This window comes from Symphalangus syndactylus, chromosome 4 (assembly GCF_028878055.3).
Source record: "Symphalangus syndactylus isolate Jambi chromosome 4, NHGRI_mSymSyn1-v2.1_pri, whole genome shotgun sequence".
Classification (NCBI taxonomy): domain Eukaryota; kingdom Metazoa; phylum Chordata; class Mammalia; order Primates; family Hylobatidae; genus Symphalangus; species Symphalangus syndactylus.
The window spans coordinates 45,860,863-45,931,717 of record NC_072426.2 but is presented as its reverse complement, the minus strand read 5'-3'; the positions used below and the strand labels follow the sequence as shown (position 1 = coordinate 45,931,717).

Sequence of the window (70,855 nt, the reverse complement as noted above, 5' to 3'; positions counted from 1 at the left end):
AACGAGGCCACGTATAACAGAATGGCTGAATGCACAGCAGGACACAGTGAGAGGCTGTCAATCAGAAGAGACTGGGTCTCCTGGCTGCCTGTCTCTGACTTTCTCTTTCTTTGCATATGGGAGACATGAACACATTATCACCATGAACATTTCAGACCACGTAGACAAACCACTGTTCTCAATTTGGTGTATTTCCTTCCAAGGAATGTTCTATGTGCATATGGAAATGTATAGTTTTTGGCTGGGGGCAGGGGTAGGAAAGAAAGATATCTATCATGACACACTTCTGTACTTTTGAATTTTGAACCATATGAATGGCTCAAATATAAAAATAAATACGAAAGGGTATGCTTCAGGCAGAAGGAAAGTGGTCCCAGATGGAAGCTTGGATATTCAGAAAGGAAACAAGAGCAATAGAAAGGGAAATACGGGTAAATACAAATGAATCTTGGCTGTATAAAACAATAAAACTAATGCTTAAAATATATAGGGAGAATTAAAATACACGATCCAATGGCACATAAGCAGGAAGGGGGTAAATGGAGTTAGAATGCTCTAAGGTCCTCGCATTGTCCAATAAGTGAGTAGAAATGGGAGTGTCTGGTAAACATGAATAAATCAAGGATGTCTGCGCCATCTCCAGGCTAACCCTAGAAGAGTGGTAATTGGACGTATCACTAACCAGCCAGTTGAGGGAAAATGGAATAATGAAGTGCGTGTGTGTTTGTTTTTAAAATTTTAAGAATTTTTTGTTTTTACAAACACAGCCATACTGCACATACTGTCCTATAACTTTTTTTTTCTCTTAAGATATGTCCTGTAGCTCTTTCCACAGTGGTCCCCAGAGGGTCTGCCTCCTTTTTGTCTGCCAGTCTGTATCCCATGGAATGATGACAACAACAGAGCATTAAACCGAGTGTTGAGTCTTCCAAACACAGGGCTCTATGTGACAGCACAGGTCACACATCCATGGAGCCCGCCCTGACTGCAGATGATGATGCAGGGAGAAGGTAATGCCCGTTCTCCTTATAATGCCCCCAAAAACGTGTCTTTTTTTTTTAACGTCCAGAGATCACTTTCTTCTTTTATTGGGAAGCAGACCCAGAGTGAGGGTCTCCACAACCTATAGTCAGGGACAGTAAGCAAGATCTGTTTTCTTTTGTTCTGAACCCCCACACCCCACCCCGACCCATCAGTCCCACACAAGAAAACCTAATGTCCACCAAAAAGAAGGGCCGATTTTGATCATCTGGCCCAGTCTTCCACCCCTGGGCCCTACTGCTGTCAAACTACCCCACAAAAGAACTTGTTCTCATTCTGGTGACAGTCTTCAGAGGACAGGATGCCCATTCGGTGTGGTCTACAAGTCACTTTCTGCCAGATGCAAGCTTTCTTCAGGTGACCTCTTTGAATCACATGGCGAGAAAGTTATTCCCTTGTCATTTCTGTCCTAGCCTATACAAACAAGCAAAGGAGAAAATCTCAATTTGTGCTATTATGTCTTTTAACACTTGATAATCCCTCTTCCTTGAACCAGAAGGAATCAGGCCTTCTGCTCTGCCTCTGGCAGGCAATTATAGCTGTATTTAATAATACTGTTTTGCTATCATTGTATTTATTTTAATAGTTATCTTGTACTTATTGCAAGTAGCATTGTTTTTATTTTTTAAAAAAATCTGGGAGGCCGAGACGGGCTGATCACAAGGTCATGAGATCGAGACCATCCTGGCTAACACGGTGAAACCCCATCTCTACTAAAAATACAAAAAAAAAAAAAAAAAAATTAGCCGGGCGTGGTGCAGGTGCCTGTAGTCCCAGCTACTCGGGAGGCAGACGGGGGAGAATGGTGTGAACCCAGGAGGCAGAGCTTGCAGTGAGCCGAGATCTCACCAATGCACCCCAGCCTGGGCGACAGAGAGAGACTTTGTCTAAAAAAAAAAAACAAAAAAAATTATATGATGGTGATAAAAAGTCTTTTAAAATAAATCTATGAGTTTAAAAGTGAGGGATTAAAATTTAAATTGGGTCAATAACAGTATAGTTGTCACATGAATAGGGCAAAATTGGTAAATGTGGTAAGTGAATGATTGAAACTGGGAGGTCTTGGCCTGAAAAATTAAGTCAAATCATCTCTGTATCACTCACATTCAAAAGCCTTCCAAACCCTACAACACCATTCCTGCAAATCAGGCCACCATACCTTTCCAGGTTCAACCCAACCTCTCTTCTCTAGAAAACCTCTATCTCAGCTGACAAAATACACAGATACATAGAGGGGTGTTTAGTGCAGTGCTCTTTATAATAGGGGTCAAAAAGGGGAAGAAATCTACTTGTCCCTCAAACTGGTTAAACATACCATGCTTTGATCTATCTGTCCTATGGACCACTCTGCTCTTTGACCTCCCTTTCTCCTGGCCTGGGATTATACTGTTGTCTCCCCCACCATTGCCTTCTGCCCACTCCTCCTCTCTGCTGAAACCCGTTCTTCAAATCCCATCAGCTCCCAGACGGCTTTTCTGCCCACTTCCCAGACCCCCCAGGTCCTTGTCCTCCTCTGGCCCTCAGAACCCTCACTGTCTGGATGACCCTCACATCTGGGTATAGCATGGAATCTTGAATGATCTTTCCATAGTATGTCTGTCTTGTTTCCAATTAGATCATGAGCTCCCAGAAGGCAGGGACCAAAATGTGTCTGAAGATACATTGGACAGGGCTCAGAAAGTCAGAATTCAGCCCTGACTCTCCCACCATTTGCCTGCATGACCTTGAACAAGGCATCCCCTCCTCTGCCCCAAGTCTTGGTGTCCTCATCTAAACATGAAATGTGAGTTCAAGTTCCCAGGGCCCCTCTTGCTCTAAGCATGTAGTATCATTTCATACTGTTCTGTATCTTCCCATAGAATGATAAAAACTAAGATTTTTACATCTTAAGAGGGTTGCATCCACGATCTCATTTAACCCGCACAACAACTCTATGACAGTAGTGCTGTTATTATCCCCATCTTCACTGATGAGGAAATTGAGGCACAGGGAGGCTGCATCCGTAAAATTAACCTAGGTTACACTGTGGTATAAACAAACCGTGAAGCCTCAGTGGCAATAAAAGTTTACTTCTTGCTCATATATAACACAATGCTGGTGGGGTGGCTTTCCTCTGAGAGTGGCTTGGGGGATCTAGGGTGCTTCCATCTTAGAGCTTTACCATGGAAACACAAGGCCCTTTGGCCACACACAGGTCACTGTGGCAGGGCAAGAAAGGGTAGAGGAATCCACAGTCTCTTACCTGCCTTGGCCTAGAGTGACACATGCCCACATCACTCCTGTTCCCCCATTTCCCTGGCCAGAGCTAGTGAGTCACATGGCTCTAACCTAGCTTCCAGGAGCCTGTGCCATGTAGTGTTGAGCACTAAGAATCTGCAACATGGGAACCGCTTGACCGAGGCCACACAGGAAGGCGTAGAGGCAAGTTTTGCACACAGACGGTGAGAACTGGGGCATTCCACTTAACTGCTTTTCTATATTGTCTTCTAGGCAGTACTAGGTCCATAGGGCATGGATAACAGAGCTTGGCGGTGACTGGTAAGGCGTGGTGTGATGGATTGCCATTGTGAGGTGGGAAAGACTAAGAAGAGATAGCTGCCAGGCAGATGTGACATCAGGACAGGCAGCCACTGTCCATGGGAATAATCCTGACAGTTCCCGTCTGCTGAGTGCCTGCAATGGGCCAGGCATTTTTTTTTTTCTTTTTGAGATGGAGTTTCGCTCTTGTTGCCCAGGCTGGAGTGCAATGGCGTGATCTTGGCTCATTGCAACCTCCGCCTCTCGGGTTCAAGCGATTCTCCTGCCTTGGCCTCCCTAGTAGCTAGGATTACAGGCATGTGCCACCATGCCCAGCTAATTTTTGTATTTTTAGTGGAGACGGGTTTCTACATGTTGGCCATGCTGATCTCGAACTCCCGACCTCAGGTGATCCGCCCACCTTGGCCTCCCAAAGTGCTGGGATTACAGGCGTGAGCCACCGCACCCCGCCCTAATTTTTGTATTTTTAGTAGAGACAGAGTTTCACCGTGTTGGCCAGGCTGGTCTCGAACTCCTGACCTCGTGATCCGCCCGCCTCAGCCTCCCAAAGTGCTGGGATTACAGGTGTGAGCCACCATGCCCGGCCTGGGCCAGGCATTTTATAAATGTTCCATCTGATCCTCTCAGTACCCTGGAAATAAAACCCACTTCTGCTCTACAGATGAGGAAATTAGGCATCCAAGAGGCTTAGTAAACTGGCCAAGGTCAAGCAGCTGGATAACCTCAAGTCCTTCTGAGGTTTCTCACCCAGGGCCCTGCAGAGGGCATGACCAGGGAGGAAGGAGTTGAGGTGTGAGTTCCCATCTGGGCCCTGTCAGCCCAGTGCTGCCACAGCCACAGCCAGGCATAGGCGGCCAGGGTGAGAGGGGAGCTGTTGTCTAGGGGCATCCTGAAAACGCTGATGAGAGACCCACTGCCCTGGCCCCACCCCGCCCAGCCACAGGAAAATCCCCTGCAGGCTCCCATTCCCTAGGGGAGTCCAGAACTGCAGTGCGGGGCGCCACCTGCAGGCCGAGTGCTGCACGACACCTCTCACCCCTCCCAGCTCTGGGTCACCTCCCCAAGCCCTACTTTGGAGGGAAGGCTAAAGGGCAACTCCTAGAAAAAAAGCAGCAGGTTGGTGGTCTCCAGCAAGGCCTGTTCTTTACCATCTGCTCCTCCCTGCTGCTCCCCTATCCTCAGCCATCCAGGGATTCTCCCTAGCCTTGTTTCTATCACAAATATTAATGGATGGCCGGGTGCAGTGGCTCATGCCTGTAGTCCCAGCATTTTGGGAGGCCAAGGCAGGAAGATCACTTGACCCAGGAGGTCAAGGCTGCAGTAAGCCATGTTTGTATGGCTGCACTTCAGTCTGGGCAACAGAGTGAGATCCTGTCTCTAAAACAAAAATGAAAAACAAATGAAAAAACAAATATGACTTGAAGATCTCCTATGGGCCAGGTACTTTTATGGGCTCATTTTGGAACTGGAAGTCTGGACTCTTGGTTTCAGTCTGTGCCCAGCCACTAGCTGGCTATGTGACTCTGGGAAAATCACTGCCCATCCCTGGGCTTCGGCTGCCTTCCTTATAAAATGCAGGTAACAACTAGAGGCAACATTGTGGGGCCTGGAGTCAGGTAGGCTTGAATTTGAATCCCACCTGTGCCACTTCCTTGCTGTGTGACCCTTTGGGAAACTTAATTAACTTTTGTGTGCCCCAGTTAATTCATCTGTAAAATGGGTTGATGGTGCCTATCCGAAGAGTCTTTTTTTTTTTTTTTTTTGAGACAGCATCTCACTCTGTCGCCTAGACTGGAGTCCAGTGGCATGATCTCAGCTCACTGCAACCTCCACCTCACAGGCTCGTGATTCTCCTGCCTCAGCCTCCTGAGTAGCTGGGATTACAGGCATGCACCAGTACTGCCTGGCTAATTTTTGTATTTTTAGTAGACACGGGGTTTTACCACTTTGGCCAGGCTGGTCTTGAACTCCTGACCTCAAATGATTCACTCACCTCAGCCTCCCAAAATGCTGGGATTACAGGCGTGAGCCACCGCACCAGCCCCAAAGAGTCTTATTATCAGATTAAGTTATTGCTTACATATGATACAGTATATGTAATAATGCATGCAAAGTACCCAGCTCAGAGTCTGGCTCCCTTTCCTCAACTTGCTCACATTTTGAAACTTAGGGTTCAGTTCCCAGGTCCTTCCTACGCTTCTCCCTAGGAAGGGTGGAGATCAGCCTCCTGATGCTGCCATTCTGATGCTGGACCCTGCCTATTCAGGGAATGCCAGGAGCCCTGGTTCCTGGAACAGGGCTCCAAACCCAGGCCCAGTCAGTGTATAGAGAGGGCCCTCTATCACCTCCTAGAGTCGCCCCCAACTTTATGGTGAGAACTTAACTTCTTTGCTGATTCATTGCTGTTATGATGAATGAGATCCCTCTGCTAGAGTTGCACAGTTACAACCACAGCAGCTGTTCATGGCTGCCCTGATGTTGAAATTTTCAGTAACTAAAAACAGGCGCACTGGGATACAGCCCCATACCAGGTAGGGTGAGAGGAAGGGCTAGCAGGCAGAATCCTTGTAGCTTTAGAAGGTCTTAAGAAGACCTGTAACTCCAGCTGAGACAGAGGCCCAGCTCCTCTGGAGGGCAAAGCTTAGACACGTCTCCTGATGCATCCAAATTGGGATGGGGTGGCTCTAGCTTTTGACGTTTGCAGGCTTTGTGTTTATTCTCTCTGAGCCTCAGTTTCCTCGTCTGTAATATGTGAGGATAATCCCTGGCCTGTTTACTTTCTCTGGTTGTGAGATAAAGAAAAATCTGAAAGTCTTCTATAAACTGTCCAGTCCTGTTGAGATGTAGTTCCACCCATAGCACACCGAATTCCTTTACTTATTTTTTTGAGCACACAGCTGGGCAAGGGGGTAGTTGGCCGGGGTTGTAATGGTGAGTACAATAGGCATCTTTCTTCCCCTCAAACATCTTGAGGGACAAGGGAGAAAAGGAGTATTTGGCACCTTCCCAAGGAGCACTACATCCTCCTTCTCCTTTCCTGCCTCCATTTCCTTCCAGGAAGGACTTCCTAGGTGCCTCACATTGTGCCCAGCACATCACACATATATGTCACATCATTTGATCTTTCAGCCAACTGAGGCAGGTGCCATCACTTCCATTTTGGAGATGAGAAAACTGAGGCTCAGGAAATGTAACTTTAAGTGGAGGAAGCTGGATTCAAATCCAGATTTTTCTGGGCTCTCCAATGAGAGTTAACCTCTGCACTATACAGGGAACAGATAATAAACAATTACTGAGGGCTTGTTAGGTGTCAAAGGACAGTGTCAGACACTTTCTGGACTTCATTTTACTGAATCCCTACACCGATCATGCCAGTTAGGTATATTAACCCAGTTTTACAGATGAGGAAACTGAGTCTCCAAGAGAATAAGGGAAGCCTCTCGTTGCCATGCTGGTTGACGTCTTGGGAGTTGGACAGATTACAGTAATCAGCTAATGGCTGAGCAGTGCTCTGAAGTTGAAAAGCCCTTATTGAAAGTGCTAAGCATGATAATTAAGTTGGAAGGTGGAATTAGCTGCACAGTGGGAGCAGGCTGCAGCCAACAGGAGAGGATTAGTGACTTGTTGCCTGATTCTGTGGAAGGCAGGTTAGGAGCGAAAAAAACTGAGAAAGGTTTTCAGCTCCGTGGTGGTGCTCACATCCGAGAGGATGAGACAGTCTGTGGACCTGCAAGGCAGTGATCACACCCCAGTGTTGAAGGAATCAGACAGCATCCATGGAAAGCAAAGTGGGCTCCCAGCTCCCTTCGCCTTTTCTCCATCCATCCATCCATCCATCCATCTATCCATCCATCCATCCATCCATTCATCCACCCATCCATCCATCCATCCAACAATTACTCATCAAGGACCTAGTAGGCCTCACGCAAGCTCTCATGAGGCTCCCAACCCAGTGGAGGGAGATACACATTTAACAATAATCACATACCAAAGAATTATTGTTTATTTTTTAGATTTAATAACAGGAGCTTTGTTCTTTTGATTTTATTTTTTAAGACTTAACTTTTTTTAGAGTAGTTTTAAGTTCACAGGAAAATTGAGAAGAAGGTACAGAGACTGCCCCCATGTTGTGCACAGCCTGCCACGGCATCAACATCCCCCAGCAGAGCAGAGCATTTGATACAGTAGTGAGCCTGCACTGACACATCATTATCACCCCAAGTCCATAGCTCACATTAGGGTTCACTCTTGGTGTTGTACATTCTGTGGGTTTGGATAAATGTATAATGACATGTATTTGTGGTTATGTTTTATACAAGAGCCCTTATTTTTAGCAATATCTACCAAAACATTTACAAATGTGTTGCCTCAAATTAATACTAGGAGGCAGGAGTGAGTAGGGGTAGAGATAAAACAAGATCGACCTCGAGTTGATTATTGTTGAAGCTGGGTGGTACGTATAATGGAGTCTATGATACTGTTCTGTTTTGGGTTTTTCTGGTAAATGTTGGAAACTTTTCATAATAAAGTTTTGTTTAAAAAAACAAATATTGATAAATAATTAGCACTTATAATAAGTGCCACAAAGGAAGAATGAATGGCATGATGAGAGATTATTGTAGAGGGACCCACTTTAGACTTGGGGGTGAGAGTGGGGGGTTGGTTTGGGACAGGGTGAAGCATTGGGGCATCCTTAAGCCTAGTGATTGCCGAAGTAACCCTTTCTGTCTCCTTCCTCCCTTCCTCCCAGGAGGGCAGGCTGGCAGTGTCCTGGGGAGAGACCCCTACCTTTTGAGCATCACTAGCAACCTACTGGGAGACCAGAGTCCTGGAGAAGTCAAGATCAGCCCCAAAGTCCCTCATCAATTGTGATGGAGGGAACAGAGGGAAGTCCTAATTGCAACCTGCACCCATCGCTGTGCATGCCCATGTTGTGTGTGTACATTATTTGCCTACTATGAGCACGGCCTCATTAGAACAACCTCAGGGGAGGGGAGCAGGACTCCCCACTTGACAGATGAGAAAAATGAGGCTCTGAGAGGTAAAAAAGGACTCGCTCAAAGTCAGCAGCAGAGCCAAAGACCAAGGTTTGTCATCTTGTTAGTGTCTCCCCAGCTGTCCCCCAACCTGTTAACATAGCCATCATTCCTACATCACAGGGAGAAAAATTGTTAATAAGATGGCTGGAACCTCAAGCCACAGGAGCTGTGGGCCCAGAGAAGGTAGGGCCATTCCTCTTAAGTGTAAAAGCCTTGGGGTGAGGGCATGCGGGAAGGGAGTGAGAGCTATAGTTTGCTGGAAATCTGAAGAACCAAATGACCTTGGGCCTCCAAACATGAGACAGAACAGAGTTCAGGGGTAAGTGCTCCTCCCCATCCCTTCTAGTGTCCCTCAGATGCAGATCTGGCTCAATTTCCAGGTATCTGTGAAAGGAAGCGTTCCACCTACAGGTTAAGAGGCACATGCTTGGTCACATGCTGTGGGCTGGAGGGTATAGGGATGGACCTTGAGGGAGCATGGGGTGAAGGACCTTAGGCACTGGGAGCCAGGGAGCTCTCAGGCCAGTGTGCCCTACTATTTCAGGCCAGCAGTGTCCACAAAGTGCACTCTGGATTTTTCCAAAGTGTCTAGCCTATAGCACTCCTCACAACAAAACTGGATCCCTGTATCAAAAGACAAAATGACAAGAAATTTAGCTTAAAGATCTCAGATGGCTTTATTGCAATTATAGAATCTGGCAACACTTCATTCCATAAAATAGAATAAGTGTTCTGATAAGCTGAGCAGAGGGAGTTGGTTTTATAGACAGAGAGGGCTGAAGGAAACAGAAGCAAAGAACAAAGAGCCTATTCGTTGCTTCAGAGCCACTTCCCTCATGAGGTGGGGACAGGGAGACAGAATGATAGAAAAACAACTGATTCATTAGCATCAGGTTACTCAATGCTACTTCTTTTGTATAAGGAATAAAGCAGAGGGGATTCACTCTCGTGCCCACTGAGATTTGAACTGGCCTGTTTGGGAAATTGGCTATTACCTCTTTTCAGGTAACTACTTAGTTTGGGTTTAGTGACATGGAACTTTAGCATGGGTGACTCCCTTTGGATTTTTAGCCTGGTCTGCTGGGACCTAATTCAGAAACAGTCCAAAACAATGGCCTCCTGCAATTTTCATTTAACACTTGCCTGCTCAGAGAAGAGCAGGAATGACAAGAGAGCAAAACATGGGCTGGCCCTCTGCCCTCACTGGTAAGGAGCTCACCTTTTGGACTCAGACCTGGATTCAAATCCTTGGGCAAGCCACTTAAATCCTCCAAACCCTAGTTTCCCCGTTGGGGGGCAACATCTCCCTCTCAACTGAGGCATTGTGAGGGTGAAGCAGACAATGAGAGCAAAGCATTTAGCAGAGCATTTGGTCCTCCTCCCTGAAGCCTGCCATCATCCTCCTCCTCATTGGGCAATGACACCTCCCCTAGTTGTTCCCATCTAAGGTGGTGTTTCTCTAGAAGCTGATCCCAGACAAGGATTTAAGTGCAAGTCGTTTATTAGAAGTGACTTCAGGAAGCTCCAGCTGAAGAATGAGGAAGTGAGACAAGAAAGGGAGGGAGACCAAAAAAAGACGTGTTATCAAGCAGGTTACCATTGTAGACCACGGGAGCTCAAGCCCATAAGGGAGCTCTGGGGAACAGCCTAGCAGAACAGTCGTACTCAAACTTCAGCACAGACTCACTAGGAGGGCTTGTTAAAACACCGATGACTGGGCCCCAGCCCTTAGAGTTTTAGATTCAGTAGGTACAGGGTAGTAGTAGGCTAAGAATTTGCATTTCTAACAAGTTCTCAAGTGGTACAGATTGCTGCTGGTTTGGGACTACACCCTAAGAACCACTAAGTGTCTCAGCGTGATCTCACTTGAGGGATGAGGAAGCTAGGGAATTTATCCACCAACTCCCTGTTCAGCAGTATTTGGGGGCTGCTTCTGAGGGCATTCACCCTCTGGCACTCAAGTTGACTCAGGCCAAACTTGCTCCTATGGCCAGAAAAGCCCTATTAAGCCTGTTGCTAGGGTCTTAAGGTCCTTTGGCTGGGAGACACGGTGGGAGGAGAACTGCAGAGAAGCTTGCAAGGTAGTTTGACATCTGATTGAAGGATTTCAAGGGAAGCTAAGGGTCAAAGATGGCTTCGTTGAGTCCCTAGCTATGCATTCATACGCTCGTATATTTTTGTAAAATTAGCAAAAATATTTTGTTATGACTTCTTTTTACATTCTAAGTTCATTTTGTACCTAATTTTATATTTGCAATTTTTTCTTCTTTTTTCCAAAAGAGGGCCCCCCAAATTGTTCAAGCTTCAGACCTCATAAAACCTGGATTGGCCCTGCATGGCCTAGTAGGAATACAGATTTAGGTTTGCTGAATTGAAATGAGTGTCCACGGTTTGACTCATTAAGAACACAAGCCACCTGAGTTCATGCCCACCCAAGTTCAAATTCCAGCTCTGCCACTCCCTAGTTTGAGGTAGTTTGGCCAAGATGCTTAATCTGTCTAAACTCCTGTTTTCTCATTTACAAACTGGGACAGTAACCATACTTTCCCTACAAAATCAGATGATCAAATAAAATAATCCTTGCAAAGAGCCAGGCCGACAGTAAGTGCTCAACAAATGTGAGTATCTTTTTTATCATTATTTGTTCCCCTGGTTTATCTCTGTTTTTTATCATTTGCCTTGACGATCTTCCTCCAAGACCAGGTAGGAATGAGTGATCTGGGGACACAACAAAAAGCCGCTTCCAGAATTGGCAGGTCGCCTCTCCCTAGAGCTTTCTTGCCCGCTCTTCCAGCCCTACTGGCTCCGCCCCCTCGACTGGGCGTCCACCTCGTTGCCGGGTAACTACCGACGGCCCCCGCGCGGGCATTGGCTGTGCGGCCCGGCTCCCGGCCTGCCTCGCGGCTCCCGGAAGCGTCTCGCAACCATCTGTTTCGTGGCCGGTGGCTGTTTGCCTGCCAGAGGCCAGCAGGGGCGGTCCAGTCCCTGGCTCTAGGAGCTGTTTCTGGCCGAGCTGAACGCGGCGGGCTCGGCATAGCCATGAGTTGCTGAACGGGGTGGCTTTGCGGACCTGACGATTCGCCACACCCCGCGGTGTGTCACCGCCGTGGGAGTCTCCAGGTAGCCTGAGCCCAGGGGAGACCCGGAGCGGCAGCTTAGAGCATCTTCCCGGAGCATCTGCCGGCGGCCTGGGCACCTCCCCATCAGCCCCTGCCGTGCCACCCCAGCCTAGGCCTTGAGGCCCGGAGATCTGAGCACTCCGGGACCTATCCCTCAACCTAACCATCTTGGTTCAGCTCTGTGACATTGGGCCAAGTGACCTTGAGCCAAGTGACCTTGAGAAAAGACAGGGCCAGGCGCGGTGGCTCACGCCTGTTATCCCAGCACTTTGGGAGGGTGAGGTCTTGAGGTCAGGAGTTCGAGACCAGCCTGGGCAACGTGGTGAAACCCCAACTCTACTAAAAATATAAAAATCAGCCGGGCGTGGTAGCAGGTACCTGTAATCCCAGCTACTCGGGAGGCTGAGGCAGAGGCAGGAGAATCGCCTGAATCCAGGAGGTGGAGTTTGCAATGAGCTGAGATCACACCACTGCATTCCAGCCTGGGCAACGAAGGGAGACTCCTCAAAACAAAAAAACACACAAACAAAAACCCACTTCTAATTGCTGCTGCTCAGCATGTACATTCAGGGAAACTTGAATCTATGCTCCTGGGTGGCCATCCTCAAGCTTTGGGCTTGAATAAACTCTATAGTTAGTGATATTTTCTATATCTTATTATTTAAGGTTGACACACTTCAGAAGCTTCTTTGCCCTTCTGGTACCGATAATACCAACAGTGAATAATAAGTGACATTGTTATTGGTTGCTTACTTCCTACCCCTGATAAATGGTCTAATGTTGAAGTCTAAGAGGTATAATAGTTATTACACCCATTTAGTATAATGGGTATAATGAATGAGGAAATAGGCTCAGGGAAGAATTTGATTTGCTCTGACACACAGTTCTACAGGGTCACATTTCCAACCTAGGCTAGTCAAGTCCAGAGCCTGCAATTTTCACTTCAAGACTTCCTGTGAGGATTCACAAGAAGATGTTCAGTCTTAGCCAGGTGTCTGGCAGCTACTGAGGGCCCAGTGGAGGTTAGTGGGCAGATCATCATAGTAGTTTTAATAAGCAATATTTCTATCAGTATCAAAGAGTGGCTATGGTCAGAGTTTTGTAAGAGACACATTGCTGTGTTTACTTAGGACAGGAACAATCTGGAGTTTGTTTCCACCACTCCCTGGAGTTTCAAGTCCTTAAAAATGCTCAAGCTGGTTTGGCTTTGTGTCTTCTATTTCCTGTTTACACTTCACTCCACCTCTATTTTTGCCCCTTCTTCCCCCTCTTCTAGTCATATCTAACACCACCACTGATGCCCTTCGCTTCTGAAAAATGGCCAGCTTTCTGCCCTCAATTTAAAGGGATCAATCAGTAGCCCCAGAAGTTCTTATTTTTCTTGGCTAAAATGAAAATGGTGAAAACACCAACCACAAAAGACAGACTCTTGTTATTGGGGGTCATAAATGTGAAAGGGAGAACTTACCTGGCCCATGAGTATCTGTTTGGCTTTCAGGGGAGACAGCTGTCTGTGTTCTTCTGAAATGTCAGCTTATACCACTCTGGGGTTTGGGGACTCCTGCCTGATTGTCCATTTCCTTGCCTATAAAGCAAATAATATTAGTCATGTCCAACTACCACCTGTATTTTTTTAAGTGCTTCTTAAATTGGTTTTTTAGTTGATTTACTTATATTTACTTTTAAAATCTGTATGTCATTACTTTAATGGAAAACCACTATCACCTGCCATAAATAGAAAGCAATCACATAAAGAGATGAAAATTAAAATATCGTTTTCAATTCTAGTGGGCAAAACCTTGATCTCTTTGTTAAAAAAGGGAGACTGTTGAGTTTTTAGTGAGGTGTTGAAGAATTCAAGCACTAAACTGCAAATTTCTCCTGTGGGTAATGAGGATTGAAAGTATTGAAAAGGGGAGAACTTGGACGTGCTGCGGTTCTGTGTTTAATGCTCTGCTTGGTAGCACCTAAAGTCACCCAGCACAGTACCAGCACTTCACTGTCTTTCCACATGTGGAGAAACGGTGTGGCCACAGCAGTCCTTGGAGCCTTCAGTGCTCATGTCTAATAACAAGCATTTGCTCTGATTCTCTTAGGGTCGGTGGGGCAGGTGGAATGGGATGCAAATGGATCTAAGAGCAGGATAATAACAAGAGCTAATATCTGATAGGGGTTTTGCAGTTCACAAAGCTCTCTCACAAGCCTGCTACCTCTGTACTCCCACCTGCACTTTTCCTCCTCTGCATTATCGCCATCTCAGGCATAGGTAAGATGAGCTGTTCAGCAGGATTTGATATGTACCAAAAGCTGTTCTACTCCTGCTGCATCCTCCAAGGACCCCAAGAAGCAAGTGGGAAGCAGCTATTCTCATCTTACTTTCTGGAGCAGGAAAGGCTTGACTCACAGAGGCAAGCGACCCCATTTCTGGACCAGTCTCTGCACTGTCAAACAGTGTCTGAGTAGGAAGGGGATGTTGGAAGAGGGTTTTACATGGAGCAAAACGGGGATAATGACACCTTAGCAGCAAGCCAAGGAGGTTAGGAGATCCAGGTTCTACACCAGAAGGGGCCCAACTCAAAGTGGCTAGGTCGCTGGCTGCTGCCTTTCACCAGCTGCCTTTCTCCCGCTGCCAGCTGAGGACCTGTGCCCTTCCAGGATTGAGATGGGGACAGGGGCAGGCAACATTACTCTTCTTGTAGTTCTCTGCCGAAAAATCTAGGCTTCTCAGGCCTGCTCCCCACAACACACACACACACACCCCAAGATGGAGCCTCTTGGCTTACCTTAGGGTTACCATGGTGGGAGCAGAATGGAGCTCTATCTTCTTACCACGAAGTTACACAGATACCACTATCTTGAAACCTCTTAAGAAGTAAAAAGGTGGCCGGCCATTGACCAGATAGGAATCTTGGCCCCTGCCTATCATCTGTCTCGCATGTCCTGAGGGGGTGGGAAGTGGTTTAAGGGAGAGAGGAAAGGGAGCCCCCTAAATCTCTACCAATCCTGGCTGTATATCCTAATAAGGCTCAGCTATGCATATTTAGGAAGACAGAGGAGAGGGAAATAGGAAGAGAGGTACAAATAGTGAGGAAAGCAAGAGGTCTGCCTGGCTCAAAGCAAGTGAATTCAAACTTCTAGTAGTGAAAATGGGCCCAGGAAAATAATACAAATGGAGGCCCTATACCAGGTGTTTTCACATGTAAGTTATACATCAATTACTAAATTTAAAATATGTTCTCCCTTCTACCTTGACACATATATACCTTTATAACAACCTGGAAGGTCAGGTTGGAATCTAGAATTCTCTGACTTCTCAGAATTCTGCTCAGTCCCACATCTAGAAGGGTCTCCTGTGAACAAATGTAGATATCCCAACCTATAAGTCCCAACTCTGCACCCCTTGCAAACAGCCATTCCTTGCACCCAGGAGTGCCCTTAGTAGTCTGCCCTTGGGGCGATGGGTCTAGGAAAAGGCCTTCCCAGCCCTTCCTTATATGTTCAAGCCCATTTAGGCAAGGGATTCAAGTGTCCCACATACCCAGAGCATGGCAGAAGGGGAGCGGGCTGTGAGCTCCCGGTTATCATGTCCCCTTGGTCCTACGGACTCCTTGTCCCATAGGATGGGGTGCAAATGGATCTAAGGGCAGGATAATAATGAGAGCTAATACCTTGTTAGGTAACAGGGGTACCTTAATGACGCCGGTTCCGGGTTCTTCTCCCCTCCTTGACCGGGCACTGTCTGAACCTGCCAAAGGGGGGCCAATCAGAAAGAAGCATCTCCCGCCTTCCCTTGGGCCCGCCCCACATAGGCCCAAGGGATACAAAACCCAGCACACCAGCAGCTCTCTCTCTTCTCCTCTCTTCTCTTCCCGGTACCTCCAATAAAGATCTCTTGACTGCGACCGGTGTAGTCTGATCCTTGCCCGGCCTCTTTCATATCTGATACGCTTTTTGCAGTTCACCAGGCACTCTGACACGATCAGAATGTCGAGGCATGCAGGATTAATATCTCCATTTTACGGATGAGGATACTGAGGTGCGGAGTTCTCTGATTCCAAGCGCTGTGTCCTGACTCCCCTATTTCAAGAATCAAGGTGGCTGTTCCTTACCCAAGAGGGCAGAGCGTGAGGTTCTTGAGCAGCAGAAAGCAAGGAAAGGGAAATTTCCCGACATCCTCACAACAGGCCAGGGCCAGCACACTTTAACATTTGACCCATCCTATTCCTTTCTCCCAGAGCTTTATAAGCAGAAAGCAAGCCACAGACATCTGTCTGAAAGACAAGGCCAGAGTTCTGCATTCGTAGTTCACACAACATTATTCGAAAATGCAGTCAATTCGGTTTCTGTTTCAAAAAGTGTTGCTGGTTGGTAATGGCTCATTTCCCCTTTTTGAGTCTCAGCAAAGACTCAGAAAATGAAAAACAGTTAACATCACCTCAGCAGCTAATGAGTTCCAGAGAACAGGTAGGAGGTGTGACTACGCCCTGGCAGGAGGCAGTCCCATACCCCCCACCCACTGCTCCCTAGTTACAGGAATGCCTGCAAGGGGGTGAGATCACAGCGCCTTCCAGCCTGTCATTGCGCACGCATGCCTTGAGACTTGCCCCTCAGCCTCACTGTCTCACCCCCGCCCCTCTCTCTCCTCCCTCCTGAATATTGATGATGTTGGGCCTCAGCTGAAGGGAGCAGGTGGGAAAGACACAAGTGAGGAGTAAAGCCACCAGGCGCCAACCTTGGGACGTGGTGAAGAAGATGAGCTTGGCACTTAAAATGCAAAGGCTCTGCCCTGAATCTGTGATCATTTTGAAGGAAGGTTGAGTGAGTGTCCACAATGCATTAGCTTCATTAAAGACTTTCCAGTTCCTGAGCCTTCAACTGGAAAGCAGCAGATGAAGCCCTCACTTTCTTTCCCCGGGCCAGGTGTGAGCTGATGACAACCCCTCATCACTCTGGTTTAGCACAGTGGTTCTCCTCGTGGGGTTCTCAGACCAGCAGCATCAGCACCACCTGGGAACTTGTTGGAAATACAAATTCTCAGGTCCCACACCAGACCTATGGAATCAGGGACTCTGGGAGCCGATACAGCAATCTGCATTTACCAAGTGCTCCAGGTGATTCTAATGAGGACTGTTGCTATTGTGACCATCAGGCACTTGAGTCTTAGAGTCAGGCAGACCTGGGTTTGAATCTCAGTTCTGCCACTTAGCAGCTATGTGAGTCTTAGTTTTGGCACATATAAAATGGGGATAATAATCCTTCCACCTAGTGACTGAATGGATTAAGTAAGATTATGCATTCCCTTGCCTGGTTCATACTGCTCAATAGGCAGTAGTTCCTCTATTTCTCTGGAAATCTGATTAGACAGAGGGACTTCAAGAAGGTCACCGTGAAGATGCTAACAGGCCAGTTCAGGTGTGTGGCTCCTGACTCACGCCTAAAGCCACCTCCTGCATCCTGTGACCTATGACTGGTTCTCACTACTTGACCAGGACTGAAATTGTTGATAGATCTGGTTTATTCCCCAGCTCTCTAAAAGGAATCCTCCTGCCTCTGAGAGCAGTGTGCAGACTTCCTCTTTGCAATGATTTCATGAAACAGCAGGACCTGCTGCACTTGCAGGCAGAGCTCTGGAACTGGGCTATTATTTCTGTCGTTCTTCCTCATTGAAAAAGTGTTCAGGATAACCTTTGCCCTGCCAACCTCCAAGGGCGATGGGAGGAGAAGTAATCATTTAGCCTGGATGGGGAGCTTTATACAGATTAACTCATTTAATCTTCACAACAATCCCATGAGGATAGACACACTGTCAATCCCTTTTACAGATAAGGAAACAGAGACACAGAGAGGTTAAGAAACCTGTCCAAGATCACTGACTAATAAGACAGAGTCGGGGTTCAAAATCAGGCAGTCTGGCCTCTAAGTTCCTGCTCTTAAGTGCTGTGCTCTGTCCATTGCTCTGTCCAGGAACACCGTTAAACAGGATGGGTCACTGTAGCTTGGCACCCAGGGGCTCAGAAACCTTCTTGGAATGCAGACCTGTTTGACTATCTGATGTAAGCTGTAGCCCCTCCCCCAAAGCACACAAACCTGCATATGATCTCAGGGGTTCCATGAATCCCTCTTTCCACCCAGAGGCCCCAGATTAAGACCCACATAAGACTCTTAGAAGGAAGCAGCAAGGTCATAAGAAGTCTAGAGTCATTAGAACATTCTGCCCTGGTTAAACTCCAAGGAGTGGGGCGGGCCAGTGCAGCAGTGATGGAGGCTGTCGGGTGAAAGAGCTGGGAAGAGAACCTCACATACTTCACCCTGGAGTGAGTGCATGGGAAATGCGCTAGGAAAGTGGGGGCTTTTTCCAGAATCAGAACAGCATCAGTAAGACCTAGTGCTTGATGGATCAGTATTCACTACACTTTACAATAATCTATCATATATTTCAAAATAGCTAGAAGAGAATCATTCAGGCCAAGCGCAATGACTCACGCCTGTAATCCCATCACTTTGGGAGGCCGAGGTGAGTAGATCATTTGAGCTCAGGAGTTCGAGACCAGCCTGGGCAACATAGAGAGACCCTGTCTCTATTAAAAATTAAAAAATAAATAATAAAATAATTTAGATGTTTCTAGTATAAAGAAAAGACAAATATTTAAGGTGATGGCTATCCCAATTGCCCTGATTTGATCTTTACAAATGATATCAGTGTATTAAATTATCATATGTACCCCGAAAATATATACCTCTATTATGTATCAATAAAAAATTACGTTAAAAACTGTAAAACAATGGCACTTTTCTCACCAATATTTTGTTTTGGAAAATATAGTTGTATTTCATTTTTTTAAAAAGCTGGGCACAGTGTCACATGCCTGTAGTCCCAGCTACTTGGGAGGCTGAGGTGGGAGGATCACTTGAGCCTAGGAGTTGGAGGTTGCAGTGAGCTATGATTGCACCTCTGAACAGCCACTGCACTCCAACCTCAGCAACATAGCAAGACTCCATCTCTTAAAATATATATAATAAATAAATAAACAAATAAGAAGAACAGCACTGAGGACGTTCAATCTCCTTGGGCCTCCAGAACTTAATCTGTTAGAAACTGCTGGTCAGCACAGGCCTGGTGCCAGCTGGTTTACAGTAGCCCAAGTATGGTCTTGCTGAGAGGCAGAGGTTGGACTTGGTGGCCTCAGGGCCCCACCAGCTCTAGGCATATGTTTTAAGTTGGGAACAGAAGGCATGGTTATCCTAGGACTTCATACTTTACTCTTCTCCGTGTCTGGGAAGGTGGACCCACCCACGGTTCCTTGGCACGTTGGAGAGGACAGGCATGAGGCATGTGGCACATGAGATCCAGATGGTGAAGCTCTCTGCCTATATCACATGCTCTGTAAATCTTGCTCTTGCCTTCATGAACGTTATGTTTCAAGTGCCTATAACATCTGCAGCCTTGGGTATTGATGACCAGTGACCCATCAGTGCCACCACAGAAGCACTGAGGGCAGGCTAGGTGGCCCCTGTCCCTCACACTGGACAAGTTCATCCTGACTCTGCTTCTCCCCCTCCTTACCCTGTCTACCCAGCATGTGCTCTGGGCATCCTCAGACCCACAAACCATTTAAACTGGAAGTGCCCTTCTCAATCTTTTAAGGCAGCAGGGTGAAGAGGAAAGACAGGCTTTGGAGCCTCCTAGCTCTGGTCTGAATTCTAACATGGTCTCTTATTGACTTAATCTTTCTGAGTCTCAGTTTCCTCATCTGTAAAATGGGGATGACCCACCCCACCTGGCAGGGATACTGTACATAGGCACAGCCTGACCATAGTAGCTGCTCAATGATCAGCGCCTCCCTTTACTTTGATGTAGACCACACTTATCCTGCTGCAGAAGCAGGGCCTGCTCCCAAGCTCATGGCCAGCAGTGGACTGCAGAGCCCAGTTTGGATTGTTGATCCACTCTGATCTCCTTAGCAAACAGTCATTTGGCTACACCTGTAGTGTTATCATTTTTTGCAATATGAATAGGCTGAGGATTTTCCAAATATTTAAGTTCTGCTTCCTTTTTGCTTCACCATTCCATATTTAAGTCATTTCTCTTTTCTCACATGTTATTAGGAGGAGCCAAGCCACACTTTCAATACATTGCATAGAAATGTCCTCAGCTAAACATCTTGTTTCATCACTCTCAAGTTCTACCTGCCATAAAACACTAGAACACAAACACAGTTCAGCCAAGCTCCTTGACATTTGTCTTAGTCTGTTCATGCTACTATAACAAAAATATCATAGCCTGGGTGGCTTATATACAACATAAATTTATTCTTCACAGTTCTAGAGGCTGGGAGGTCTGAGGTCAAGGTTGCAGCAGATTTGGTGTGTGCTGAGGGTCTGCTTCCTGGTTCACAGAAGGCCATCTTCGCACTGTGTTCTCACATGGCACGGGGGGAGGGAGCTCTCTTAAGCCTCTTTTATAGCGTTACTAATCACATTCATGAGGGTTCTACTCTCAAGATCTAATCACCTCCTAAACATCCAACCTCCTAATAACATCAAGTTGGGGGTTAGGATTGGAACATGTGAATTTAGGGAGGACACAAACATTCATCTGTAGCACCTGGCTCCATTCCAAATGTTTTATGTGTGTTGCCAGTATATCATCATAACCAGATATGACAGCAGTAATACAATTGCCCCTAGTGTTCAGATGAGAAAACAGAGGAGAGGATTGGACTTACCTTCAGTCACACAGCCAGGAAGTAATAAGGACTCAAACCTAGGCAGAATGGCTCCAGAGCCCAGGTTCTCATAACCCCATTGGAACTACACTGGTTTCTAAAGGGCATCTTTGTTCATGGCTGTGCATTCATGATAGTGATAGAATGGGTACTGGGGTGCCCAATTTTCCAGCTGAGGCATAGAAAAAAAAATGAAGCAGCCTGTCCAAAGGACAAAGTGAGTAGTCTGGGGTCTTGGATTTCCAGCTTTGTGCCCAGTGTGTCCTGCCCCCAGGTCAGGCATGTCTGGGCAGGCAGATCCAGGCGGGGGGACTGAGCATCAAACAAGTGTCAGGTTCTAGGCCTGGGGGCCAGGTAAGGGGCCTGGAAAGTCCATTGAGCACTGGGTACAGGGTACAGCCTGCCACAGGGAAGCAGCTGGCATTGCAACAAGTTGTACAGGCAGCAGCAAAAAGTGGAAGAAAACCAAGTTTGTTGAGGATCTATCATATGCCAGATACTTTGCATACAACATTAGGGCTTATTTAATCCTTTCTACAGCCCTGAGAGGCTTCTCATTTTAATTTTTATTTTTTTAGAGACATAGTGTCACTTTGTTGCCCAGGCTGGGGTGCAGTGGTGCAATTCTAGCTCACTGTAACTTCCACCTCCTGGGCTCAAGCAATCCTCCTGCCTCAGCCTCTTGAGTAGCTGGGACTATAGGCATGCACCACTAGGCCTGGCTAACTTTTTTTTTTTTTTTTTTTTTGTAGTGACAGGGTCTTACTATGTTGCCCAGGCTGGTCTTGAACTCCAGGCCTCAAGTGATTCTCCTGCCTCAGCCTCCCAAAGTGCTGGGATTATAGGTGTGAGCCACCATGCCTGGCCAGCTTATTTTAGACATCAGAAAAGGGCACCAGCAGGACGTGGCTAAAGTGACCCAGCTAGGAGGTGGCAGAAACAGCATTCCAACCTCAGTCTGGGTGTCTGAATCCTGTGACTGTTAATTCCTTGGCCCTATGCTATGGCCCTGGAGCTCCTCTAACTTCCAGTCAAGGGCCGGAACTGTTCTTAGCAGGGAGCACAGGGCCAATGGGTCAGCTGGCTGGACCTTGTAGGGGCAGAAAGTATGGCTATCTTTGTCACTCTCCTTCAGGGTCAAGCCCAGGGAAGCCTGAAGTTGAGTTCGCCATTTCAGGCTGAGGCTGCTCTGGACTTCCTGAGTGGCAGAAACCTGGTGGCAGCAGGGGGTGTGCACTGTGCCCTGAGTTGCCTGCTGCAAAGGCTGTGACCCCTGGTGCAGCTCTTGTCTATGTGGGCTGGGGAGTGGGTGTGACTGGGGTGAAAGGCCGGCTTAGTGGCACAGCAGATGGTCACAGCTCTGGGACTTACTATTATCCCTATTTTACAGATGAGGAAATGAGACTCAGGAAGGTTGACTCACACAGATGGTGCCTTGTGGGGCTGGGAGCAAGACTTCCTGACCCCTAAAGCTCTGTCTTATGTCCCACAACCCTGATGTTCCAAGACAGGTTTATCAGCAGCGAGCCATGCAGGGGTCACCTCAGCAGCAGGCGCTGGTGAAGTGGGTGCAATTTAGTCTATCATCTCCAGGCCCTACCATCACCACGGCTGGCCCCCACCTCCCCTTGGGCTCCACACTAACTGCAAATCATCTCTCTAACAGAGATGCCTCCTCCACTTCTTTGAAAGCCATTCCCCTACAACAGAGCATGAGAGACCCCCACTACTCCTTCCCCAGTAGCCAGCTCTATGGCTACATGACTAGTCCTAGCTTCCACCTGATGGTGGGGCAGAAATTCTTTCTAGGATCCTGCTGGAGTCAAAGCTGGACCGGGAACCAGGCAGCCTCAGCGAGTGGGTGAAGAGCAACAGTGACTCAGGCCCAGAGGCATACTGGCACTGACAATGCTGCCACCAAGGAAGTGACGATGGTAGAATAGGCACGAGGTACTCCCACTCGGAAAGCCCACCAAGTAGAGACATGCCTGGGCTCTCAGTTCACATTCGACTGGAATATACTATAAACATGCCAACAGGCTTTGCCCCCTCTTCTACATGGAGTTCTCTATAAAAGCGTGACACTGGCTCAGAAGTTAAGCTCCCACATCACCTCCGAGCTGATGAGGAGGCTGAAGTCTTCTCCCTGGAGCACTGAGTGGAAGGCAGCTGAATGAGGGGTCTTTGCTTATAATACCACCCCTGGTTGAAGTTCCCCTCAGCTCCTATGCATGTAGGAATAAGCATGTTCTCAGAAATCCCTGTCGCCCACTGGTTGAAGAGTACATTCATGTAGCTTTGTTAATTGAATAAAGGAGAAAAATGGTTGGGCACGGTGGCTCGTGCCTGTAATCCCAGCACTTTGGGAGGCCGAGGTGGGAGAATTGCTTGAGTCCTCCCACCTTTTTGCTTCACCATTCCATATTTAAGTCATTTCTCTCTCACATTTTATTATAAGCAGTCAGGAGGAGCCAAGCCACACTTTCAATACATTGCATAGAAATGTCCTCAGCTACACATCTGATTTCATCACTCTCAAGTTCTACCTTTCACAAAACACTAGAACACAAACACAGTGTTTGCTTGAGTGGTTAGAGACCAGCCTAGGCAACATGGTGAGACTCTGCCTCTATAAAAATTTTTTTAAAAATTAGCTAGGTGTGGTGGCAGGCACCTGTGGTCCTAGCTCCTAGGGAGGCTGAGGTGTGAGGATCGCTTGAGCCCAGGAGATTGAGGCTGCAGTGAGCTGTGATCATGCCACTGCACTCCAGCCTGGGTGACAAACTGAGACCTTGTCCCAAAGAAACCAAAGAATTAAAAATTAAAAAGGAGGAAAATGAACATGTGTATGGTGCCCTAAAAACTGCCATTTGGAATTAAATCAGAGAACTCTTAGACAAAGACAACCTCTCAAGGCACCCCCTCTACCTCCCTCATCGAAAACTCCCCTCCTTTTTGGTGAGTTTTGTTCACCCCTCCAAATATACGAGCTGGTTCCAAGCCTGCTGGGTTCCCACGAGACTTGAGATCCAGAGCAGCCGAAGCCCACGAGCTGCTTCTTAGAGCGGAGGGGGAACATGCATGTCTGAACTCCCCCATCCACCCTTCTGCCTGGAGATGGATTTTTATTTTCCTTCCTCCCTCCCTGGGAGGGAATGACCCTCTGTGAAGTGCCCACTAAGGTGAGTAACCAAGCAGAGTGAGTGAAAGCCTGGATGATCCCCAACAGCCAAGCTGCCAGCCCCTTCCAACAGAGCGGCCTCTCCTCCCCTGGCAAAGTGGATGCAACTTAGTCTATCATCTCCATGCCCTGCCATCACCACGGCTGGCCCCCCAATTCCCCCCGTGTTCCACACTAACTGCAAATCATCTCTCTAATGGAGATGCCACCTCCACTTCTTTGAAAGCCATTCCCCTACAACAGAGCAGGAGAGACCCCCACTACTCCTTCCCCAGTAGCTGCAAGGTGATCGCTCCAAGATGGTCCCCATCTCTGAGCTCAGAGACTGCTGGTTTACTTTAAGGCAGGCATGGTGCCCATTTCTTTTTCTTCTTTTTTTTTTTTTTAGATGGAGTTTTGCTCTTTTTGCCCAGGCTGGAGTGCAATGGCATCGTCTCAGCTCACTGCAACATCCACCTCCCAGGTTCAAGTGATTCTCCTGACTTAGCCTCCCAAGTAGCTGGGATTACAGGCATGCCCACCACCACGCCCGGCTAATTTTTGTATTTTCAGTAGAGATGGGATTTCGACATGTTGGTCAGGCTGGTCTCGAACTTCTGACCTCAGGTGGCCCGCCTGCCTCGGCCTCCCAACGTGCTGGGATTACAGGCATGAACCACCGTGCCTGCCCATGCTGCTCATTTCCAAAACACTTGTGGTTGAGATGAGTCACCAGCTAGACCAACACCCCAAATCATCCACAGCGTTAAAGTCAATCAAAAAAACCAAGGGGGAGATTTCAGCCTCCTGCAAAGGGAAGGGAGAATTTTTTCTTTTTGGTAGGTATCGAGTTCAGAAACCCTTTCAAGGTGTCCTCTTTAATTCTCCAGCCAAGGAGAGGGAATGTGTACTAGGCTGAGATGGTAGGGAACATGAACTGCTGCCACCGGCTGGATTACTGACTGCTTCTGTTTCATCAGCCTCTGCAGGGCACCAATGAGCCAGTGCGCTTCTGCAGAGAAGCAGAGGGCTGATTCACGGCTCTAAGCGTTGCCACATCTTGGGGGCAAGTTCTGTTCTTTCTGCAGGACTCTTGAGAGAGAGCTCCTGGTCTGATCTGGTTCCTTTCTCTCTCTGATTCCTGAGCCATGCTGTTTTCCAAGGAACAGGCTTTTGGGAGCCTTCTAGACACCTGAAAAAAATATAAATTACTCTTCATGTCAGGAGATCCCCAATGTGAGGGGCCACAGCCCCCCGCAGATAGAGCAATGGAAACTGGGGGTCGTCTTTTGAAACAACAGCTTCAACATACACAACTGTTCGCAACAAACCAGAACAAAGCAACACCTAATTATGCTGCTCAAAGCTTCAGAGCTTCAGCGATGTTCACAAAAAATAAACCTGTGAAAGCCAAGGTGCTAGCTGGTCCTGCAATGCATGAGACCCTGGGCCAGACACCTTCCTGCTTCTCCAGGCCACTCTCTACCCTTTCCCCCTGCTGCTGGCTGGGCTTTAGTCCAAGGGGCATGGAAATTGGAGGAAGAATGGAGGGAATTTATTCCTTCGACTTCCTCCTGCAGGGTTCCAGCAGGCTGGCCATCCCATCCCCAGACAGTCACTCCCTAGGTTCTAGGACTCCCTCCCCTCCCCACATCAGGCTTGAGCTGGAATGGCCTATTACTAGTTTTTACATAGAATGCACAACCCCCTGGGGTTCCTACACCGGCTCTTAAAATATCCTCAAGGTTGCAGTGAGCCGAGATTGAGCCACTGCACTCCAGCCTGGGTGACAGAGCAAGACTTCATCTCAAAAAAAAAAAAAAAAAAAAAAAAAAAGAAAATCCTCAAATTAGGCTGGGCACAGTGGCTCACACCTGTAATCCCAGCACTTTGGGAAGCTGAGGTGGGAGGATCGCTTGAGCTCAGGAATTCGAGACCAGGCTGAGCAACATAGTAATACCCCATCTCTACGAAAAATTTTAAAAATACAGAAATTAGCGAGGCATGGTGGTGTGCACCTGTAATCCCAGCTACTCAGGAGGCTGAGGCTGGAAGATCACTTGAGCCCAGGAGTTCAAGGCTGCAGTGAGCTATGATCGAGCCACTGCACTCCAACCTGGGTGACAGAGCAATATCTTGTCTCAATAATAAATTTTAAAAAATCCTCAAATTGCCTAAACTGAGTATGCCATTGCTTGTTAAGACTGACTAACAGAGACATCAATGAGGCTGACATTGAATACTCAAGTATTTATTATGCCCTTGAACCAATGGCTTTGACATGTTGTAAACAGGAACACTAAAAGACCCTCATCTTGACCCAGGCCATAGACCACCAGGTCATGAGGATCCCTCTTTGAAAACCCAGGCCAGACACGCTTGATCCCTTGCACAGGGAGGCCCTCTGGTCCCTCTGGAATGAAGCATTCATGGAAGGCCTGTCTTTCTGGGTTTTCCAGTCTGGTTAGTGGGCAGTTGTTCACCCACAGAACACAGGGGTCTGTGCATACTTGAGTCTTGGGCCTGAGGACTGACCATGCCAGGGGGACTTCCATTCCAGGGAGACCCCTTCAGGGTAAGGAGGGCTGAGCATTTGCTTGCATCTCGCTGTCAGCTGGAATGAGCACAGCTGGGAGGATGCAAAGAGCCCACGGCTGGGTTTTGGCACTGGTTTTGTAATAACTCTAGGGCAAACACTGGCAGCATCTTTGAAGGGCTAGAAAGAAGGTGGAATGTTAACCATCAGCTGTGAAGGGAGTACCCCTGCTTTGTACTATTTCTTCAACTGTCTCAGGAATGTCCTGTTAATGTGTCTGGAATATCTGCCTTGCACGGAATGGACATGGACATGGCTCACTGGCATCTTGGGAGGGATGAGGCCTGAGTGTGCTCTGCTCTCTGTCCCCAAGCGAAACTCTAGGCCTTTCCTCCATGGCCCCCAGCCCTCCTGCACTCTCTCCTCATCTTCAAAGGCTCTAAAGCACCAATGTCCTCTTGTCCTCCCTCCTAGATGAGGTGCACCAGGAGGGTAGAGCAGGCTGAGCCCAGTGTTAAGCCCAAGCACACATAAAAGGACATCACCACTCCCGTGGCCTCAGCCAGCTCCCTGGGCACAATCTTAGGCCCATAGAGGAGGGCCAGGGTGCTGAGGTAGCCGTTGCTGAGTCCCAGCAGGGAGCTGAGGAGTGCGGGGTACACATCGGACTGGAAGACCACAGTCTTCAGGTGGACGCGGGGCTGGTAGTTACAGAGCACGAAGAGGGGGATGAAGCAGGTCCGGAGGAGCACAAACCCCGGGAGCGCCTTGCTGTTGGGCCCTGGCACCTGGATCCAGGCGGTAAGCTGCCGGCCACACAGGTCAGCAAAGTTGTACAGGAGGAAGGTAGTGAGGGGGATGAAGAACTTGGTGGTCCACAGTGAGCCCGAGCCCTTGTTGAGGGACTCGATGTTGGTGCAGATGGCGGGGTAGATGAGGCTGGTGATGAAGAAGATGTAGGTGACACAGAAGCCCAGGCTGGCCGTCTTCTTCAGGATGGGGCGGAGAGGGGGCGTGTGGGAATCACTGAATCTGGAGGCCACCAAAGGGGCACTGGGGGAGTCCTGAGGAAGCTCCTCTTCACCAGAAAACACATGGGCCACAAGAACAGGCCTCATGTAGTACCTGCGGGGAGGAGACAGGGCCACCATCAAGCAGGTTGCTTGGGATCTGAGTCAGCACAGCCAGGGGTGGGCACTCAGAACAGAACCTTCCGGCCCAGCATGGAGAGCCCAAGCCCTGTATGCCCACAGCTCCAGCGTTCCCTGAGATGACAGATGCTGTCACGGGGTGGCCAGGGGAAGGCCTGCACCATCCCTGGCCTGCTTGCCAGCGCAGTGGCCATGCCATGGGCAGGGACAGAGGAAATCAGGACTGACCACTCATGGTGAGTCTGGGCCCCTGTCCTGGCTCACCTGTTTGTTATATTTTAGGAGAGTAGAGGTAAAATAGTATTAAAAATGCAAATTTCTAAAATGATAAAAGGAATACATGCTTGATACAACAAACCCAAATAATACAGAAAATAAATGATATAGTATTAATAGAAAGGGGACTCTGACCTCTTCCCACTTCTGATTTCACTCCTTAGTGGTACTGGCCATTAACATTCTAGGCCGGGCATGATGGCTCACACCTATAATCCCAATACTTTGGGAGATAGAGGCAGAAGGATTGCTTGAGCCCAGGAGTTCAACATCAGCCTGCACAACCAAGTGAAACCCTGTCTCTACAAAAATGATGATAATAATAATAATTTTAAAATAAAATAAATTAGCCAGGCGTGGTGGTATATGCCCGTAGTCCCAGCTACTGGGGAGGCTGAGGCAGGAGGAATGCTTGAGCCCAGTTGTTCAATATAGTGAGCTATGATCACACTACCACACTCCAGGCTGGATAACAGAGTGAGACCCTGTCTCAACAAAACAAAACAAAACAGAAAAACCAATCTGGTACATACTGTTCCATGCACACACAAACAACACTCACACAGTTACATTTCTTAAGCAAGAGTGGGGTCAAGCCATACATATTGTAAAACTTTCTGCAACAGTGTAATGCCTAAATACAATATATGTAAATAATATATATAAATGCCTTATACTAACTGCCTAAATCATGCATAACTGTGAAACATAAATGAATACATAAAATTGCATAAAGAACAGTATCTTGTGGCCATCCTTCTACACAGGAACATGTGGCCTATATCTCCCTTATGTTACTCTACAATGGTTCACTGGATGGATGTACAATTTAACTGCTCCCCTACTGATGGACACTTAGGTTGCGTCGACTTTTCATTACTACAGACAATGTTGCAATGAATATCCCTACACATAAATCCTTGCACATGTATACTAGTATTTTGGTAGGGCAGATTTCTAGAAGAGGAAATTGCTGGATTAAAAGGTTTATACCTTTAATGTTTTGATAGCTACTGATAAACTGCTCTCCTAATAGGTACTACCAGTTCAACTCTGCCCAGCACCATTTACCCACCCTAACTGAAGTAACTTGCCCTGTTCATCTCTACCAGAGCACCTGTTCAGTTCCTTCAAAAGAACTGACTACAATCTATAGTAATTGCATTGGTTTACTTGTTTATCATGTGTCTCCTTCGGTAGAAGACAGGTTCTTGTCACGCCTGTAATCCCAGCACTTTGGAAGGCCAAGGCGGGCAGGTCACTTGAGGTTAGGAGTTCAAGACCAGCCTGACCCAATGGTGAAACCCCACCTCTACTAAAAATACAAAAATTAGCCAGGCATGCTGGTGTGCGACTATAGCCCCAGCTACTCAGGAGGCTGAGGCAGGAAAATCGCCTGAACCCGGGAGGTGGACATTGCAGTGAGCCAAGATCACGTCACTGCACTCCAGCCTAGGTGACACAGTAAGATTCCATCTCAAAAAAAAAAAAAAAAAAAAAAAAAAAGAAGAAGCAGACAGGTTCCTGGAGCAAGGACCACATTTGACTGTTTCTAGCTAAATCTTCAGGCACGGAGTAGCCCTTCAACACATAACTGTTGAAAGAACTGAGAAGTAGCCTATAGAAGTGTCTTCCATATCTTCAACACTGAATATCATCAATCTTTCCAACTTCTGCTATTCTGACCAATAAGAAAGCTTAGATCACCTTCCCTTACTGTGTGACCTTGCCTGAGCCACTCAACCTCTCTGGGTCCCAGGTATCTGAAAACCAGGAGACACAGCCTGACTGTATTAATGCAGCTCAAACAGAGGGAGTTGGTGTAGGGGTGTGTGTGTAAGCACTAACTTGGTTCTGGTTTCAGCCTTGTCTCTGCCTCCCTGTGTGATCTTGGGCCAGGCACACCCCTTTCTGGGCCTGCTTCCTCCTCTGTAAAATGGAGGTTTCAAACAGCCAAGAAGTTTTGAAGCCCCAGTCAGTCCTCCCACCCTGAGGACCTGCAGATAGCACGCATGTGGGTGAGTGGGTGTGTGGGAGGGCCCCTCCCCAGAATCCAGAATCACTCTTGAGTGATGGTGAACGGGGTGCTTCAGCCAAGAACCCTGTCTGGTTTCACAATCGCTATCTAGGGAAAGAAATATTCTTACTTCCCCTCTATTCAGCGTCATCAGGTCCTTGCCTTAAGTCTGCTCTCAGGAAATTCCCCACCAAGTTCCTCTGGTCACAACTCATCCTCCTAAGTTATTCCAAATTTTCCTGCGTCATCTCACTCTCCCAAATGTAGGACGGGCGAGCTTGCCTTTTCAGGAAGATTTAGTCCAAGCAGACCCGGAAGCACAGCTCTCTCCATGAGCCCCATCCTTAGAGAAGTGTCTATGAGCCCACAGATCCTGACCCTAGTTTTAATCAGCAAAGAAACAGAAGCTTCTGTCCAGGCACAGTGGCTCGTGCCTGTAATCAATCCCAGTGCTTTGGGAGGCTGAGGTGGGTGGATCACTTGAGGTCAGAAGTTTGAGACCAGCCTGGCCAACATGGTGAAACTCTGTCTCTACAAAAAACTACAAAAATTAGCTGGGCATGGTGGCCCATCCCTGTTGTCCCAGCTACTCGGGAGGCTAACTTGAGGATCGCTTGAGCCCTGGAGATCAAGGCTGCAGTGAGCCGTGATTGCGCCACGCATTCCAACCTGGGCAACAGAGTGAGACTCCGTCTCAAAAAAAAAGAAAAAGAAAAAGTAATAGAAGCGTCTTCAGGATAGCATGGTCCTGGGTGTTCTCTGTCTCACATGCTCAGCTGGAAGGGACTCTGGCCTGCCCAAATGAGACTAGGAACTAGGGTGACCAACCATCCTGGTTTGCCTGAAATTGTCCTGGTTTTAATACTTACAGTCCCTTGTCCTGGGAGCTCCTTTGGCTCTAGGCAAGCAAGGAAGGTTGGCTACCCTGCTGGAAACAGACCCACCCAAAGCACCAGAAACAGGACACGAGGAAACAGCACAAGGAGTGGGGCGACCCTCCTGTTCCTCTGTTCATTCAGTGGCTGGAGAATCATTTAAGGCACAATGCTGAGGTGCCAGGCAGTGTACAGGATGCTGGGGGATGGAGAGCCAGCCAGGCCACAGGAAGCACGGGGACGTCAGCCTGGAGCCACAGCTAGGCAATTTCTGATGACAGCCCTGAAGGGGCGGGGAGTGCTGGGCAGCCCAGCGGTCTGTAGGTGCCTGGGATACTGCATAGCTCAAGCAGATCAGCCCCCTCCTATCCTCAGAACCCTGAGGACTGCTGAAGTGGTGAAGAATCCTATAGCTGGGGAAAGTGGCTCATTCTCAGCCCAGGGGGAATCACTGTTCTGCTGAAAGGCTGGGGTTTCTAGGGGTTAACAAAGTGACTCTCCTCATGAGGACAGGGAGAATGAATGATGAGATAAGGCCCTTGCAGTCGCGAGCCAGGGATGTAGCATGATCCGGTGGGGAGAGGCTACTCCAGAAACAGCTCCAGTCCTGCCTGTGACTCACCAGGTGAGTGACCTGGGGCATGCTTGTGAACTCTCCTAAGCCTCAGTTTCCCCAGCTCTCAAGTGAGAAAATACAATCACAACTGCACAGATTGTCATATATCATAAACAAAAATATACACATAAACTGCTTAGCTTTGTGCCACTGCAAAAAATAGCTTCCTGTGGAACAGGGCCGCATCAGGGGCAGATCTCTCCCCCGCTCTCGCACCTGGCACATCACTTAGCCTTCTCTTGGTCTCAGTTTCCTCACCTGTTAAATGGGGATAACTCCTGCCTTTCCTACATTAAATAAGATAGTGGATAGGAAAATGCTTTGAAAAGAATAAAACACAAGAGAAAGACAAGGGTTGTTTTTGTAAAAAGCAGCAGGCAGCAAGAAAGCAAAAGGAGGAACTGGAGACAGAAAGCAAGAGTAAGACTCGAGGTGAGAAAACAGATCGTAGAGGTGGAAAGAAGCCCCATAAGGCAGCAAGTTATCCAGGCACAAGTTTGGAGTCATCTTAAAATCCTGCCTGGCTCTACTACCTACTGGCTCTGAGATTCAGGCAAGTAATAATTTAACCTCTTTGTGCCAGGCACGGTGGCTCATGCCTGTAATCCTAGCACTTTGGGAGGCTGAGGCAGGAGGATCGCTTGAGCATAGGAGTTCAAGAACCAGCCTGGGCAACATAGTGAGACTCCGTCTCTATAAAAACTTTTTTTTTTTTTTTTTTGAGATGGAGTCTTGCTCTGTCACCCAGGCTGGAGTGCAGGGGCACGATCTCGGCTCACTGCAAGCTCTGCCTCCCAGGTTCACACCACTCTCTTGCCTCAGCCCCCCGAGTAGCTGGGACTACAGGCGCCCACCACCATGCCCAGCTAATTTTTTGTATTTTTAGTAGAGACGGGGTTTCACCGTGTTAGCCAGGATGGTCTCGATCTCCTGACCTGGTGATCCGGCCTGCCTGGGCCTCCCAAAGTGCTGGGATTACAGGCGTGAGCCACCGCGCCCGGCCTACAAAAACTTTAAAAAAAATAGCTGGGTGTGGTGGCATACCTGGAGTCCCAGCTATTTGGGAGGCTGAGGTGGAAGGACAGCTTGAGCCCAGGAGGTCAAGGCTGCAGCAAGCCACGATCACATCACTGCACTCCAGCCTGGCCTGCAGAGTGAAACCCTGTCTCTACTAAAACAACAGCAATTTAATCTCTCTGAACCCTGGTCTTTTTTTTTTTTTTTTTTTTTTTTTTTTTTTTTTTTGAGACGGAGTCTTGCTCTGTCGCCCAGGCTGGAGTGCAGTGGCGCTATCTCGGCTCACTGCAAGCTCCGCCTCCTGGGTTCACGCCATTCTCCTGCCTCAGCCTCTCCGAGTAGCTGGGACTACAGGCGCCCGCCACCACGCCCGGCTAATTTTTTTGTATTTTTAGTAGAGACGGGGTTTCACCGTGGTCTCGATCTCTTGACCTCGTGATCCGCCCGCCTCGGCCTCCCAAAGTGCTGGGATTACAAGCGTGAGCCACCGCGCCCGGCCGAACCCTGGTCTTCTAATCTGTGCATGGGAATAATAATAAATAATAATAGTACTGTACTCTAAGAGGAACAGGGGAGTGTTTGTTTTTTGTTTGTTTGTTTGTTTTTAGAGAGAGAGGGTCTTGCTGTCACCCAGGCTGGAATTGCAGTAGTGCAATCAGCTCACTGCAGCCTCCAACTCCTGGGCTCGAGTAGTCTTCCCACTTCAGCCTCCTGAGTAGCTGGGACTAGAGGCACATGCTGCCATGCCCAGCTAATTTTTTGTTTTTTGTAGAGACAGAGTCTCACTGTGTTGCCCAGAATGGGTCTTGAACTCCTGGGCTCAAGCGATCTACTTCTTGGCCTCCCAAAGTGCTGCGATTACAGGTGTGCTCCACGGCGCCTGGATAGAGGTGTGAGCATTGAATGAGGTAGGACACATCATGCTAGCAGGAACACAGCGCTGGAGTAAGGGGCTGTGTTTCACCAATGGGAACTATTATTCACCATGATTAAACTTGAGGCTCCAACTGCTTGGGTGTGGCACAGAGTCAGCCTCTCACATCCACCAGCCAAGCCAGTTTGTTGAGCAACTGCTTTGAGCCATAGCACCTAGACAAAGAAGCCAGCATAGAATCTGCTGAGAAAAAGAAGCAGGGCTGTAACTGGACACACAGGAAGGAGGCATGGACAGTGAGTGGCACCTTCACCTGGCATACTCCAGCCTGGACAGCAGCAGGTAGAGTCCCATGCAGAGCACGAGGAAGATGGTGGCCGTCAGGAAGAAGGCCAGGGCGCTGTCCCTCACGTCACTGGATGCAGCCAAGTCCACCAGTGAGGCCACGGCACTGACCGTCCCGCCCATGGCTCCTCCTGCAGAGAACAGAGGCCACGCAGAGATGGTGAGGGGTGGGCGAGGAGGAGGAGGGGTGGCTGCGGGCACCCCCTGCTTGGGTTTCACAAACCAAAATAAAAATTCCTCAGTGCGAAAAATGCCAAAGCTCCCTCAGTGTCCTGAAGCCTCAGAGACAGGGAGGGCCCAGCAGCCAAGCATTTCCAGCATTTCCTGAGTTTCTAAGGGGGTCATTTTCCCCTCTCTCTGCTGGACTTGTAAGAGGCTGCTGCCTGAGGTGGCATGTGGCCTTCAGGGGACCACCAGTCCGCTGCCTTTCCTGTTTCACCTCTGACCCTCACCTTCCATCTCTCTTTATTGCCCTTCTAATGGGGGCTGAAATTTTAGATTTAGGGGCAGAAAGTGCCAGAGACCTCTGGATTTCCTCTTCTCTGCCCCTGGCCCAAAGTACCCACCAACCAAACTGGGAAGGAGGCTCAGGGACTGTCCTCACATAGGGTCCCCTGCTGCCCAGAGGCCACCCTTTCTGGGGGTGTCCTCACTGGCTATAAACCCCCACCATCGCCCACTCATGAGCTCACGGAACCTACTGTGTACCCCAAGGTGGCTGTGGCACCATGTGCATGTGAATGCATGTGTAACACATACAACACTCACACACACACAGTCACACACCTACACGCACACACAAGCACGCAACCACCCCACCACATGGAATGTTCTCCTTGCCAATGGCTTTGACACACATTACCCGTGAGATGGTGTGGCTGCCACACCTTTCACTGCTACCTAACAGAGGAGGCCACACGACCTACTTGGGTGCCAATGGGCCTAGGAGTCAGGCAGAAGGACGTGTCACCTGGACTCTGCTACTTGCTAGCTGGGACCCTAGGGGTAATGTGGCTTCTCTGACTTTACAGTTTGCTCGCTTGTAGAATGGAAATAACAACCCCCACCCTGTGTGGTTGCTTTGAGGACTGACTGAGATGATGTTCAGAAAGGGCCTGGCACTCAGCAGACTTCAACAAACGCTATGCTCTGCCTTGCCACGACTACACCGTTGCTTCTGGGAGGCAGCAGACATGTCTTTCTGTTCCTTCGAACCCTCACAGCCATGGGTCGTCTTCCTGTGCTGGCCACGAGTCAGAAGGCCTGTGTGCAGCATTGCTTGGGAATGCTGGCACCAGCGTGTGCAGATCATTTACTTTCTTCCCTGCCTGTGTTTATTTGCCTGGAAAGTGGGGCTAATACGTGCCCTGTTCATCACAGGTGACCGTAGTGAGGTGGAAACAGGACGATGAATGGAAAAGCACTGACAACAAGGCCAAGACCATCACCATCAATGCGGGAAGGGCCTGGTGTATGAGCCAGGTTGACTGGCGGGATGAACCTGCCCACTTCGGAGGATCAGAATGTCCATTCCTGAAGAGGCAGGAAGAAGGCTGGGTCCGTGTGGGCATGGCCTGCTCTGTCTCCATCAGGCAGCTGTCATGCAGCACCACTTTCCTGCCTGCTATTGCACGAAGCAGAGGGGAAGAAGGACAGTCAGGCCCCATCCACCGTGGCACGCCATCACGGCTCCCCATGCTCTGCCTGTGGCCTCTGTGGCTCTACAGAGAATAGCCTTTGGCCTGATGGAGGCTCCTTTCCCCAGCCTCTCCACCATAAGTTCTATTAGCCTGGGTAGTACTTGAGGGAGGGCAAAGGTATACAAATTAGCACCGTAATTACGAATGCAGACTCTAGAATGAAAACATCCGAGTCCAAACCTGGCTCTACTACTTCTAGTTGTGTGACCTTCAGCAAGTCCCTTAACCTCACCGTGCCTCTGTATCCTCATCTATACAATGGGGATGTTAATAATACCCACCTCGTAGGGCTGTGATGAAGATTAAAAAGATTATTACATGTGAAGCACTCAGAAGCCTGCCTGGCACAGAGAAGTGCCAAATACCAAACAAATCCTTTCCGATTCTCAGTTAGGTGCTTGGCTATTTCTGTCCTTCCCACATCAAAGCAGCAACAATGGGTAAACCCTTTGCCAAGAGGATGCCCACTTCTGAGAAGCTGTAATCCCTGCCTAGACATTTTGTAAGAACTGGGGTTAAACTCAGTAAGACACTCCCTAGCCGCCCCAAGGAAGAGATCTTAACATCACTGCCTACTGATTTTCCTCTCTGTCTTTCCAACTTGTAGAGAATTTACAATATTATCATCAGCAACAAACCAGGCCTCCGGGAGCTCATCCTTCATGACTCTCTACTTTTATCTCATCAGTTATGGAAATACATGCAAATGAGGGGTTTAAAAAAACACCAGCACAAAACAAATGAATTGTTCCTCAGATGCCAACGCGTGCGGAATTCACAGACGGGCTGTGCTGGAAAAAAGCAAGTGGGGCTGGCGAGGTGGTCTTGCGGCCTCTGGAAGACTGGGACACCTTGATTTTCCAGGGTGCTGGGCACCCACAAGGGCCCAATACAGTGGTGACTATGGTTTAGACTCAGGGTCATTAATACTGGCGTAGAAGTACTAAACTTCCCCACTTTTCTAAACAGACTTTCTGAAAAATCCACAGGAGACTCCCCATCCCTAGAAGATCACAGGTGGACAGATGAACCCGAGGACCGCTTGCCAATGTAAATGGTGAGTTTGGTCACTGGCTCCTGGAGAGGCTGCCAGCAAGGATGGAAGGAACTAAGGGAATAAGAGCCTCCTTCTGAGATGGTGGTGACAGAAGGGATTAAATCCCATGTCCAGTGGCCACTGCCTTCAGTCCAGAAATGCCCGTTTGAAAGCATTGCTGGTGCATGTTGCCTGCACCCAGGAAACTTAGCCACAAGTCCATTTTTATTTTATCTTAGGCCCAAGTGTTTCCCAGGGTACAGCCAGAAGCCTAATCTGCTCTCAGAAATGGCAAACAGATTGAAGCTCACATCTAGACTCTGATCTGCTGAGAGTAACTGCCTCAAGTGCTGCGCTGAGAAGGATTTAGAAGCTCAGGATGAAAGATAGAGATCCACCAGTGATGTCTGGCACTGGCTCGAGTGGGGAAGGGACATACCCTTGTCAAAGTATTGTCATCCTGGCCACATGCTTCCTGGCGTTACTAACTAAGGGGCACAGCGCAGGTTCCTTGTGAAATTGCTGTCAGTGGGCAAATGTTTAGAGCTCTCCGCTGCACAACAGGGGCATGTGGAGGGGCAGACACAGCAGCAGAGCCTCCAGTCTTGCTCCCAGGGACTGTGGCCTCCTGGCAAAGCACCAATGGTTCCTGACCCACTCCTTTTTACCTGGCTGGGTCATCTGGGTGAGAGACGTGTGTGTCTCCAGCTTAGAGAACAAAAGTGCCAAGGCCTCTGGAACAGGCTCATCAACATCAGCATCAAACGTCAGCTAGAGGGGTCGGCCCACGTCGTGCACAGGCATACCCACGGGATACCAAAGCATGGGGGTGCTGGGGGTGAGAGTTTATTCACTGAGCCATCAGCTCCGAGGGGACTGGTGCTTGTTCATCTTTGCATCCCCAGGACACAGCAGGTCCTCTATAAAATCAGAAAGGAAGAAAAGATAGAAGGAAGGAAAGGAGACAAGAAGGGGAAAAAAGATAAGGAAAAGGAAAAATAGAAGAGGAATAGGAGAAGGAGGGAAGCAAAGGGAGGAAGGCTGGTTTCAGGAATTGCATTTTGTAGGCAGACCATGTTATCCAAAAATAGCTGCAACTCCGTCTCGCCTCCTGCCTACCTTCTCACAGTCATGGTGGGAGACTTTCATACTCTCCCAGAGGTAGGTCCATCTGTCTTGAGTCTGGGTGAGCTTATGGCTATGGTAGAACTGACCCTATGTGGCTTCTTTTGCTAAATCAGAAATAAAGCTTCTGCCTGGATCTCCTGAAATGCCGGCTTTTGCAACCCAGACACCATGCCATGAGGAAGTCAAAGTTGCTATTTGAGGTCCACATAGAGAGGAACGGAAGTCCCTGGCCCCAGCCCAGCCCTGGCTAAGCTTCTAGCCAGCAGCCACTATCAACACGCCAGCCAGGAGGGCGTGCCACCTGGAACTGGATCCTCTGGCTCCCCGTCAAGCTATGCTGTCTGATGCCATGGGGAGAAGAGCTACACCTGCAAACTCCTGTCCAAGCTGCAAATTTGTGAGTAGTAGAAATGACTGTTGTTGTTCTAAGCCACTAACTTTTGGGGTAGCTTGTTCTACAACACTAGATGACTGAAACACAATCAGCACCCACGCCATTTCCTTTTCAGAAAAGGCCACCACATGCTCATCTCTGGCTCCCTCCCATGACTCCCGGGTGGATGAACCTGGTCAGCTGCCCGGCCCCCGGCTCTCACCTGATATCAGCGCCTGGGAGTTCCTCATAGGAAAGGAGCCGGTCATGCCGTAGATGCTGCTGCTGAAGACAGTGGAAGCACCGCTGAGGATCACCATGCAGACAATGGTGACCGCAAAAAAGCCACGGGTCCAGGAGGAGGTGTCCACCTTCACCAGTGCGGTTATCACCATGAAGATGGCCAGGATGACCGTCAGTGACGCCAGGACACGGATGTGGACTGCAACCCTGGGGCGAGGATGCCAGCAGCAGTTAGACACCCCTTCGGGGCTCCTGTGTGGGCCGGGGCTGGTGAGCCACCTTAAGGGAAGCAGGCGAGCTTAGCGGTTAGGACTGTTCACTCTGCAGTCAAGAGGCCTGCACTCGAATCCTGCCTTCCCAGCTCCCTAGCTGTGTGGCCTTGGGTAAGGGACTCAGTTGCTCTGGTTTCAGCTTTTGAACTTGTACAATGGGGAGAGTTGATGCAACTCACGTGGGGGTGAGGCTGAAGAGGTGAGCAGTGTGGGGTGCAAGCGGCAGTGCCTGGCTCAGGGCCAGTGCTCAGTGGGTACTGCTGCTTTTCACCTTGCTGTGAGGTTCAAGGACACGAGGACACCAGGATGTTCAAGGCAAACCCCTGCTCTTCCTGCCACAGGGCTGAGCTCCTGCTGGCTTTGTCTAGTGTTTAAACAGAGCAGCCATCCACTGAGCTTCTTTTCCCCAAAACTTAGCAGGAGGTTTGGGGAGAAAGGGAAGAAAATCATCGTCATCATCATCATTATCATCATCGTCATAGCAAACACTCAAACAGTGTTTAATGCATACTTTTCTGGCACTCTTCTAGGCATTTTCTGTATGCCAGTGTGTTTGATTCTTACACCGGTTCTGTAAGACAGGTATTCCTCCCTATCCCATGTATACAGATAAGGAAGCTGAGGTCAGAGAGGTTGAGGAACTAGCTCAAAGTCACTCAGCAATGAACCCAGGAGGTCTGGCTCTGGTCAGTTCTCAGAATGATGCTCTACTGCCTCCCCTGGAGTGAGGAAATGTGGATGGCACAGAAGCGGCGGCCAGGGCAGGGGCATCCTCCTGTGATGGCCTCAGTCATCATGGGGAGCAGGTGATGCCAAGTTAGTGCTGCCTGGGGCCAAGGGAACCCCCACACTCCCCAGCACCATGCCTGCACATGAGCAATGCACTCTTCCCAGCCCCCATACTGGCCTGAGGAGAAAAGCAGGGAAGGAGTCTATCTGAGAAGCTGCACATTTTTATTCTAGGGAGCAAGAATATCATCTCAAGGGGCTGCTTAAATAATCAGATTAGACTAAGCTTTAAACCGGATTGGACGTGTAGTTAATTTTCCTGCTAACCAGTGGGAGGGGGCTGGGAGAAAAGCCAGATTACATACTTCTTTTTTATTAAAAAAAGAAAAACTTGAAAGGTAGAAAAAAAATACACACACACACACACACACACACACACACACAAGTAGGTGTGAAATGATGAGTATGAAAAGCAAGAAAGGAATTTTTTCAAAGTGCTTTTGTGGCCCCAGGCTAATTTGAGTTTCCCTCTGGTCCTCAGCTAACGGGAGAGCAGACGCTGTCACTGCTTTCTAAGGGGTGTGAGGAAGCCCAAGGAAGTGAAGGGACAGTTTAAGGTTGTGAAGTGAGTCTGTAGGGAGCTGGGATGAGAACCCAGGTGTGCTGAGCCCCAGCCCATCACTCAGTCTGTTAACGTGTGTACTCAATGGTGTGGTCATTCTGCAAATGTGCATTGAGCAACTACTGTGTGTCCAGTTCTGTGCTGGGTGTCCAGGACATGGGACAGACCAGCAACAGATATGTCATCCCACTGTGGTAGGTGCTCCATCAGGAGGCCCCAGGGCATCATGCAGCACATCTGAGGGGCACAAAACCCACCCTGGGCATCGTGGAAGGCCATTTGGAGGCAATGTCTATGCTGGATGGTAACGACGAATGGGAGGATGTAAGTGCACGTGTCTTGGGAGAGAGAGCGAGGCATGTTCAGGGAGCTGCAAATGGACTCTGGCTGTAGTCAAGATGTGAGCAGAAGAGCACAGAGGTGATGCTGGGGAGAGGCATGGACTCATGTCCTGAAGGAGGGCGGGGTGTGGGGCCTTTGTCTGCCAGCACCACCCCCTGGGAGAACATTCCTTCGCCTAGTCATCCTGGGGAAGTGGTCAGCCAGGTTGCCCATACCCACACCCACACAGCCACAAACAATAGGCATGTGACGCAGCCTGGGGCAATCAGAGTGTTCCCTGCTCCTGGACCCTGGGGTTGAGTTAGGAATTAGCATGTGACCCACATAGGGTCATTAAGTCTTCCCTGGGACTGCTACATGGAAGCCATGGAGAGAAGCTCGCTGCTGAGACCGTGTCTGGGGCTGCTGGCTGCCATCTAGCCAGTTGTGTAGGGCGAGGCTAGACATGGAGGAAAAGCCATGCAGAGACACGCAGAGCCCAGGGGTGGTGCAGAGGAGATCCCCTAGATCCAATGATGCCTAAAGGTGGACCTGCCTTTAATTTTCACTTAAAGAAAGAGGACATCCTTTTTTGTGTCTCTGTTGTTGCTACTAAAAGTACCCACTAACATAAAGAGGTATATCAGGGTTTCAAGCTGGGAATGACATGGTCAGAAGCTACAGCAATGCTGCTGGTGTCCTGCCCATGTGCCCTCCCTTTTACAACTCCAGGAGTGGTGTTACTTACCTGGGAGTGACAGGTAAGGAACACCTCCTAAGAGCAGCCTTCAACCAACGACTAGGGAAGTTGGTACATAAATACCCCAGCTCCCTCCTGCTCAGCTGTGCTCCACACTGGCTCTCTAAGATCCCCAGCAGGACTGTGTTCTTGTCCCTTCTGAAGGAGCTGACTTGATAAGGCATCCTCTGCTGACTGCCTTCCCTTTCCTGTCCCCATTCCGTACTCACCCACCTTCACCTCCCAGATAAACTACTCGCATTTGAATCCTTGTTTCAGGGCCTGCTTATGGGGAACCTTGCATTAAGATGCCCATGAAGACCTCACACTAACACACATCTTCTCAAGGTCTGCAGGGGCTTTGGTCCGGACAGGAGCTCGTGGGCAGCCAGGTGGGCACCTGGACCCTTGGCGGCCCAGAGCGTCTATCGTAAGAGTACAGCAGGGGCCCTGGAGGCCAGCAGTCAAGACTTACCCCTGATGCTCGAGGTGGTCCTACACACTCGGCCCTGTCACACAGTGTCCCCACCCTCTCTTAGCAGCTGGAGCTGTCCTACCCACTCCCAAGATAAGGGCCAGCAGGGCATGGAGCCTGAATCAGGAGACCGGAGCCCTGTCCAGCTCTGTCATCCGCTCGCTGTGTAACCCCCGACAAATATTCAACCTCTCTGGGCTTCAGTCCCCTCATCTCTAAAAAGAAGAAGCTAGACCCGATGATATTAAGGTCCCTAACAGCTAATGATTCTAAATCTGAAAAAATTCAAGTGGAAAGAGAGGTTGGGAACAAATGCCAAGAAGTTTGAACCAGTTCCTTGGGGCAAGAAGGAGGCAAAGGCCAGGCTGGGAAGACGAGGCGCGCTGCAAAGGCAGAGCCCTGCCTTGTTCTCCCCCAGCACATGCACAGGGCCTGGCAGGCACTGGGTAAATATTTGCTGGATGTACAAATTGACAAGCAAGGGAGATCAGTAGCACCCGGCGGTGGGGAGGTTTCATGCTGGTCTGAACCTCCCAGAGGCTGTCTGCTTCTTGATCCCTGCTGCCTCAGCATGGCAGGAAGTCCAGCTGGAAACATCCGCCAGCCTCGGGAATGGCCTCTGCCTCTAACTGCCTCCTCACAGACACGGCCAGGAAAAAGTCCAGCAGGAATGGTGCAGCATCATGGGAGCCCTCCTGTGTGGCTGTTGCTACAAGGTAGTAAGTTCCTTCAACAGGAAGGTTGTTTTGCAGAGAGCTGAGGGACTGCTTACTCAGGCACCCCCAGGGCACTAAAGTTGGGGAGGAATCAGAGAGGAGGAGGTCAATACCAAATGCATTCCAGAAACAATGCAGTGTGGAACGCTGCTCTGTCCCCTGCTCTGTCCCCCTACACGGCCCTTCACCCGCAAAGGTCTCCTTCCCGCCTGCTAATTATCTGCTGCATAAACCACTCTTGCCCAGAGCCTCCATCCATGGGCTCTAGGGCTATTTTCAACATTCATCAAGCTTCATGAAAGGTGCCAGGTGCAAGCCTGGTCCACAGGCATGAACGGAGAACACTGGCTTCCCTCTCTGCTGCTTCCACCCAGGAAGGGAGAGTGGCCCAGGGGACAGTGGTGCTCTTAGGGTCTTAGGAAAGTCCTGACTTTCAGTTGCTCTAACATCTGGGGTTCTACTTGGAGACAGGGCATGACCAAGAGGACAGCTTCAAGACCAAGACCCTGGGGCAGGTCTCAGTCCTGTGAAGACTCTTGGAGAGGCTGCCTCCAGTACCCAGGTTGCTGGTCCCCCCACTCCCTGACTCATGAGGGCTCAGGACCCCAGGGGACTGATTTCTTCATAAGTCTCCAAGATGTAAATCCTCCTCATAAGTATTTATGATGCTGCAGATTTAACATAATAAAACACTTGGCAATTATGGATAAGCCAGTCGGGAAAGCCAGGGTTCTCCAGGAGGGGAGAAAAGAAGACTTTTCAATCTCGCACATTAAATAAAAAACAGCTTAGCCCCAGACCATCTTCCCACAGCCTGGAAACAGATGAAGGCCTCAGAGCATGTTCCTGCATTGCCCTTGCCCCTCTCCAAGAGCCCAGGAGGAGCAAGGGCAGGCCAGGGGTGAGCTAATTCCCTCTGAGAATGTCCTGTAACTGCTGAGCCATCTGCTGGGACCCAGTCTTGGAGGGCAGCTGGCCTGGGGGCCCACATCTCACTGGAGACAGACCCAGCCCTTCTTAACCACCCCCTTCCATCCCAGCAGCCTGAATCCTGGAGAGACAGGGCTCTCATTAGAAGGATCTTGGCTGTGGCTGCAGGGGCAGGGGTGGGTGCAAAGCTGGGGAACTAGGATGTAGGTGGCTCAGGGGTTCCAAGCACAGATGTAGGGTGAGAAGGTCCCAGTTCAAATCCTGACTCCTCCCTTTCATTCTAGCCGAGGCTGGAGTGCAGTGACATGACCATAGCTCACTGAAGACTTGAACTCCTTGGCTCGAGCGATCCTCCTGCCTCAGACTACTGAGTAGCTGGGACTACACGCATGTGTCACCATGCCAGGCTAATTTTTTTTAATTTATTTTTGTAGAAACAGCATCTTGCTATAGTGCCCAGCGTGCTCTCAAACTCCTGGGCTCAAGCAATCCCCCTGGTTTGGCCTCCCAAAGTGCTGAGATTACAGGTTTCAGCCACTGCACTCCACCTGGCTCCATCCTTAATGGCCAGTCCCTTGGGCCAGTCACCTCCATGAGCCTGTTTTCCCACCTCAAAGCAGGGTCACAGCAGTTTCCCACTCTTAGGCTGCTGTGAGGGTTAAAAGAGATAATGCATCTGCAGGGTATAATGCTCAGAAGTGCTACTGTTATTGGATAGCATTCTCTCACAGCCCAGAGGCTGGACCTTCCCTGCCACTCCTGACCCATGGCCCGGGAGTGCTTTCAGCCTGCAGGACCTCCGGACCACTGAAGAGGCAACAGGCAGGCTCGGCTGTCCCGTGGTGCCCCTGTGGTCTCCTGACTTCCACCTGGAAAATGAGGCAATGTCACGGCCTCCCTCCTGGGTTGCAGTGCAGCCTAAGGGACATGACAAGGGGTGATCGAGGCATTACACTCTTACTATAGTTCAGATGCTGGTTCTGGAACTGGAAGGAGCTGGGAGCTCTCTCTAGGCTATCTGGGCTGGACAACTAGCCCCATCCTCCGGGCTGGCTGAGTGAGTAGACAGAGAAAACCATGAGTGAGCCAAGGGTTCCCCCCACCACGGCTGTCTCCCCTCTTCCTCGCCTCCTGCTCCTGCCTGCACTGGCTCTCAACACACCCTCTCTCCTGCGAGGCGCAGCCAGGACCCCTGCTCTGCCGTCCTCTACTCTCCTCCTGGGGTGGGGGTCTCCGCAGGCTGCGTCCCCTCTGCCAGGACACTGAATATGGCCCTAGGAAGGCAGGAGTGAGGCTCGTGAAGGCCAGCTGGCTGGTGAGAGGGGCTGCAACGCCCCTCTCCTTCTCATTCTTCCAGACTGCACTTTGGTTTGGAGAAAGACGCAAATTCCACTGGGAGGTGGGATCTATGTCCCCTTGAAAAGAAGGGGGCTTTGTGACTGCCCAAACCAGTCAAGTGTGGCAAAAGTGACAGCACATGGCTTCCGAGACCAGGTTGTAAAAACCACGCAGCCTCTCCCTTGTTCTCAGCCACTGGGTAAGCCATCCTATTACCCTGAGGCCGACATGTGAGACTACAAAGAGAGAAGAGACAGAGAGAGAGGGGATATGAATGGCTCCAGCTCCAGCTGCCATCTGACTGCAACTGCAGGAGACAGTACCACAGCTGGGCCTTGATAACCCCCAGAACATGAGAAGTACTCACGACTGCTATTGTTTTAAGCCACTATACTTTGGGATCATATTATGTAACAGATAACTGCAATATCCCCATGGCATAATATGTTTGGAAAGACTGATCTATTCTGGCTCAGCATGTAAAAGACACTCGTGGTGCCCTCTCTCCTCCTGCACCCAGAGCAGACATCACTAATCAATCCCAGCACCCTCCCTGAAGCCAGACCTGCCTTAGAATCTTGTTCAGCTAGAGATCTGGCAGTCACTACAAATTGATTAGAAGTGGGCAAAACAGATTTGCCATCAGTGACCTCAGGTTTTAGTTGGCCATGGCGAACAGGAGCCCAGGTTTCTGGACCATAATGTAGCCATCGATATCATTTAGCGGCAGCTTAGAAAGCAGGCAAAGTAGCTAGGGCTATTGTCTTTGTAAACTCAAATTGAGAATTTGAGCCAGCAAGTCACCCACGGGGGGTCTATGGACATGCTAATTTGCCCAGCTAGCTCCTGAATAACTCCTTCCCAGGCACATCCAGATGGAGCCTCTCGTGGCCCTTACCATTTGCAATGTCAGAACTTCCCTGGTGAGCCTTCTTGGGAGTGGTTGACACATGACCTGGCGTTACCAGCTTAGCAATCAACAGTCAGGTGACCCATTCTGGGCCACAGGACTTGCAGACTGACAGACAGGATCCCTGAGAAGAGAAGGGAGGAAGACCCCTGCATCCCCACACACTTCCCACTGGCTACTGCCACGATGTCACAGCGATGTCACAGCATGTGGCTGGAGAGTGAAAGCCCAGCTCCCTGGGGGCATCACCAGGGACCTGATCTGCCTTCTCACTGGTCATGCACAAATCTGAGCTGCTGCCTCCTACTTTGGTGACCACCACTTAAGTAGGCAGAAAAAAAGCAGCTGCAGGCAAGAGGGGAGTAGAGGAGCAGGAGGCCAAGGCGGAGGCCTGAGAGAGGGAGGAGAGCCACCTACCTGTTGACAAGCAGGAAGTTGGCCACCAGGCACAGCATGGAGGGCACGGTGGAGGCAACGGCAAGGTAGCTCTCAAAGTAGTTCTGCAAGCACACAAGTGAGGAGGTGCTGCGGTCACTCAGGGATGAAGGTGAGCAGTCCCACCCGAGCAGAGACAGGGCCCCTCTCCGTGGGGCTTCTCCCCACTGTCTTCAGACACCCAGGAGCCGTGGGTGAGCCCACCTCCAAACAAGGCCCCACCCCATCTCCAGCCGAAGCTCACTCAGCCACTCAACAAATAGCTGCCAATGTCAGCTGTACTAAGTACTAGAGGCATAGGAAGGATAAGATGTCATCCCTGTCCCCAGTGAGGCCCTTGGTGCTGTGCAGCCCACACTTCTGCCCATGGATTGAGGCCATGGGGACAGAACTCAATGTATGTCTGAAAAGAAAAGTTTGCCCTATCAGCCTTCTTGGCCCATCACCAAAATGCAAGACTATCCATGTTTTTGTTTTTAAGTTTCTAGTAGAGACGAGGTCTTGCTATGTTGCCCAGGCTGGTCTCAAACTCCTGACCTCAAGTGATCCTCTCGCCTCGGCCCCACAAAGTGCTGGGATTACAGGTATGAGGCACCACTTGCTTGGGTTTTCTTGTGACCCAACCACATTCTCGCTTTCTTGCCACTAAGTGAGACCTCTTAGAAATACACCAGGCCCTGCTCCCTACAGGGAAACTCTGTTCTTACTCTGGATTTGCTCTCTTGATAGAGCAGCTACAGAAGGTTAAAGCCATTTGGGGAAGTAGCTCCTAGATTGCACAGAATGAGGAAAAAGGGCATTTTCCAGCAGCAGCTCAGGGGTGTGACAAAGAACTGTGCAAACACAGACAGATGAATTGCCTGATTATGATGTGCTGGAACTCACAGCTAAAGCAGCTGTGTGGCAGTTGTATGTGTCTGTGAAAACTCAAAGAATGTCCACTCATTAGGATGGACTGTACTGTGTGTGCATTATCTCTTAATACGCCTATCTTTAAAAACAAAACAAGGCTGGGCATGGTGACTTATACTTGTAATCCCAGCATTTTGGGAGGCCAAGGTGGGAGGATGGCTTGAACCCAGGAGACCACCCTGGGCATAGTGAGACTCTGTCTCTACAAAAAATAAAAAAATTAGTCGGGCATGGTGGTGTGCACCTTAAGTCCCAGCTATTCAGAAGGCTGAGGCAGGGGGATTGCTGGAGCCCAGGAGTTCGAGGCTGCAATAAGTACACCACTGCACTTCAGCCTGGGCAACAGAGTGAGACCCCATCTCTAAAAAATAAAAGAAAGATGTTGTCATGGGCCCCTTTGAGTCTGAAGCACAAGCCTTCCATAGTTCCCTTTGAAGCCTGCAGAGTGCTTTGTGGTCTTTGAAATCTGTACCCTGAATATAAGGCTGTGGTGGCCTTTGCAATTAAAATGATAATCGCAGCTAGTGAGGTCCATCAACCATGAGCCTGAGAAATAGCCTTTGAGCTGCACCTCATTGTTCCTGCCCTGATGGGCTCAGTAGAGCCTGGACTGATCTGGGGCACTCAGTCAATTACATCTTGACACAGTGGCTGGGCCTCTGAGGCTGGGAGGGCACTGGGTGGAATGAAGGAGAGAGGCCCTTAGGAGGAGAGGGCTGCAGATGGGGCTGCGACTGCCCCCAGCCCAAGCCCCTGGTGAGGCCCCTTCATCCAGTGGCTGCTCGATCTGTGTAATGCAGAATCTCTGATGATTTTATTTCTTTGACCAGGCTCAGGTTCCCTGAATGAGAATTTTCCAGGTAACTGAATGTGCCTATTTGTTGATATTTAAGCAGAAAAATGTATCATTTAATGTTGGAAAGCTTTTTGGATATTGACCACTGGATAAGACTCTGAATCTCTTTCTGTTGTCTGGGCCCATTTCTCTGCCTTACAAAGAACTCAGAGAACAGACTTGAGGCCAGGCCATCATTCCATGAGCACAGATCAGGCAATGGAGATGCACATGGTGACAGGAATTGACTCAGCACATCCCACAGAACTTACAAAAACAAACCACTTAATTCCTCATAGAATCATGTGGTGGGTTTTACTCAATTATTTCCTGCTTTTGCCTATAGGAAAAGTTATAAAATGAGGTATGGTGGCAGACTCTAAGGTGGCCCGTGATCCCTGCCTCCTGGTGCTCACACCTATGCAATGCCCTCCCCTGAGTGTGGATGAGATCTGTGGCTGCTTCCAACCAAGGGAGTAGAGCAAACATGAGGTGTTACATAGGACTGTAGCACCCACCTTGCTGGACTCTTTTCTTCCCTTGCCAGATTTGGGGAGGCAAGTGGCTATGTTGGGGAACCCTACCTGGCATGGAACCCCAAGTCACTGAGGGTGGTCTGCAGCCCTCTCCCCGCAGGAAACTGAAGCTCTCAGGCCTACAACCACTAGGAACTGAATTCTGCCAACAACTGGGTTGGGCTTGGAAGTGACCCTTCTCCAGCTAAGCCTCAGAGGAGACCGGAGCTCTGGCTGACTGACTGCAGCCTTGTACGAATTCAGGCAGGAGACCCAGCTAAGCTGTGCCTGGACTCCTGGCCCACAGAAACCCTGTAATTATATATGCAGGTTGTTTTAAGCCACTCATTTGTAGTATTTTGCTAGGCAGCAATAGGTTCCTAATTCATGAGGGTTTCCGATAGCTGGGTTCCTACTAATCAGGGTTTTCCTGAATATTTCAACTTTCCTGTTTCAATTTAAATTCAGTTCCTTGAAGAAAACCAGGACAGTTGATCATCCTCCTTTCTTTGACCCCCCAAGAGACAGGAAGAGCAGTGTGTTCACCCATGAGGGGCACGGAGGCTGAGCACACCAGTCCCTGCAGCCCTTGCCCACCAAACCCTCGGCTGAAATTAGGGTTTTTGCAGGTGGCATGTGCTGATTTCAAGAAACTGGACTTAGTGGATGTTGCTCCAGACGGACTTACCCTGCCTGCCAGTCAGGTTACTCACCTTGGTCCCCTGTCCAGAACCGTTGGTCCCATGGTCATAAAATCACTGCCACTGCTACCACCACTGCCACCAAAGGAGGAGCTGACCCCCACAGAGAGACCTCACGCCCTGCTAGGCTGCACCAATGGCTGTGAGAGGGGCGGGGGACGCTCCCCCGAGGATGGGGCAGTCAAGCCCCGTGAGACCCACTTTAACCAATGAGAGGCAGGAACTGGAAGGAGCCTGAGGATTGTTCGCCCACCTCTCCTCTCCCCAGACTGGCTGCTCTGAATGTGGTGGCTCCACAAGACTTTTCCAAGGTGTTCCGTGTGTGCTGCTGCAAAGCTGTGGCTGCTCTGAAATACCATCGCCCCTTGTGTTTGCTCTCTGTGTCCCAGCCCTACTTCCCTTTCCCTCCCTCTTACTTCCCTGGACCGCACTCCCCGATGGAGTATTCCCACCAGCACTGCCTTCCTAAGAAATCAGAGGCGAAGGTCTACGTTCCACTCTTGATTATTTACTTTGTAGCCAGGCAGCTGGCACGTCCCTCCTGGGTTCATCTCATTTGCTTCCAAGAGGTGTTGGAGCTATCTTCTCCCATTTTACTTAAGAAAATGTGAAGACATCTGAATACAGCTCCAAACACACTGTGACTAGGATGGTAACAAGACTGCCCCCAAAGCAATCCATCCATCTAACCAATGGGGGATTTTATGTACAGTAGTGTTTGGGGATCATTCACAGAGTTCACCTCCACTGGGGCCCGATGCCTGAGAGTTCCCTCAAAAGTCTGTTTTGATTTGTTCTACCCCTACAACCAACTCCACTTCTAGAGATGAGCACATGGACCCAAAGGCCGGCTCCAGCCGTGGAGGAGTAGGGGGATGAGAAGATCGTCAGGGAGCTGGCAGTGGGGCCACTGTGTACAATGGTGGAGGCTGAACTTTGCACAACTCCAGGGGCACCAGACCTGTAGGCTGTGATAGGAATGGCGCCACTCAGAATTATGCCACAGCAGCTCTGTTTACATAGTCGACTAAAAGCCTGGAGGCCTGGGGGTCAATGTGGGCCTTATAGAACCAGAGGTGAAAGGCTGGGTATGACTCAGCAAGAAGGCAGGGCTGGAACGCAGGTGGATGCAGGGCAAACACATTCGGAGGTGACAGGCCTCCCAAGCAAGTTTCTCTGCCCCAGCAGGAGGGCCCTGGGCAGGAGACCCTTAGGCTGGTTAGTAATCTCACGGTGCTCAGCCCTGGCTCGGCAGCCACTCTCTGTGCAGGTCAGCACCTCTTCCTGTTTTGACCTGTCCCTTTGTTTGCTGAAGAGGTGTCAAGCCCGTGTGCCAGTGCTGTGCTGGTGGCTGGGTGGATACAACGGAGGAGCTGTGGCACCTGTGTGCCCTCAGGGAGGTAGGCGCAAGCCTGGAGCTGGAGTACAACAGATACAAAGTGTTGGGGGGCATGGAAGGAGGGGCTCTGGGGGGTTTCCACCAGGGCCATCTTGGACGGCGGCTGGAAAGATTGGGGGAAGCATGTCAGACAGATATGGGAGGTACGGGTGCCAGTGGGGAGAGAACCATTCCCAACAGGACGGAACGGCTGGCACAAAAGCATGAAGGGATGCTTCCCCACCAGTGAGGATGCCAGCGCAGCTCATATGTCGAAAGCAACTTCTGAGGCTTCCTCAGCACCAACAGCCCCTCCTGAGCTGAAGCAAACCACACTATGTTGCCCAGCCCATCCACAGGAGGGCTGGCAGAACCTCAGGCAGCCAAGGCACTCAACCCCCAGAGTGCTAATGGCAAAGAGGCCCATCAGTCACCTCTGAATTCTCAAACCCACGTGGGAGAGGCCCAGCTCTGAGGAACAGAGGGACAGCTGTGCTCCCTGAATGTGAGATCTGATCTCACTGCGCACCACTATCTCCCTAGTGTTATCCGCGCCCTGCAATGACCTGGAGCTCAGGCAGGGTGTGGGACTCAACATCCAGTCTCTAAGAGTAATCGCATCAAAGTCAGTTAGCCCAGGTGGGGAAGTGGGAGCTCTGCAGAACGCCAGGGAACTCTGACATGCAAGCAGCACAGCTTCCAGAGGGCCTGCACACACCCCAGCCCATGTGCTCTTACCACAGCCAGTGAGGGTGAGGCAGGGCTGGAATCGCTCCCATTTTACAGATAAGCAGACTGAGGCTCACAGAGGTAGAGGAATTTCCCAGAGGTCCACAGAGGTCCACATTGGGAGTGCTGGTGGCAGCATCTTTTGCTGCAGAGCAGGGCAGAGACCAGGTGGAGACATATTTATCATCCCCCTACAAACGTATAAGCTGCTCTAGCTGAGGCTGCCTGTCTCCTGGAGGCACAAGCCCAAACACTATCACTGGGGTCGCAGTGCATCGCCAGGAAGCCTCAGACGCTGGGCCTGGCAGCCACATGCCTTCCAGCAGCAAGCAGGAATGTGAGACACGTTCCTCTCAGGGTGGGCAGTGTCTTTCTTCTCTCTGGCCCTAAGGTGCAGGTGACCTGTCCAAGCCAGCAAATGACAGAGTTTGATTTTTTTTTTCTTTTTTTTCGAGACAGAGTCTCGCTCTGTCACTCAGGCTGGAGTGCAGTGGCATGATCCTGGCTGACTGCAACCTCCGCCTCCTGTGTTCAAGTGATTCTCCCACCTCAGCCTCCCGAGTAGCTGGGATTACAGGCATGCACTACCACATGCAGCTAATTTTGTATCTTTAGTAGAGACAGGGTTTCACCATGTTAGCCAGGATGGTCTCGAACTCCCGACCTCAGGTGATCCACCTGCTTTGACCTCCCAAAGTGTTGGGATTACAGGCGCTGAGCCATGGAGCCTGGCCAGGGTTTGATTTCTTTCTCCTCTTTCTGCAGTGGTAGACAAGAGTAAAGGAATGCATTAGCTAATCTTTTCTCTCAAACCCCACTGCCCATTCCCCTCAGCATTTCCAGAGGCCTATGGATCTTAGTACTGTGTTGAAAAGAAAAGAAAAAAAAAAAAAAGATTAAGAGAAAAGCCCCCACCTCTGTCAGTTACCCAAAATGGACGGACATGGTTGGCAGCTAAGCAAAGACCATGTTAAAGAGTGCCTATGGGTGGGCGGCACGGGGCAGGCTTCCAAGCTCTCGCCTTACTCTGCAACCCCTGCAAAGAGTCCCATAGTGGGCATGGGGGCCTCACCCAGACTGGCCCGGGGGGGCATGGGGGTTCCTCACCCAGACTGTGGACAGGCCCTGGCCCAGGAGTGCCAGGCGCCAAGGTACCCCCATATGGCGGGTGAATGTGGATGAGCCACTGCTGGCCTGGGCAGGGGGGCACTTGAGTTGCTCGTCATGGTGAGAAGGAAACTCATTTTCATTCGCTACACTCTGACCCAGTTTGCGAACACCAGGAAAGGGGAGAAGACGCTCTTCAAACACAATTTAAAAGCCCACCAGAGCCAGCTGGCCAGATGTGAGGCCCATTTTATGACGGGGCACATTTCCTCTCCTCCGCCACACTGAGATGCTCCATGCTAAGCGTCTCTTCTGGAAGAATTCAATTCCGGGCTCAGAGTCCAGGTAAAGAGGTTTCTTTGGGCAGGGAGGCCCTGAAATGAGCCCGTTTATCTCTGGCAGACCCTGGTTAAGCTTTCTCTCCCCTGAATGCCATTTGGACACTTTGAAATAAGTGCAGCAAATTAGTCACGAGCTGCGGCAGACTCAGTGTCCGTGCTGCTGAGTGGCTTCTGCGAAGCAGCTTTGTGCAGCCCCCACCTCCAGAAAGCAGCAGCAGAGGCAGCTGGGCTCCTGCTGGGTGGGCGAGGAAAAGCGATTCAAGCCTGGGGGTGGCAGCTCAAGGCAGCAGAGCGTTACCTGGATCATAGGGGCATGAAATTAGCAGCAGCGAGCAGTTTGGAGCCAAGAATAGTTTGCCGTTGCAAACTTGCCACTTTCGGACAGCTGAGTTCTGCAGCCTGGGATGTTGCAGGGGAGGTGCCCTTGCCCTGGGCATCAGCCCAGATCATTCCTGAGCAAAATGAGGTGAGCAGAGGGCAGACGTCCCCATAAGGGGTGGGGCTGGTGTCCTTTCTGCGAGTTCCAAGGCCCTGTGTTTGGAGCACTGGCCCAGGAAAGTTAATGAGTGTGTGGCCAAGGGCAGGGACTAGCTGGGGGGCTGGCTGGGCAGGGAAGGGGGGCAATGCCTGGTCCAGGGGCCAGGCAGGAGGCTAGATGCAGCCAGGCTGAAGTGGGAGGCCAGAGGCCCAAGGGAAGGACAAATCTGGGGTCAGAATCAGACAGGTAAGCTCTGGAAAATGCTGGCCAGACAGATGAAGCCACTGTGGCCACCCTAAGGAAAAGGCTCCCCATCTGACCCTTGCATGCAACCCTCCCTCCTTTGGCCTCTCAGGACAGCTCCAGGCCTGGGCTCACTGTAAATCTTGCTCTCTGAGCACCCAGGGGCTCTCCCCAGCCTTCAATCCTTTCTCACACCTCCTTGGGAATCCCTGCCAGAAGATGAGTAAAGTTCCTGTCTTCTGGAATGAGCTTCCCCGCCTTCCTCCCCGCAGTGTGTGCAAGGCTTTCTGGAGCACATCTCTCCGCTTCGCAAAAAGGGCTCTTCCTCCAGCCTAAGATGACTTCCTGGAAACTCACACCATGAATCCCACCTTTCTTGCCTGCATTTTCTCTTTCCCTCACTGCTGCTTGTTCCTTTCTCTGCTGGCCAAGAGACTCTCTTAGGTCTCCCTTTGGGTAAAAAAAAAAAAAAAAAAAACTACTTTAACTTTGCTGCCTCCGGGAACCAGGCCCCTCCTCCCCTTCACTCCACCCTCCTTGAAAATGTAGTCCATGTTGCCACTGCCAACGCCGTGTCCCTCCCGGCTGCCCTGGGGAAACATTTCCTCTAAGGGTCCTCAGCGTTCTCCTCGCAGCCCACCTGTAACCAAGACCTGGTCTTGTTCCTTACACTCCAGACACTGCATGCTGCCCCGTCTATAGGGGGCTGAATTCATGCCCCCAAAATTCATGTCCACCCAGTACCTCAGGATGTGACTTATCTGGACATAGGATCTTTGCAGATGTGCTTAGTTAAGAGGAGATCCTACTGGAGGAGGAATGACCCCTCAATCCACAGTATACGGGAAAAGAGGGAAGGACACACAGACACATAGGCAGAGGCTGCACGAAGACAGAGCCACAGACTGCAGTGATGCTGCCATGAGCCAAAAGATGCCAAAGCAGCAGCAAGGAAAGGTTATTCCCTAGAGCCTTGCTTTTCAGCTACCCAGTTTGTGGTACTTGGTGAAGGCAGCCACAAGAAACTAATGCAATGTCCTTCCAGCACTCCTCTCCTCCAAATTCACAAGGCCACACCCGCCCCCACCTCCACCACACTTCCTCATCATCTCCGTCCACCTGTGGCTCCCTCCACCATCCCGAGGTGCCTTCTGAGCTCCATCCTTTGTTTCCTGCCCTCCTTTTGTTAAGTGTGGGGGTGGTGGTAGGAGAAGCTCACCTCCCCTGGCTTCATGACCTCTACCCATGCATCCGTCTCTTTGTCCAGAACAAACGCTTGGGGGTCCTGCTGAGCCCAAACCCCGAGCTCCTCAAACCAAAGGCCTTCAAGAGAAGACTCCCAAGCAGCCCCTCCGAAGGCCCCATGGTCATCCTCCTTTTCTCAGCCCCTCTTCAAAGCTTCCTTGGTTTCTCCTTCACCCTCACCCCAGTCAATCACATCTACTGGCCCCGTCTCCACATCGCCTGACTATGGCTCACATGTCCACCCAGTCTCCCCTCAGGTTCTAGCCTCTCCCCAAGGCATCCCCTCCACGCCTCTGCTCAAGCTCCTCCGTGGGCCTGGCCACCCTCAGCCTCCGCGCCTTATCAATCAGCCTCCCTGAGACTGCCACGCCCCTCCTCCTTGCAGCCTCGCCTCCAGGCCCCTCCTGCACCTTGCTGCACTGTCCCCTCGCTTGGCTCCTTTGCAGGAAACCTTGGGGGCTCCACTTGGAGAAATGATGGGGCACGTGGAGGAAAGCGTGGCTGACAGCCGATTCGGGGGTGGTCTCAGGCAGCTGCCTAAAGAGGGGTTTTGTTTTGGAAGGTACTTGGGAGCTCTGGGGGCTTCTCAATGCCAAACAGTATGGGGGGCAGTGCTGGGCGTAGAGGGAATCACCGGGCAGAAATGGGTGGAGGGAGCAGATGGGAAGAAGCAGGTGGCAGTGGTTAATTTATCCATTCATCTATTTGCTCACTAAACGTGAAAGGTGGTTGACCTTCTAGAGCTCATTGACTCATTCAACAAACGATGGCCAAGCACCTTGTATGTGCCCAATGTGTTCTAGGAACTGGGGATGCCATTGTTCTAGTGAGGGAGGCACAAAAAAAAAGAAAAAAAAGAGTCAACAGCAAGTGGGGGGAAAAGACTGCAAATTAGGATAAATGCAATAAAACTAAAAAATAAATAATTGGGGCCGGGCGTGGTGGCTCATGCCTGTAATCCCAGCACTTTGGGAGGCTGAGGTGGGCGGATCACGAGGTCAGGTGATTGAGACCATCCTGGCTAACACGGTGAAACCCCGTCTCTACTAAAAAATACAAAAAATTAGCCGGGTGCAGTGGCGGGCGCCTGTAGTCCCAGCTACTCGGGAGGCTGAGGCAGGAGAATGGCGTGAACCCGGGAGGCGGAGCTTGCAGTGAGCTGAGATTGCGCCACTGCACTCCGGCCTGGGTGAAAGAGTGAGACTCCGTCACAAAAAAAAAAAAAAAAAAATTGGCTAACCTAGAGCCTGGACAGTGGGAACAGCATATGGTTGGCCCTGAGTCAGGAATGAGCTTGATGTGTTCAAGCCTCCACAGGGGTTAGCTGGAGTATGGATGGGGATGGGGGAAGGGGGGATGAGGCTGGGGCCCAGGCAGGTCCGGGTGTGCAGGCTGTGGTGGAGGTGCACTGCGGGACCATGGTACACAATCCAGCAATGGCGGTTCTTCCTCCCGTCCCTGTCTCCTCTCCACAAATACTCAGAGATGGATTCATCCTTCTGCAAATATTTACTGAGCTCACTAGACGTTGTAGACATGGGAGATTCAGCTCAAGTTCCTGCCTCTATGGAACTGCCCATCTAGTCAAAGAGATGGCTAGCAAATGTATAAACAAATAGATAATAGGCCAGGCAGTGGTCAGTGATATGAAGACAAATTCAGCAGGGTAAGTACCTCTATAATAGATCACAGAACTGGGAAAGAGCCGTAAGGGAGTGTTCCCAGTCCAGTGGTTGGCAGCGGGCTACCCCCGGGCCAAATCTGCCCTCTTCCTTTGTGTGAACACTGGAACGCGGTCGGCCTTCGGTCAGCCCATTTGTTTACATATTGTCAAGGGCAGCTTTCACTCTGCAAGGGCAGGGCTGAGTAGCGAACAGAGATTGTGGGGCCACAAAGCCTAAAATACGAACCATCTAGCCCTTTGCGGGAAAAGTTTCTGGATCCCAATCTATGGTCTGATATCTTCATTTCTCAAGGGAGGACATGGTCTCAAGTCACCCAGCAAGTTTGAAACAGTCAGAAACAGAAGCCAGCTCTCCTGAATCCAGTCTTTCTGCCAGGCAGGGTGAGCAAGGAAGATGGAAACCTCATTTCTATCTACCCTTATACCCTGCCTCGGCCAAGCCTTCGCAAGGTCCCCTAGCAAGGGGCAAGCTGACTGCTTTGATTCTTATCCCCTTTATTCCCTCCATGTACTCTCAGACTGGAACCAGAATAGGCAGAGTAAGGGCTCAGAAACCAAGGGGTCAGAGAAACAGGGAACCTCATGGATCCATGCACGAGTGACCCCAAGCTCCCTGAGGATGAGCTGATCAGAGGCTCAGCCACTGCTGATGCTCGGGCCAGCCAGTCTTTCCTCTTCTGCAGCCTGACTTCTGCCATGTGATAAGGAAAAGAGGAAGAAGGCCTTTCAAGAAAACTCCCCACCTACCCACGCAGCCCTTGCCTGACGGGGGAGGCTTCTGCATCCCTCAGAGGGTCCCGTGCATCAGTGTCACAAGGCTGATGACCAGGGACAAGGGTCATGCCCTGTGGCCTGGTGGTAATGAGGAGGTGGTCTGGGGGTGCTCCAGCCTGTCTCTGTAGTAGAAAACCTTAGGGACCATCAGGAAGAGGGAGTCCTTAGCCAACCCCTGGCAGGCACTTCCTCAACAACACACCGCTCCCGCCTTGGGGAGGCTGTTTCTCTTTGGAGGTGCATGTGGGCCAAAACCACGGGCTGCTCTAGGCCTCAGGTGCCTGCATGCAGACAGGCACAGACATGCACAGAAACACAGGCACGTAGGGAGAAACAGCAGCTGTCCTCTGCCTCCACTAGAGTACCCATTAACCCATTAAACAGGCAAAGGCTGTTCCACAGTCCTCCCAGGCAGTGAGGACCGGCAAGAGGCCAGCAAGGAGGCCCCAGGCACCCAGTGCCGCAGACCCTTCCCAGGCTGCCTGCCCGTGTCAAAAGCGCTGGGCTCCTCGGTGGAGACTCTAATTTAGGTTCCGCTCTCTGGACACTTGTGATGATCAATCATGTTAAAGAGACACTTGAGTACTTAAGGTCCGGGCCATCTTCTAATTTGTCCAGGAAATCGCCTCTGGATTTTAAGGATATATGCAGGAAGAAATAAAATCGAAGGCAGAGAGGGAGCAGTCGATAGCCTGGAGGGCAAAGGAGCACAGCGCGGGTGGGGAAAAAGGGTCGTGAGCACTTAGGGAGAAAATAAGAAGAGAACTAGAGAAGCTGAGGCCACCAAAGGCATGACTGACAGCATTTCAAGCTAGGCTTTTTTCCCATCTGCAGGACGCAGCAAGAGCTAAAAACAGACGAAAACGCCATCACAGGTGTATTATTTATTGGGGATGGCATGCTGGCTGGGCCCGCAGTTAGAATCAGAGGGTAGACAAGGGGATTTTTTAAAATGACTCACTTTTGGTTCTAATTTTTAAAAATGGTTTAGAGCAGTCATCCACACCAGCCGAAGCAACTGGCAGCCACTCACGCACACCCAGTGGCAGAAAGCCTGAAGCTCATCCTGCCTGACCTCAAACTCCCCATCTCCTTTCCCGGGATGACAAAGCTCGGGCAAAATCCCACTTTAATAGGCTTCTTTCTATGCGGGGAGGAGGGGTGTTGTGCCCTTCTCCACTCTTGGGAATTGTGCTCTTAAAAAGTGGATTGCTGGTAGGGTGCAGTGGTTCACGCCTGTAATCCCAGCACTTTGAGAGGCCAAGGTGGGCGGATCACTTGAGGTCAGGAGTTCAAGACCAACCTGGCCAACATGGTGAAACCCTATCTCTACTAAAAATACAAAAATTAGCCAGGTGTGGTGGCGGGCGCCTGAAATCCCAGCTACTCAGGAGGCTGAGGCAGGAGAATCGCTTGAACTCGGGAGGCAGAGTGAACCCAGGAGCCAAGATCGCACCACTGCACTCCAGCCTGGGCGATACAGTGAGACTCTGTCTCAGAAAAAAAAAAAAAAAAAAGAAAAAAGAAAAAAAGAATAAAAGAGGATTGCCAAAGGGAGTCTAATATTGTTTCCATTTGGAGAGAGATCTGAGTAGCACTAAAATGGATCTGCAGGAACACCACCTGGCACAAAGGAAAGACTCCTGGATACCTGCTCCCCTGGCCAGCTGGCATCAGGACCACCTGGCAACAGTGCCCAGGCCTCACCCGGGGAGATAAAGTCATCAGGGAAGGGTCCAGGAATCCGGATATTTGCCAAGTGTCTCAGGAAATCTGATACTGATTCACGTACCCTGGGCTGCCGCCCCCATTCTGGTCTTATTAGCTATGTGGCACCACTGAGTTACTTACTGTCTCTACTTTCCTCCTCTGTAGAATGAGAACATGACGCATCCTCATAGATGGCTACAAAGTTAGGGGGAAACAGGCAGAGCAGGGTTTCTCGAACTACAGGTTGCACAGCTCATTAAAGAATATGAAATTCATTTGATGGGTCACGACCAGAGTTTTATTTTATTCTATTTAATCCTTTGTTGCCTTCTTTCTTACTAAAGGTGAGTGAGCTGTCTGCATCTTTTTCTGGGACCCTTCTCTGTGCACCTGAGCCCTCTGGCCTGCTCATGGGCCTCCCTGAGCTATGCTCCCTCTTCTTCATCACGCGTTTTTCCTTCTCTGCTGGATCATTTGCTTCCATACACAAACTGCCTGCTATGTCTCTCGTATTAAAAACAAAATAACAGAAAATTCTCCCCCTTCTGAATCACAGTTCCCTGCAGCTTGTGCCTCATTGTCCTGCTCCCATTTAAAGCAAAATTCCTTGAGTTTGCTGTCTCCTCTGTCTCTCCCCCCATCCTCCACGATGCTGCTCCCCAAGGTCACCATGAACCTGCACAAGGTCAAACTCAAGAGCAAACTCTCCATCCTCATCCTGCATGGCTTACAACCAGCACTGCCACTGTTGCATCACTTACTCCTCCTTGAAACAACAGTCAGAGTGGAGTTTTCTTTTTTTAAGTACAGATGCAGCTTCATGAAACTGCTGTTTGCATTACAGACACAAATGTCTTGCCAGGTGAGATAGCCATCATGCTCAAAAAAATTTTGAAAACGCTGATATAAAGCACTGGGGTTAAGACCACAGATACCTGGGTTGACAGGGCCCAGGTCTGAGTCCCAGTCGTCACTTACTTTGTACCTGGGAGAAAATGACTTAAACTTTTCAACCTTGGTTTCCGTCTCTGTATAATGGGTATAATAAACCTATGTCTTTGGGCTGTAAAAAAAAAAAAAACAACAAAAGATCATGAAAAAAAAAAAGCTTCTAGTACACAGTAGATTGCTTAATAAATATTGCTGAGTTAATGAACGAATCTGTGCCCTTAGTGCCTGGCACATGGTAAGAGCTTAGTAAAGGCAGTGAATGTTGGGATTTAGTGAAGTCCTCATGCAGCAGCCACCACCTATAAGGCACGCCATAACTGTCAGGACTTTCCAACCCTACCTGTGTCTGCAGCGTTATGTAAATGCTGCCAGGTGGGTCTGTGGGCAAAAGGCCCAAGGGCCACAGAGCCTGCCTCCAACCCACATAGTGGGTAAGGGCACTGCTAGATTAGAGTCCCTCTGTTGCCAAATCTGGGTTCCTCCCAGCTACTTTGTGGTCCTATGAGACAGGACCAATCCACCTTTCACCCAGCTATGGAGCCTTTACCAAATAGATGTCCTGTGACTCTTAAACCTCTGGGAACAGGGAGCCTCCACTCGCTGACACAGCACAGAGAAGTTACCCAGCTGGGCCAGGGCCTCAGGATGGCCTCTCTTCTGCTCTCCCAGTTTCACTTGCTCTTGCTTTGTGCCACCCCAGGTGTAGGATGCCCATGTTGAGCCCAGTTGGCCCTATCACTCCTTTTCCAGGAGCCTGGGAAATTGGAAGGAAGAGGAGGGTGGCTGTGGAGCCCCCATCTCCTAACTACATCCCTTGGCCGCCTGGCCCAGCAAAGGGGAGCATTACCAAGAGGAAGGGCAAAGGCTCTTCCAGGGGCCGCCATGGCTGGCGTGGAACCGTGGGCTCGTGGGTGCAGCTCAAGCCCAGAGCATTTCCGTTAGACAAGCACCGAACCCTACAACCACCTACATTTGTAGGGAGTCCCATGAGGAACCCCACACTCTGAGGTAGACTAGGCCAACTCCTTGGACTTCCCACAGGATGTGGCCCTAATTCTCCAAGGGGGAAACTGTCCCCTTCACTGCCAGGTTTGACAACTTGACTTGCATGGCAGAAGTTCTCCCAGAAGGCTCACCTAAGTCTCTCATGATGTAGCCTTTGCCTGTTTAATGGGTTAATGGGTACTCTAGTGGAGGCAGAGGACAGCTGCTCTTTCCCCCTATGTGGTAACATTTTACTTGAATCATAGTCCTTTTTGTTTTGAGACTGGGGTTTCACTATGTTGCCAAGTCTGGTCTCAAACTCCTAGGCTCAAGCTTACTGTTCTGTTCTCCCACCTCAGCCTCCTGAGTAGCTGGAACTACAGGCACACGCCACCACACCTGGCCTGGATCATGGTTCTTATCTGGCTACACATTAGACTTATCTGGAGAACTTAAAATGCTTGTGCCCAGGCCCCTCACAATGAATTAGAATTGGGTCAGTGGAACACATGGGATGTGGTGTATTTTCTTTTCTTTCTTTTCTTTCTTTTTTTTTTTTTTTTTTTGAGACAAGAGTCTTGCTCTGTTGCCCAGGCTGGAGTGCAGTGCCACAATCTCGGCTCACTGCAGCCTCTGCCTCCCAGGTTCCAGTGATTCTCCTGCCTCAGCCTCCCGGGTAGCTGGGATTACAGGCGCAAGCAGGTGGGGTATTTTCTAAAAGCTTCCCAGGTGATCCCGATGTGCAGCCAGGGCTGAGTGTGCCAAGGTAGACAGATAGCTTGGAGAACATGCTGGTTATAAGCATGGGCTCTGCAGTTCTATCACTTGCTAGCAAATGACCTTGGGTCAGTGGCCTAAAATCTGTGAGCCTTGGTTTCATTTGGCAACTGGGATGGCAGTACCTAACTCACCAGGATGTCATGTGGAAAAAGAAGATGGCAGGTCAAGCAGGATGTGGGTACAGGCTGCATGGCAGGGACTTGGTAACCTCTGATAACCTGTCCTCCAGTTTCCTCTTCTGCACACAAGCTCATCCTGCTTCCTTTGAACACTTCCTCCTTGGATTGGGAGGTCAGCCCTTCAAGGGCAGATCCCAGGTATGCTATCTTGCTTCTTTGCAGGGCTGAGAGACTGGACCAGAACTAAGGGACTGGAAATAAGGGGAGGGGATGCCCTAGGTCCCCCACTTGCTGAACCAGCTACCTTCCCTATGGCAGGAACCCCACTTCATGTCTATGCTAACACACCTGAAAGATCAAAACTCCTTTACTGGTAGCCACTGTAACTCCCAGATCTTCTCCTGCTCCCTTGCAGAGCCATGGCATCACTATCATGGATTGGGTTGTGGAGCTTTCCTTCTCAGCCTTACAATAACTAATGTGACAAATATTTATGTGCTATGATGTGTTGGGTGCCATGCCAGGTGTGCCAGGGGCACAGGATGTAGAGTAAGAGAGTTTTATTCACTGGCAGGGGAGGCCTCCTCATCTGTCATGGTGGATGATAACAGTTACTGACTTATGGGTGCTGCAGGGCTGCATGAGATAAGGCAGGCAAAGTGCTGAGAGCAGCAGCTCCCACCCAGCCAGCCCTTGGTCTCCATGAGCTGTAGGGCAGGAATGTGATGGGGAAGTATGATGCAGCTCTGAAGACCCAGACATGGAGCCCCTAACTCAGAGAGGTGGCTTCAGGGGACATGCCGAGGGATGAGCTGCTTCTGTCTCCTGCCTCACCCCCGGGACTGAGTGTTGGGGTACCTCCTGGTAAGATGGGGGGATGGACAGGGGCATCAGTAGAGTGCCTGGCCCGGGTCCCAGCCCTGCTGACACTAAGTCGGGCTGTAGGTCCCACCCGTGACCTGGCTGCGTCCTGCAGGCCCTTAGAGAGGAGTCCCTGGGCAGACTAAGGTACACAGGAAGGACGGTGTGGAGAGCGGCTGTGGGGGCCTTGCAGCAAGGAATGGCCAGGAGAAGGTGCAGACACTCTTCTCTCCAGGGTAGGAAGTGGGGCTTGTCCAGCTCACTGTTTTGTTCTTGGCCAAGGGCAGCCAATACAGGCCTGCAGGAGAGCCTGGGGGAGGGCGAGGAGGCCCCATAGGGCAGGGGATGGCTTACAACCCCAGAGCCGGGGAGGACCTCCAGCTAAACAGGTCAGGTAGGGAAGGGACAAGGGACACTGGGTCCAGGACCCAGGCGTAGAATCCAGGCACCTGGGGTTTCAGGCTGGAAAAGGAGGCCAGACCAAGGGCAGGCTCTCCAAAGGAAGGAAGACGGTGTTTGGTGGAGTCAAAGCGTGGGGGGTGGGGGGTGGGGAATCTCCAGGATAGTACCCTACATACCACTCTCTGAGTATGAATGAGTCTGTAATCATCTGTCCACCTCAATGCCCCGTGAAATTCTCTATAGCCCTTCCTAGCTGTGTAATCTCAGGCAGGTTATCTAGCCTCTCTGAGCCTCTGGCTTTTTGTCTTAAGAAAAGGGTTACTAAGACCTGCATTGCAGAGCTAATGAGAAACAACACATGCAATACCTGTGCCAGGACGGTGGGCCCAGAGTCTGGCTCAGACAATGGCGGCTGTTGCAGGCCCCTGTGCCATCTTTTCTTATCAATTCTTCCTCATTTATGCTCTAAATTTTTTTGGCCCTGGGCCAATAGGCCTGTGGTAGATTTATTGGAGGTTCTTATTCCAGAGAATAGAGACACGAGGGCAGAGTGAGCAGGATACTTTCTAAGCCATTCCCACATTTGTCCAGGAAGAAGGAAATGAGCCCACTGACCTTGAAAGTGACATAATTTGGGGGAGGGGGTGTCTGGGTAGACCTTCCTCCTGGGTCAAGCTCCCCATCAAATGGCATCCATCCCCAGAAAATGTTCAAAGGAAAGTACAGGAAAGAATAAACATCTAGACCCACCGCTAATTGAGTTGCAGGTGGTGGCTAGAGACAGGCCCATTTGACTCTCCCCCTCCTTCCCCTGAAGTGGCCCTCAGGTGACAGGGCAGACGGGCAGCCTCTCGCAGGGAAATCAGGAAGAGAGGAGGAAAGAGCTGGGGAGGGGGGTGGCTGGGATGAGGAATGAGGCAAAGAAAAATGGCCTGCAAAATGCAGAAATGCCCCAGCATTCTCGCTTCCCAATCCCGGCCCATGAATCGAGGGGTGACAGGTCTCTCATCTCCGATGCCAAGAGCCAGGAGCTCTGGGCAGCCGAAGGTACTACATCTGCACCTGCCAGCAGTTGGAGAGAGGCCATAAAGCATCGTAGCAGGGCTCAGAATGCCAAGTGCCTGCAGCTGGGAAGGGATCGCCTTGCGGTGAAAGCAGTACACGGGGCGAGGGCTGCTCCCAGAGCCAGGCCTGGACACCCCTCCCTCCAGAGGCTGCTTGATCCCAGGTGCCTGGCGGTGGACGGAGGAGGGGCAGGGCAGGTGCACACGCAATCTAGCTCTGTGCCGGCCGAGACAGGCAGGGACTTTCTGGAGGAAGCCCGGTAGGCCAGGTGATTTACTGGGGCTGGCAGAAGGCTGGGACGTTGGAGTCACTGGTAAATAAAAGCGGATTGTAAAGCACCCGGGCTAAGCCTGCGCCTGTGGAAATGCACCAGGGCTGCAGGCAGCTTAGAAGCATGGGCCCCATCCCCAAATGATCATCACAATAATAGTGTTTATGAAGCACTTCGGATAGGGGTGCCAGGCCCTGTCCTAAGTGCTTTTTAACACATATTAATTTACTTAATCCTCACAACAGCCCTAAGAAGTTGGTGGTGGTATTATAATATCTTCCTTTAACATACGAGAAAGATGGCTGGGTGTGGTGGCTCATGCCTGTAACCACAGCACTTTGGGAGGCGGAGGCAGGCGGAACTCTTGAGCCCAGGAGTTTGAGACCAGCCTGGGCAACATAGTGAGACCCTGTCTCTATCAAAAATACAAAAAAATTGGTCAGGCATGGTGGCGTGCGCCTGTAGTCTCAGCTCCTCAGGAGGCTGAGGCAAGAGCATCACTTGAGCCCAGGGAGGTCGAGGCTGCAGTGGGCCTTGACCGCACCACTGCACTCCAGCCTGGGTGACAGTGCAAGACCCTGTCTCAAAAAAAAAAAAAAAAAGTACTAATATAGTCCAGAAATACGAGGCAGCACAGAGAGGTCACAGAGCCAAGCCCCATCCAGTGCACCACAAACTCTACTGTGCCCTTCAGTCACCCGAGGGGCTTGGTAGCTCGCAGGCCCTGTCTAAACTGGCCTCGAGTGGGTGGGAGACTGCATTACTAACAAGCTCCCAGGTGAGGCCGCTGGTCCGAGGACCACACCTTGAGTGGAGAGGCTGTAAACTACTCCACTGCATTCCTGTGGCACTTTCTCAGCTGTAGAAACGGTTTATATCCCATTGCTCTGGCCCCGGGAGGCATCCGTGAATTCCTCAGTTAACAGAAAAGGCCCTCACAGGTGTCAGATCGTGGTGGGAGTTGAGGGGTGGAGTACAGGAGTGTGGAAGTGTGAAGTTGTAAACATATCAATGTCCACACCCCAGCTCAGGCTAATCCAATCAGAATCCCTGGGCGTGGCCCGCATTGGTATTTTTATTCCTTTTCATCGGATGGGTAATGTGCTGATGACATAACAAGGTTTGAGGGAGGCCCATCTCACACATGTGCGTGGAAACCCAGTCATCACACTCATGAACTACAAAAGGACCCTGGACTGGTATTTTTTAAGAAGCTGCCTGGGTGACCCACATGTGTAGCCGCAGTGAGTCCTTGAGATGGACAACAGGGATGCCTCCCTCGCTATGGCAGATTCATGCCTATAAAACTGAGGACAGCTCCTCGGGACGAGGCCAAGGATTTCCTTCTGGGAAGCAGTGATGAGCCACCTCCTGGGCCACTGGAAGGTGCAGCTGGGGTCTGCTAGCATACCCCCTTCTTGTTTCTGATGCTCCCCTGGAGAAGAAGGGCACAGCTGGGCAGCTGGCAACATCTCATCTTGGCATTTGTCGGAGAAGCCCTTGCCTCCCCACGCTCTCAAGTGAGAACAGACACCAGACAGGGTCAGCCGTGGAAATGGAGGCTCCTGATCAAGACTCTCCTTGACCTAACTTTCGTCAGGCTCCTCCAAGCCCCATCCTTGACCTTGGCCCCACTCCCCATTCCTGACTTCTGCCTGCCCAACTCAGTCTTAGCCAAGAATCCCTCGAAGTCAGATTAGCCAGCATCCCCCCACCTTTGAGATCTGATCAAGTTCCTCATTCCCCACCTCTGATGTATAGCTGTCCCTCCACGTACTCAGGGCATTGGTCCAGGACTCCCACCTATACCCAAATCCACACATACTCAGGTCCCCAGTCAGCCTTGCGGAACCCGGCTCTCCCTGTAATCAGGTTTTGGACTCCATTAATAGTACATTTTCCATCAGCATTTGTTTGAAAAACTTCACATATAAATGAACCCCTGCAATTCAAACCCATATTGTTTAAGAGTAGACTGTGTAAGTCCTAGGCCTGCTTTCAACAAGAATTCTGTTGGGCCAGTTGAGCCAGAATATTCCCTTATCTCACATCTGATCAAGCTCCTCACCCCACTCAGTATACTCAAGGGATTGGTTCCAGGATCCCCCCATATACCAAAACCCAAGCATACTCAGTCGGTCTTGCAGAACCAGGAACAGGAAACGTCGGCCCTCTGTATATGCAGGTTTAACAACTCACAAATATTTTCCACGTTTGGTTGAAACAAAAATCTGCATAAAGTGAACCCTTGTTGTTCAAGGGTCGACTATGTAAGTCCTGGGCCTGCTTTCAGCAAGCAGAGGCCTCGCCTTGACGTCTCCTCTTAGAAACGTGCCATCCTCTAGCCCCTCACGCTGCTCCTTGGCTATAAATCCCCGTCTCCTTTTCAGAGTTAAGCTCCATTTATCTCCCCTACTACAACAGTCTTAAATAAAGCTTTCCTTACTGTTTTAACAAGTGTCGGTATAATTTTTTTCCTTAATCCTCTTCCCCTACTGCCCCCACCTCTCTGGAAAAGTCACCCAGCAAAGTGAGCAGCCCTGTCAACTAAACAAAACTGACTCCTCACCTGGACATTGAAGGCCCCGGGCAATGATCTCAAGACCTCTTGCTCTTACTTGTGCCCCAAACACAGCTTCATAGTTTGTCATACACACCTGAACTTTCCTCCCATTCTGCCGTTGCTCAGCCTTTTTCTTCTACCTGGATCGTTTCCTCCCCTTTCTTGAAACCCACCAACTCCCAAGTCACAGCAATCTCTCCCATGGTGATCAGACGAATTATCCCTTCGGATTCATTTTCTCTATCTTCCATAACAGAACCTCCCATTTTAGCAGGCACATGGTTCTGAGATAAAGCTACACTGAAAGACTACATTTCCCAGCCTGCTCTGCAAGCTGATGTGGTCACATGCCTAAGTTTTGACAAATGCAATGTAAGAAGAGCAATGTGTGTTACTTCCAGGAAGTGTTCTTACAGGCAACAGGCATTTCCTCCTTCTCCTCTTGCTTCTTCCTACTGATGTAACGGCTGGACCTACAACAGCTGTCTTGCACTATGAGGTGGCCTTGGCCATGAAAGCTGCACAGAGGTGAAGCAACTGGGTTCCTAACACCATAGAACATCATACCAGCCTTGGGCTGTTCCCACCAGAATTGAACGTGGGAGAAACATGACCTTCCATCTCATTTTAGTTACTAGTCTTTTGGAATTTTCTGTAACTCACAGCTACCATACATACCACATGGAACCATAATTTGCATCTTCTTCCCAAGCTAAACAGTAAGTGATCTAAAGGCTGGAAATGTGTCTGAAATCTCCATCTTCCCCTGCATGTGAGGCATGAGGCCTCTGTATGCTCCCACCAGCCTTGCAGGAGAAACATGCCCTTACCAGGATGTCTGAGCCCTCAGGGACCTCCCCCGTGGCTGGGCTGGAGGAGTTGCCGAGTTTGAACATCCAGTACTCCTTGGCAGTGACAAAGAAGTTCCATGGCAGCAGACTGCCAATGCCCAGGCTGAAGAAGATGATGTATGTGCCACAGAAGCGGTCCTCGGGCCTCTGCAGGCCAGGGGGCGGGCGGTCCAGCAGCTTCTCAAGCAGTGCCTCCTGGTCAGCTCGGAGACTGCTGCTTGTGGTTCTGTAGGTGGAGTTTGAACTGTGCTGAAAGTCGTCCTCTGAGACAACAGCCACTATTGGAGCAAGGAGGGCAACAGAGACAGGGTAGGTGAGTAGAAACTGAGGCTGGGGGACAGCTGGGGACCCACCCAGCCTACAAAATGACCATGCCCCCTCACCCTGGGCTCTGTAAAGTCACCAAAGCCTGGTTGGAGAGCTTCATTTTAAGGATCAGGGAGAAAGACAAAAATCAGACCTGGAGAAGGGCAGGATGTCAGAACTGTAAGTGTCCTCAAGGTCACCCCAACCATGCAAGGGCAACAGAGGTAGCAGTAGCACATAACTGTGGAATAGGCTGGGTTTTGTAAAACACTGCATGATAGTGGGGACTGTGGCAATGTACCCAGAAAGGCAAACCTGGCCTAAGGGCATTCACAGCTCTGTGCAGCCATAAAAAAAAATTAGGACCCTTAACGGGCAAAGAATGATCTCTAAACCCTATTCGATTTTATGTGAAAGAAATAAGGAGCAGAATAGTGTGTAGAATATGCTACTATGTGTGCAAAAAAAGTGGGGAGAGAAAATATACATACACATATGTATTTGTATATGCACAGAATATCTCTGGAAGGCTACATAAGAAGTTTCTAACAGTGGCTGTCTCTAAGGAGGGAGATGGGGATGGTGGGGGGCGGGAAGGGGGACTTCCCTGCATTCTTATTTGTGTCTCTTGAATTTTGAACTAAGTGACTAGTTTATCACCGGTTCAAAAACAAAATTAAAAGTGTAAATAAAAATAAAAACATTCAAATTAAGTAATAATTATTTAAAAACTGGTAGTGTCCAGGCCTGCCTCCAGAAGCTGGTGTGTGGCCTCTGATAGTCCATTCCCATTTCATTTGTGAGGAAAGAGAGGTCCAAAGAACTGAAGGCCATAGGCTACGTAAATGGCCAAGCCTGGGTTTGCAGCACCTGCCTGGGTCCCACCTCTGCTCATCACACCCTACAAGGAGCTAGCCACTTTGAATCTATGGTAGTGCCTAAGACAAATGGAAGAGCCTAAGCTGCCAGCAACTATTGCTTACATGGCCTTGGGCAAGTTACCACATTTCTGTGCCTCAATTTCCCCAAATGTAAACCCAAGGAAGCCGTTTTTATGATAGTTATGCAACTGCAACTGGCTGGCAATGCCTGGCCTGTAAGCAGCTGTTGAACAAATGTCAGCATCTCCCTGGCATCCTGGGCCTGTCGCATGGCTGGCTGGCTGCTGAATTTAGCTGTAAGGTAGCATGCCTGCTTCTTTGCTCTACATAGCACCTAGGATGTGGCAGCAGCTTGATAAATGAGAAATGTCTCCCAAAATGCTGAGGATGGGACACGTCAGAGTCCCTTCTGCAGTAGCCTCTTCCCTACCCAATAAACTAATAAATAAATGCATCTTGGTTTCTATAGAAGGCTAAGCCTAACTCAAAGCATCGTACCAAGAAGACTGGGGCCTTTATTCCCTGGTGGGATGGGAACACCTCCTCACATGGGTGCAGAACCTTATCCACTATTTCAGGAGAACCTCAGAGCATCCCTTGGAATTAGGCAGGGCAGAAAACATTGCCCCCTTTTTTCAGATGGATAAACTGAGGTCTGGAGGGCACTTGCTATGTCCCACAAATAGAAAGAACTCCCAATAGCTAAACTTAAATCCAGTAATCACAAATGCCAAGGTCTGTGCCTAACAGAGGTCACACTTGAGGCTGACAACAGCCTAATATATTAGGTACTACTCTAAGACCCATTTCACAGATGAGGGGTCTGAAGCTCAGAAAGGTTGAGTAACTTGCCCAGGGTCACATAACTAGCAGATGGCAAGAGTGAAGTTACACAGCCAAGCAGACTGGGGCCCATGCTGGACTCCTCAGCACACCTGGGAGGACTGACTGGGAATGGGAATCTGTGTCTGCTGGTTCCAAGTACAGGCATCCTTCCTGCAAGCCTTGAAGCCAGTTGAGTCGGGAGGGGCCCAGGCACACTGCAGGCACCCTTGTCAATGTTTGCTGAATGAACGGACTCTGCATGACCAGGACATTCTCCCCTGCTGGAGTAACATGTACCCTGGAGCCAGCAGGTGGGAGGCCACTGGATGCCCAAGTGCAATGCATCCAGCCAGCAGGTCTATTTTAAACTCTCCTGGTTAGCAGAGCCCCTCCCCAGCCTGGATTCGCATGGAGGCCAGCATTAACAAGCTCACTGTCTGGAAGCTCACTGTGTGGAAAATCTCTTTTTCCACATGCACCCACTCATAGAGGAAAAGCCATGTGAAGGCACAGTAAGAAGGAGGCTGTCTGCAAACCAGGAAGAGAGCCCTCATCAGAAACCAAATCAACCAGCACCTTGATCTTGCCCTTCCCAGCCTCCAGATCCATGAGAAACAAATTTTGTTTAAGCCACCCAGTCTATGGTATTTTGTCTGGCACAAAACGGTACAAATGTAACAAGCTCACTAGTTACATTTTAAAAATTAGTGTTTAAAATGTAAAAAATAATCATGATCCACCCACATAGAACAAGAGAGAACTGGCAAGTGGTTCTTTCCAGAGGCTCCAGCTACCTGTGGGGGCGGCTAGAAGGACCACCAGCCCTGTCACTCAGGACCACACCTGGCTAGGGCCCCCTTCTCAGTTCCCGGCGTCTATTTGTCAAGGACCATTCAGCCTTGACTGAGCTTCTGAAGAAGGAGCCAGGAATTTTCTCTAACCAGGGTCACAGGCCAGGGCACTGGAGTGAGCAAAGTCTTATTAGTCTTTATAAAAGCTAGCTGCTGGCTTTATAAAAGCTAGCTGCTGGCTTCTGGATTAAAAAAGAAAAAGGCAGGCAAGGAAGTGCCCAGCCTTCCCCAAAACAGGCTGGCTGTGGCCTGGAACGTGCTCCTGGGTCACTTGCAGGAGCCCGGCCATGCACAGAGGGGCGGCCCCGCACAAGGAGGCAGGCACTCCTGGGGCCGCGGCAAAACCTCATCTGGGCGGGAAGCCTGGGTGCTGGTTCCAAAGAGGTTCCTGACTCTGGCTAGGTGGCTTTCCCCTCTGTGCCTCGATTTCCTGGGCTGTGAACCGGGGTGGGGAGCTGGTAGGGCTAACCTGTGGGAGGGCACTGGGAAGCGCAGGGCACCGCCCACTGGCCGCGGCAAAACCGGCTTTGCGGTGTAAACAGCCCCAGCCTCAGGCCCCGCAGCTGGGACCGAGAGAATCAGCCACCGTCTGGATACTTCGGGCCGACGGGTCCATTTCAGGCCCCCACCATACAGGCGGTGAGGTCCAGTCTCAGGGAGGAGGAGGGGAGAGGATTTGGGGAAAAGAAGATAGACACCCAGAAAGAGGGGTGGCAGAGAGCAAGGAGGGAGACGACGGACGGTGGGGAAGGGACCACGGATGGGGCAGGGTCCTGCGGCTCCCCTGGCAGCCCGCAGCCGCCCCCAGGGCCCGGGAGAGAGGTCACTGAGCGCGAGTCTGGGGGCGGCCGGGACCGGAGCCGGAAGAGCCCGAGCCGGCCCGCACTTACTGTCGCCGCTTCGCCGCGCCGCCGTTGCCTCCGGCGCACGGCCAGGACCACTGGGCTTGGCAGGCGGCAGGCGGGCTCCTCCCCCGGCCCCGCCCCGCCCCGCCCCTCGCGGCACCACGCCGCCGCTTCCCCGTTTGCAAACACGCCTTTTTTCCTTTGTCTACTCACGGCGCGCCGGGCCCCCCCTCCTGGCGCTGGGCTGGGGCCAGCCTGCGCCCGTTTTACAGGAGAAAAAGTGAGTCGTCCAGTCTTAAACGCACTGCCCATGCTTGCGATAGGTGCGCGGCGCATCAGGCCTCCTGGTTG

The 70,855-nt window shown here is 50.3% G+C and overlaps 1 protein-coding gene and 1 non-coding gene across 3 annotated transcripts; both read right to left on the bottom strand.

Moving 5' to 3' along the window:
- Positions 1 to 25,858: 25,858 nt before the first annotated feature.
- SLC29A3 (solute carrier family 29 member 3) lies at positions 25,859 to 70,619 on the bottom strand. 2 transcript variants are annotated; one of them, XM_055274600.2, is made up of 6 exons: positions 70,550 to 70,619; positions 66,776 to 67,074; positions 45,280 to 45,362; positions 37,791 to 38,017; positions 33,299 to 33,461; positions 25,859 to 27,284 (listed from the first exon to the last, which is right to left on the bottom strand). In XM_055274600.2, coding segments are annotated over exons 1-6 (1,428 nt in total). In that variant the 5' UTR covers positions 70,551 to 70,619; the 3' UTR covers positions 25,859 to 26,629. The 2 variants fall into 2 exon arrangements, with proteins under 2 accessions (XP_055130575.1, XP_063493986.1); XM_063637916.1 differs by having other exon boundaries at positions 37,791 to 38,089; positions 70,550 to 70,601.
- On the bottom strand, positions 64,469 to 64,572 carry LOC129481464 (small nucleolar RNA U13). Its single transcript, XR_008657451.1, has one exon. It is a non-coding gene; the product is annotated as a small nucleolar RNA U13 (small nucleolar RNA).
- Positions 70,620 to 70,855: the final 236 nt, after the last annotated feature.

What these genes read in the sequence shown, in the direction of transcription:
- SLC29A3 (XM_063637916.1), bottom strand. An exon ending in CTGAGGGCTCAGACATCCTG is followed by an intron (nt 45,363 to 66,775) that starts GTAAGGGCATGT and finishes GTGTGCTTGCAG; the next exon opens with AACTACTTTGAGAGCTACCT. An exon ending in AACTTCCTGCTTGTCAACAG is followed by an intron (nt 38,090 to 45,279) that starts GTAGGTGGCTCT and finishes GCTTCCCTTAAG; the next exon opens with GTGGCTCACCAGCCCCGGCC.